Here is a 72,089-nt window from a genome sequence, read left to right as displayed (position 1 = left end):
TGCTCAAAAAAGATATTTGGTACACTTGAAATGCATTGCGCTTCTTATATATATTGGAGATTGTTAATTGTATTTACAGAGCATGTTCAAATATTAAATTTTAGGTAGACATAATGAATGCACATTAACTTTGCATTAGAAAATTGCATTTATTTATGCATTTTATGCATAAATTCAAAAAAATTTCTGCATGCTTAAATGTGATTGTAGTTTATGCATAAATACAAAAATATTTAAATGTATTTATTTGTATTTATGCATTTATTAAATTTAAAATTCTTTTAATTGATTTAATGATTTTAAGTTGCAAGAAATGTGATTATACTTTATTTTTAAAGATAGGGGCTTTTTAAAATTAGAAATATAGGGGAGGGCAATTTAATTTTAGTTTAATTGAATTATGGTTTTTGTTATAGAGATATATTATAATTCCCCCCCCCCCAAAATGTTCTAGCATCCTTTCTTTACTATAGTGGCTTTAGAACTAGTTCAAGACCAGCCAAATGAAGGAGAAAAATAAAAAATAAAAAAAGAGGCCACTGGGTATTAGGCTAGTCCATTAGTGAGTAGAATTCCTTCTTAAAATGAGTCATTGCTACTATTTTACCTAAGAGTCAATAACATGTATGGCCTAAATGCTTAACCCATTTTCATAAGATGAAAAATCCTAATTTAAAATTGTTCGAGCAATTAGCAACGCATAATTAAATGCTTCTTGATTTTTTATTTGGGAGAGAAAGATGATGGGAGGTGGAATCCCTAATATACAACAAGAAAGGCTGTGTTAATGAGTTCTTTGTTTACAAAGGGCATCAACATGGGTCAATTGATCTCAAAAGTGAGCAAAGTTTTCCACTTCTTTATTTTAGTTTTACTTTATTTTCTTTTGAAGGTCAATAATAACTTACAAAATGGTGGATAGTCATCATCGTTTTATTGATAATTTTCAATGATGAAAGATACATTTATTTTTTTGGAATTTCCTCCAAACACTGGACTTAGCCATTCATTAGTTTTTGTTAACATACAATAGAAAAGAAATTTGTGCAACGTGATAAATTATGGGAATGCTTTTTTTTGTTGTGGTAACTCCATGACATACCAAAATTGTTTAAAGAGGATAAAAAAGTATGCCATATGGTTTTTGATGATATTCTTAGTGGATTTAATAATGTTAAGTAGCAAAAATGTGAATTAGTAGTTATTTTATAAAAACAAAGTGAGGTCTTTGTACAATTAGAAATATAGGGAAGGACAATGTAATTTTAGTAAACCTCAAAGATGGACGGTGCAATTTTCCCACCTTCCATTTTGGCATACATTAATAAAAGTCTAATAAATGTTTTTGAAATATTTATATATTAAATATACATGGACTATTAAATGTCTTTGCAAATTAAGTGTATCTGAAAATTAATTTTTCTATATTTAGATATTAAATTTATTTGCAATAAATCAATGAACTAAAATTTTTTTATATAAATAAGCATGTTTAATATTTGCACTAATTACTTTGTCTTACATTAATAAATGTGTATTGTTACTTTTCTAGCATTAAATATATTTGCTATAAAATGTACTCACATTAAAATATAGGCAAAAATGCAATTTATACATGTTAATTTTGCCCAAAAATTATTTTAGTCATTTAAGTTTGAAGTTGGTCATTTTAGTTCCTTAAATTTTTCTACCTTCTTCAGTCAAAAAAGAAGTCCTTAAATTTTTTACATAAATTATGAAAGTCTCAGGTAAATGTTTTTGAAATGTTTAATATATTAAATATACACGCTATTAAATGTCTTTGCTCATTAAATGTATCTAAAAATTAATTTTTCTATATTTTAGATATTAAATTTATTTGCAATAAATCAATGAACTAAAATTTTTGCAATAAATAAGCATGTTTAATATATGCACTAATTGCTTTGTCTTACATTAATAAATGTGTATAGTTACGTTTCTAGCATTAAATATGCTTGCTTATAAAATGTAGTCACATTAAAATATAGGCGAAAATGCAATTTGTGACATGTTAATTATGCCCAAAAATTATTTTTAGTCATTTAACTTTGAAGTTGTTCATTTTAGTCATTTAAGTTTGAAATTGATCGTTTTTAGTCTATAATTTTACCCAAAATTATTTCAGGCTTCTAAGTTGATCATTTTGAGTATTTTTTAGTAAAGTTACCTGAGTAAAATGACCACTTTCAAATTTAAAGGACCAAAATGATTTTTTATCAAAATTACCATACTAAAATGACCAACTTTAAATTTAAAGGGAAATGCTAACGGATGCCCTTAGAGTAATAATTAATAATTCTATTTAAAAAAGTTTTTATGAAAAAAAAAAAAAAAAACAGGGGGGGGGGAGGGGAGGGGGGGGCGCGAAGGAACCTTTCTGAAGATTGAAGAATCCAATGGCCATGAACAAATTTTCCAAGTGATATGGCCTAGGACTTGGGAAGAACAAACTTTCCATGTATGTGGCCCAGGACTTGGCCAAAACAGATTTTTCCAAGTGACATGGCCACTGACTTGGAAAGAGCAAACTTTTCATGTACCTAGCTCAGGACTTGGCCAAAACAGAATTTTCCAAGTGACATGGCCCAGGACTTGGAAAGAGCAAACTTTCCATGTACCTGGCCTAGGACTTGGCTAGAACAAATTTTCCAAGTAACATGGCTCAAGACTTGGAAAAGAGAAAATTTTCTATGTACCTGGCCCAAGACTTGGTCAAAACAAATTTTCCAAGTAACATGGCCCAAGATTTGGAAAAAGAAAATTTTTCATGTACCTGGCCCAGGACTTGGCCTAGAACAAATTTTCTAAATATATGGCTTAGAAATTGGCCAAGAGCAAAAGTTTACAAATACGACCAAGAAACTGGCCAAAAGCAAAAGTTTATAGATACAAACCATAGCATGTCCCAATAATGCGTGCAGATTGTAAGCATATCATAGTAATGGGTACAACTTGTAGCACGTACTAGCAATGGGTACAACTTGTAGCACGTACCAGCAATAGATACAAGCTATAGCACGTTCCAGCAAAGGGTGCAAATTATAAGCAAGACCCAACAAGGAGTACAAAGAGAAAGAGCCTCGAGTGGGTATGGAAACCCAAAAATGGGTGTATAAAGTGCATAAGATTGACCTCCTTGAAGGGAATTGGTTCAAGGGAGCTTAAGGAAGCAAGGAAGGTGTAACTTGAAAAAAATTCTAAAAGTACATCACTCGAAGCCGTAAAAGCATGGATACTTTTGCAAATCTCTATACAAAGAGATTAGTCAATGACATTGCAAACCAGCTAGTAGCACTTCCCTCCTCCTACAAGGTGCAAACTCACCAAAGGCTTGGAGGTACTTCAATTCAACAAAAGAAAGGTACCCTTTCAGTAAGCCGACTCATTAATACCATGTTTGAATATATCAAAGCACTGCAAAATGTTGTGCAAGAGGTATCACCCATATACTAATACTTAATTCATGTAGATTAAAATGAAAATTCTAATATTTTGGTCTTCTTACATGTCCAATTATCAAAAATCAAGATTTGGAATTCTTACATGGTTGAGACCCCCACATGGTTTCATATACATGAAGTAATCCTTATTGCTATGATTTATTTGGCAGTTGGCTTTTCTAGTGCATACACTGGGGGCTAAGATAAGATTAAAAGTTTTCCTTAGAGATATCTTTCACTTGATGAAAATTGAGAAGTCTAGTGCAAACTTTATGGTACATAAGTTCAGCCCTATTAGTTTCTTTGGCTCATGTACTATATGGTATGTAGTAATTCAACAAAAATATAATTTGTGGCATGATATGTGAATATTTTGCTGCAATCTGAAATATTATACAATCTCTCACAATCTAGAAAAAGAATAAGGCAAAGATCAAGAGCATCCACAAGAAGAGCAAGGTCTTTAGCTAAAGCAATGCGTGGAGATGTTCTTAAGCCTTCTAAGCCATGTCCTCAGGGAAGTTTCTAATCGTTTAATACATTTTGAGAAGAGTAGCTAGTCTTGATTAGACTCTAAATCTGCACGTTTATATGATTCAATGATTTATGATATCATGGTCCCATTGGTAATAAACTATCCATGGACTAAACATCTCATGTGGCAAACATCTTGGTGTTATTCACCTTAGCCATACAAGCATGTACTACAATGCATAGAATATCCTTGGCAAAGTTCATGGTGGCTTCCCTTACTCAATCTATTTTGTAAAACAAACAAAATCTTGTTGACAAAGTAATGCTATCTTATATTGAGATTTAATTTTTGTATGCTACTTTCAAAAAAAGTATATCTTAGAATTACTTGCAAACACTAGTGCTAGAAATATGCTCTTAGTATCAATTGCAATATCAATATAATTTAGTTATACATATATATATATATATATATGCATATATCATTGTCGTTTGACAAAGTTGGTAGAAAATTGAATACCAATCTACAGCTTTATACTAACATGAAGGTGAATTCTAGTCTTTGGCAACAAATTAGTTCCTTCCATAGAGGAAATGCAGCAATTCCTTTGGAGTTTCCCTTAAGAATTATTTGGTCTACACAACGATTCTACAAACTAGGAAAGTGTCCGAGAACAATTTATTTTCTCGTACGTGGGCTACAGGTAACCCATGAGCTCGGGGGGCTAATGTTGATGACCAAAATTTTACATGATAGCCCATTCCATGAAAAGTAAGGAAAGACCATGGGACTTCACAAAAGAAGGCTCAATTCATGAAGTTAAGAAGAAACATGAAGGCCCAAAGTCCCAAAAAGAAGGAAAAAGAAAGAAATAATAATAATAATAAAGAAAAAAGAAGAGTATCTCGGTCAGGCCAGAGGACATGCAGCAAAAAAAATCAACATCAAGGCCCTAGGATCTTGATGTGTCCTTTTGAAGCCTTGAGAAGATGACCTTGGCTGACATATGGGAAAGCCAAGGTGTATTTTCAGATTTTAGGCAAAAACCCATTAAAAAATCCCGCAAAATCAAGTATTATCTTTGTAACCCATGGTCCAAGCCCATGGGATCCCGAGTGGATGGTAAGGGAGAAGTGGTTTGGTCGGTAGGGGAGTGTGATTTCTAGTGAAATGAGGATCCCAAAGGTTTCCCTTGGTTCATATATTTTCTTGGAATGCATAAACTAATGGAAAACTCAGTTCCCCATGTGCATGACACCTCTCCACAATTTCCTCTCAATTGTCATTTTCAATTAAAGCTGTCAAACATTGCATTGAGCAGCCTACCCACTCTTTTGACTTTCCAAGAAGGAATCTTCCATTTGTAACTAAAGCCAAACGCCCTTTTTGAGTTATAATTGCCTAATTAAGCTAAATCTCTGCCCAATGCACTTTTTCAGGTTCTAAAGGACATGGTTTTACCCAGCAAACCAAGGACGTTCTCGCCCGGGGTACTAGACCATGTCCACTACAAAAGGAACACTAAGGCATAGTAGAAGAGGGGGATTCAGAGGGAGGAAAAGTAGGAGAGATCAGAGGTTCAAAAAGATTATTCTTAAAGCTTTAAGAGCCTAGCAAGGGAAAGGGAAGAGAAAAGGAACAAAATAAGAGTCAAGGTGGAGGAATTCATCCCATATCCTTGAGATCATTCAAAATATCACTTAGCCTTCAAAAAAATATATGCCAAAATATGCACACATCAGATATCACCCTCTCCCACAAAATCCTCCTCACCTAACTATCTTGGAAGACAATGCCCAAGTAAAGCTACTTGGACTTGAGTTCCAAATCCCACAAGTCTTGTGTAAAAGTACTAAGTCTATGAGAATTGGAACCAGCATCCTTGTGGCTGAATCATTCTTATGAAATTCATTTACATATGTGTATACATATTAAAATGTATATCATAATCTAAGAAACTAATAATTATTTGAAGATATGTGTATTGTATAGTGTGTTTTTATGCAGGAGCTATAGAGGTAAAGGGAAATGGCAAAATTTCATTGCATAATAAGCTTGGAGAAAGATCTTATAGTTCAAAGAATCAACATTCTGGGTTCCATGAATTACAAGCCTAGTACTTCTGGGAACCACGACATCCCACTCGGGGGACCACAACGTCACGCTCAAGGTACCACGACATCATGCTCGAGGAACCAAGAGAAGGAACTCTTTTAAATGTTCACACAATAAAAGATAAGCCTTAAATATTCTATTTCAATCTCCTTCTCATTATAAATATTATGAATAGTTATTTTTACTTATTTCGTAAGAGTAAAGGGAAAATGATACTAAAACACTTATAATGGTATTTTATTACATAGGAGGAATCGCATTTTTTTGCCTTGAGAAGTTTTATGTGACTTGCACACAAATCGGTTCATATAACGACCCCAATAGGCTGCGGAGAACCGGACCCAGTCCAACCATCCATCCTTGGAGGCCCAAGATCCCTTGTCATCAATGGACTTCGGTACTTTCCTAAAAAAGGAACTCACACACCAACTAAGTTAAATGCAGCGGAAAATAAATTTGACATAGGTAATTTGTTTACAAACGGGGAAAACCACCGAGGCAAAACCCTACCAAGTAAATTTAAGGTCACCACTCCTAAGAATCTTCTATTATTAAAACAAATGGTTAAAAGTAAAAAGAATCCCAGTACTTAATACTAACCTATAGTTGAACCCATACCTTAATACCCAATTGGACTTGTAATGTAGTGACAATCTCTTCTTTCAATGCACAGTTCCTAATACATGACTAACTAATTGATGCACGGATCCAAGTATGCGACTAACACACCAACTTGAGGAAGATGTTAGTTGTAAAGTTCTTCAATTCTTCCAAATGATGAAAATCAAGAAGCTCCTTAATTACAAAACCCTTGGCACAAAGATGCAGTAGCTTTTACAATGAATATGATGAACTAGGGCAATTTTGTCTCCAGTCACAATATGCGTGCAACAACCTTTGCATCACCTTTGACGGCCCTTAAAATAATCTTTATATATGTCTAGGGTTGTGAGAAAAGAAACCCTACACAAATATACTTGGATATGCATGAAAACATATCTAGAAGTCTAAATTTCGTAATTCTCGATAGATATAGCTTTTGTCGAGTAACTGTCGAGCATCAGACATTAAACTAGGGATAGCAATTTCTACTCGACCCACGGATACCCGGCTCGGCCCGATTAAAAATAGGGTCAGATTTAGGTTTTAAGAAAAAAAACCCAAGCGGGTTCGAGTTTTTACAAAAACCCAGCCCGAACTTGGACCCGACCCGACCCGATTATATATATGTATAGTCACAAAATACCCTTATATATATATATATATATAGTTATAACCCTAAAATACCTCATCTCACACTCACAATCTCTTAAGCCGCCTCCTATCTCTTTCTCTTCAGCTCACCACTTTCACACACTCACTCACAATCTCACTGTCGACGTTGCACTCAAGCGACTTAAGCTCAACTCCAATTTCCACTTTCACTCTTAAGTCTCAACTCAAGCAATCAAGCCCCACGCAAACCCTCCCTTAAGTGATCAAGCCCCACGCAACTGGCGCTAGCCCTCCTTCAAGCGACCAAGAAAATCCTTGCACAAGCCCAGCCACAATCAAGCATCAAGCACCACAAAAATCTCCACAACCACCGTGAGTACTACCCCTCACCCGTTAAAGACCCAAACCAATTGGGTTTGGGTTTTTTTCTTTTTGTGTTTTTGTGAGCAAAATTTGGGTTTGGGTTTGTATAAACTTCTTTGTTTGTGATATTGGGCTGGGGCTCGCAGGCCTTGTGGGCTCCAACGGGGCAGGTTTGGGTGCAACAAAAAAAATTCGATTATTACACGAGCCAGGTTCAGGTAACAGGTATAGGCTCGCAGGTCAAGTTCGGGTATAAAGAAACCCGACCTGAACCCAACCCGTTACCATTCCTACATTAAACCTCGATAGATATGAATCTGTCAATCTATCTGTTGAGCTTTAATGAACATTGAACAACACTTCTTCACTTTTTTCTTGGACAGATTTGTATGGTTTCAATACTAGACTTGAATTCTTATTCCTTGAAGTATTAAACACATCCTAAATCTACTCAATTATAAGTAAAGTGCGTTTTGTCAAAGGATTAGCCAATTTACATAACATATGTCTAACAATATCCACATTTGTCCAACAAGTACTACTAACGTCTACAACCCTTGAACTTAGACAATCTTTGACCAGTTCAATTCCTTTTATAATTTGTCTGAAAGCATGTGAATTGATTTAAATATATTTTGAACTAATGTTAAGCGATCGGATATTCCGATAACGTGCTATTTAGTTTTGTTCGTATCATATAAGGGCTGGATCCACTGCATTTGACATGGATCAATCTTATAGCACAAATTAGATATTAGTATAAATCTAAAAGTGTATATGGTATTATGACATTTAGCTAAGTTCAGTTAGAAGGTTGGATATGTTGTAAGGGTATATAGAAGAGTGCGATGATAGCAAAAATTTTAGTTTTTCACCATATGTATTTAGTTGGGACGATGTTAAAAGTCGAAGCATGAAAAACTAATATAAGTTTCTTTGTTTGCTTGAGAAAAAAAAAAAATGAAAGTATGGAAAAAAAAAAAAATACTTATATAGATTTACTCTTATACGATACATATTACATATTTGCTCAAATCACCATCCAAGCTATGTCCATTCAAAGGGATCATAAGCTTCTTTGCAAAGCCACACAAAAACGTAAGCCAAGAAAACAACCACACATTGCCACGCACAATTGGAAGTTTTTTTTCCCTAACTTAACCCATGCTAGGGGTTTACTAGACTTCGACTTACCCTAAGTCGCCACCCACTTTCGAAAAAATTTAGAACCAAAACTATTTTCACCACAATTTTATTTTAATAGATTATGAGTGGCTGAAAAAAAAATAGTAAATTTATATAAAGGTAATAAATAGCTGCTCATAGTACACTGTATTAAAGATGCAAAAATAGTAGTAATCCTAAAATAATTTTACACATTCATGGGCTAGCAGTATCTCTACGACATGCTATAGTGCCGCATGTCACTCCCCTCATAATGCCACATCAGCTGGCACACTAGCCTATCACGTTTGACACGTCATCATCCATACTAGCACCTTTGAACGTTGACTTTGACCAACTGTTTCCTACTCGATTTTTCACACTAATCTAAAAATTGTCACTTTGTTTTTGCATTTGAACGTCCTAAATGGCCCAAAACGATGTCACTCACCCTATCACAATTGGGCCTTAAGTTTGCATATATAACTTTATCAAATATCGCATGCTTTGGTGACTCATATTTCATTGGCAATTACAAAGTGCCAGCCAAGAAGCTTGATGAATCTACAAAAGGCAATGCTTAGATCGATCATTTGCGAGGTCAGCCATATTTAATTTTTCAAACAATTTAGTTTCGTGCTTTGAGATTGAGTTTTTGCTAGCAAATATCTCTATGCATCTAAGAAGATATTTGCGCTCATCCAAGATGGCTAACCCCAAAGAAAAAGTAGCAAGCATGCATATATGAGATATTTGCTAAATAGAATTTTACTATAAAAATTTTAAAACCCTATTATTATTAATCGACACCACTAATTAATAATCTCAATCTAACCCAACTCATCCAAGAAAAATCCCAATATAATCCAGTAAAAAAAACCCTAATCAATCACATAAACCAATTTATAGAACCTAACGAAAACTCAAAAATCTGAAAAACAAAAAGATATAAAAGATCCTTTTTTTTCCCTGATGAATGACATGCATGCATAACGCCTTATCTCTTTCATATTGTTTGTTGTGGACGAAGAAGATTATTTTCCCACACCTCGTAACGCCTTTTTGTTGTAACATATTTCAGCCATAATGAAGTGGTTCCTACCAAGGAAGTTCATAGCACATCCTATATGAGTAGTGCTTTCATGACAAAGTATAGGTAGGAAACTGTTACTGATTTTAATCTAAACCTACCATATTATTATTTTTTAGTTACCATTACAGTTGTCACTTAGGTTTTGTTGTGAAACTGTTGCCCCGTAGCACTACTCTTCTATCCTATATACATAGTTACATAACCAGCATTCTATTCCACAAATCATATTGCTGTATGCACTCTCAAAGATAAGAAAATGAAGCTCTTCTCTTTGACTACTGTGGATTTGGTTGCCAGAGCTAGTACAATCCTAGTGCACCCCGTAGACACTCCAAACGACCTGATATACCTCCATTTGCTACTAGTGATACTGATTATGGTGATGTTAGCAGCATCATCAGTGTTTCTCTTTTTGACCAATTGCTTATGTATCGGAATGACCTGCGATGTGAAAGTAATGGATTCTACACTAACAATGCTTTCATTGCTGCTGCTCGATCTTTCAATGGCTTTGGTACAATTGGTGATGTTACTACACGCAAAATGGAGATTGCGGCATTCTTGGCTTGAACCTCTCTTCAGACCTCAGGTAATTAGAAGCATTCGAGTTGTTAAGTCATTTCAGTAAGCGCATAGAAACAACATTTTTCTTAATTTTTTTTTCATAACCGTTTACACTTTACACAGCTTGTTGTGATTACTGATTGGTACATATAATTAGAGTGGTATCAATGGTAAAGCTCCATTCTACTACTACAGGAGTTAGGTACTTTGGAGTTTGGATTAAATAATGTGTTTGAGCTTGGTGAGAAAGTGTAATTGAGTGTGTGTTTAACAATTAGTTTTTTTCTCCAAAAAAAAGAAAAAAAGAAAATTATGTTGTACAAAATATAATCTTCTATTTTATTTAACTAATAAGTTGCCCGTGTGATGCACGTATAATTTTGTGATATTTTATGTAAAACAGTTTTGAATAATGTTATACATAAGTTATAAAGAAAAAGTAAACTAAATTAGAGTAAAGATACATATATATTTTGAGATATTAAAAATTGGTTTAGTAGTTTCACTGCATATTTGTAGCCTTCTTAAGGTAAAATTATTATTTTTTTAAATCATGAAACCAAAAATAAATGCAAAAGAGTAACGGGATCATAAAAATCAACTAATTTGTGTTGTTTTCACATATTTCATACTATGAAATAAAAGTATATTCAACTCTCTGACTATCTTCCAATCATCAATAGTGCAATATTAAAACATGGTGTGGGCAAGTGTATATGCATATGTCTTATAGATGATTTAAAATTAAACCATGGTAGAATATGACTTTATATTGCACACCAAATATTCTCTCTACTTATATAACCAAAACAAAAACTAACCAACCAAATTACCTAAACCTAAATCATATTTAAGCCCTTAATTTAAAAAGAAAAAAAGATTACTCGTTAGGGTTTCAGTATCTTGATGGTGGTGGGAGGCTAGTATAACGGAGGTGGTGACCCCTCAGATTCCTCCTTTTCTCTCTTTCAAATATTTTGTTAGTCTCAAATATTTTATTTTGGTAATATATAGTGAAATAGCACCTTTTATTTAACAATCCACAACAATTTTGTGTATCTCTATCTCTCTCTAGAGTCTTATCTTGTTTTTTTTTTTTTTTTTTTTTTTTAAATACTAAAACAGTGGGTATGCTAAAAGACATGAAAAATAGTGAAAGGTGTGGTGTAAGCTTAGGCAATTAATGAGATATTAATAAGATAACAGTAAAATAAGATAATGTGAACTTTTGGGTGACAATAAAAAAAAAAAGCTTAATAAAAGAGGTTAAAAAAAGGCTAAATGCAAAATTAGAATGCCACTTGGCAAGACCTTATGCACTCTTGCATGAGGTTTCTGAAAGAGAGATATTTTGTAACAACTTTTATTCTACAATATTCCTCCAATTTTTTTTTTACTCATTCCTTGAACTGAATAATTATAATGGTTATGTGTGTGCAATTTATAATTGTTATTTCATTGCATATTTAAAGCCTTCTCAAGATAATTTTTTTTTAAAAAAATCATGAAACAAAAAATAAATGCAAAAAAGTAACAGGACCATGAAAATCAAATAATTTCAGTTGTGTTCACATATTAAATACTATGAAATAAAAGTATGTCCAACTTTCTCACTGTCTTCTACTCATTGATAGTGTGACATTAAAACATGGTGTAAGCAAGTGTGTATACACATGTCTTATAGATGATTTAAAACCATGGTAGAATATAGCTTTACATTGCATACCAAATATTCTCTCTACTTATATACCCAAAAAAAAAAAAAAAACACTATCCAACCAAATTATTCAAACCTAAATCATATTTAATCCCCTAATTTAAAAAGAAAAAAAAATACTCGTAGGGGTTTCGGCGTCTTGATGGTGGTGGGAGGCTAATATGATAGAGGTAGCGGCCCCTCACGTTTCTCTTTCTCTCTCTTTCAAATCTTTTGCCAGTCTCAGGTCTTTTATAGTAAAACAATGCGTTTTGATTTTGTAGTGAAACAATGTGTTTTCTTTAACAATCCACAATATTTTTGTGTCTCTCTATCTCCCTCCAAGGCTTTATCTAGTTAGTTATTACTATTAGTCCTTAATTATTATTTTTTTGCTTTTTTAAAAATATTAAAATGGTGGGTATGCTAAAAGACATGAAAAAGAGAGAAATGTATGATGTAAGTTTAGGCAATTAATGAGATAACAATAAAATAAGTTAATCTAAACTTTTGGGTGACAGTAAAAAAATCTTAATTAAAGAGGTAAAACAATGTTAAATGCAAAATTAGAGTATTACTTGGCAAGATTTCATTCACTCCCGCATGAGATCTTAGCTTATATATATACATACATATATATATATATATATATTGATGATTATTCCTTTTATAACTCCTAATCACTAATCAATATGAGTCTTAAAAAACTTTGTGATAGGACTTTATCATACGTACAAAATAAGCATAGATTTTTTATTTTTTTTTATCTTTTTTTTTTTTAAAAGGATATTGCTATTGTGTTCATCCTTATAAGAATTTAAGCATAGATTAAATTTTCATTATTTTTGACAATTTTTCTTTGATTCCTTTATAATTTATATATTGTATTGGTTTAAATGTGAACGGTTTTAGATCCCTTAAAACACAACCAGATTGGTTAGCGCTTAGATTAATTAGCCAAGTTGTTACTTAGTCAAATTATGTAATTCTAGGTTAAAGCAATCAAATAATCATATCAAAATAATAAAGCAGTGGAATAGTAAAAGACACAATGATATGATCACCCAGGAAACCACATGGTAAAAAGCTGGGGAGGATTTGACCTAGCTATCCTCAAGGTAAACCTGAATCCACTATGCGAAAGAATCGAAGTTCATACAAAAGGACTACAAGCTCCCCGCTTGACTTCTTAATGCTACCCACCAGTAGAACTTACTGACACGACCACGTGCAAGCTCCGAATCCACGGACTCCTTCTTTCTTGAATTCTTCAATCAGCTACAAGCACCCACGCTTGATATTCTTTAAGCTTCAATGGTAGCAACCAAGTTGATCATCAAGATGTAGATAATATCTCTACCTTGAAAACCCTAAGTTTATGTGAAGGAAAGCTCCTCAAAGATCTCACAAGAGATTCACATAAACAGCAATATGAGCAACAAAGACTTAGAGAGGTTTGGGTACAAAACCCTAAAAATAAAAGGAGGCACAAGAGGCACTCTAATCTCTCTCTCTAAAAGTCCCAAAAATGTTCTAGGGTTTTCCTTATATATAGGAGTGTTTTACTTGATCCCCAAGACGTTTAAATGGAGTTTGGGCTGAACTGGAACTCTGCAGAAAAATAAATCTGTACGTGCTTCGATCGATCGAGTCTAATTTTCGATTGATCGAGCCTTACAGATTTAGTCCAATAAATTTGCAATCACTCGATTCCAGTTTTACAAATAAACATACTTTGAGCAAGCCTAAACAAGACTAAACATATTGTTTTGATCATGGTTTGCCAACATTACACATTAGAGTTCTAAATACATAAAATCCTAAATCTTTAGAACCTAACAAAATGAATTTTTTCTCAAGCTTTCAGAGGATGGACTTTAGATAAGATGTTCAACTTATATACACCAAGCATTGATTGTAAGTCTTGTACATGGAACAAATAGAGATAAGAAATTAAGAATATGGTCCATTTTGATTGGTTTTAGCTTGATTTGTCTAGATATCAATTTTCTCTCTTGCCAAAAGTTCGACTTATTTTGGTCGGAAGTTTCTTTGATTATTACTTGCATACAAAATTCCAGGATCATTAAATTGGAATAGGTCCCTTACTAACCTAACCAATTGTAATAGAATGAAATTTCTTCCTATTCACGCTAAACGTTGTGTACACTAAATTTTTTTTTTCTGCATCTCATAATGATACTTTGTTGATAGGTGTCATCCAAGTCCAACATGATTGAGAGTTGTAATTGAGACTATGGCCCAGAAGCTTTACTATTCAATATTTTGCAAGAAAAATTAAACACTCATTTGATGTAACAGGAGACTATGGAATTTGACAATGTATACACTAGGGTTTGTTCTTGATGTTGTGAAATTGCTATAGGCACTAAAATCTCTAGTTTCATTAGTTGGTAAGTCATGTTCTTTAATCGTGAAAAGTATACAATGGAAAACTTTTATATTCCTACAATAAATGTTTTGGAGAGAAAATTGTTAGCCCTATCATCCCATTGGGACCCCCTATTTATACAAAGGAAAAAGGGTCCAATATTCCTAAGTGTGACTTAGTTACATGGAATTATTGTGCACTTGTGCCTATATTTCTTTTAAAAAATTAATTATAATTTTAAACTCTAATTTGGTGATTTTTATATGATTTTTGTGGTTTGATTTTGATTCATTAAAGACATATTAGCCAAAAGAAACGAAGGTTAAAGAAATTTATATTTTCAGATTAGTAATTACAGATGGCTAATGTTGCATTGTTATTTGTGGTTGTGGTATGAATAAGCGGTATGTTGTTTGGGTGACTAATTGTGATAAAGCAATTAACCATATTAAAAGGGATTAGCAACTTTTTCCTTCTCCTTTACCATTTGTGGTACGTATATGTCTTTTCCACATATGCTCAAGTGAAGTACCCATTAGGATTTCCCTTAATTATGACAAACATATTAATTTTTTTTAAAGGAAGTTCTATAATTATTAAATGAGATATATATATATGATAAACATATTAATTTTTTTTTTAAAGGAAGTTCTACATTTATTAAAGGGATAATTACAGTAAACCCACTTAAGGTTTGGCCCGTTTTCACTTTGCCTACCCGTGGTTCAAAACTTATCACTTTACCCACCTGAACTTCAATCCATTACTCCCCCGTTGCCCACCTCACCCTCAGATGTTAGACAAACATGTTTTTATTCCAAATTAGAACATAACACGGATCAAACAGCACGAACTCACTCTCTTTCCCTCGCGAGCCCTAGGAACGCGAAAATCCATTTCTGCATCTAATATTGACATTGTCTAAACCCAGACGAGCAACAGGTTGTTTGAGGGACTAAAATCCTGGTAAGAAATCAGTCACTATTTGGGTTTTTACTTTGGGCTCGTCGTTGTTTATTGTGGTTTTAGTGATCAGTCAATGGTCAATGTTACATGTAATGGAATGAGAATATTGGTTGTGTTTGTTGATGCTTATGAAAAATGTGACCACCTGTTATGAAAAATGTAATCAATCAATCAATCAATTGTGTTGTTTGTGGACATTTTGTCTATCGTGGTCATTGTATCTCACAGTGGACCCAAGTTTCTATTAGTTTTAAATTTTAGTGTTTGCATATATATAAAGAAGAACAGAATCAAAAACAAAGCAGCAAATGTGGTCCCTTTGTGTGTGTTGCATCCCAAAAGCAAAACAGAAACATGCTTGTTACTTGTTAATTGTTAAATGTGGTCCCTCTGGGCATTTTACTCTTTTGTTGCTTACAATTCTTTAATTGCTAATTGTATACCTGTTAAATGGTAATTTGTTATTGTAGATGAATGAGGAAGTGAAGTTGGAGGTACATTATGGGGGTGCTTTTCTGTGGAACCTTAGTTTAGAATACTTTGGTGGGAAAGTTGAAATAGTGTATAGGGATCCTGATTTGCTTAGTTATTTTGAACTAAAAGGTATATATGAGGAATTGGGGATTGATGAACCGTGTAGGGTTCATTATTTAGGTCCTGGGGGCAACTTGGAGTAAGACTTGAGGCTCATACAAGATGATCAAGATGTGGTAACCCTGTGCAAGCCTAATGAGGGAGGGCCAAGAGACACCATCATACTGTATGTGGAGAGTGGTAATGCTCCACTTGTAGTTGAAGTTCCTAATTGTGCAGGGATTGGTGTAGGAGCTGGTGCAGGGGCTGGTGTAGGGGGTGATGGTTTGGATGAGGAGTTTGATTGGTTGAATGAAGGTCTAGAAGGAGAAGACTTTGCTGATGACATTTTTGGTGAGTCTTCTCCATTTCATCCAAACACTGATACACCTCAACCAAACACAGATGCACCTGGCCCAAGCAATGTTCCTCCTCCAAACATAGATTTAGATGAAGAATGGGCTGAACTAGCTTTAGAGGATGATAGTGCAAGTGTGGATAGTTCTGATGATGAGCAGGGTGGCAATTTGGAGTTCAATGAGAGGACTGATATGGGAAATATTAAGTTGGCAAAAGGGATGAGGTTCCCAAACTTCCAGGTGTTTAGGAAGGCTTTGAGGGAGTATGTGATTCAACATCACATTGATGTCAAATGGAAGTTGAATGAGAAGAAGAAGATTTCTGTACATTGTAAGAACAGTTGTGGATAGAGGTGTTATGCCTCAATGGTGACTGGAGAATGCACATTTGAGATCAAGACATTTTATCCTGAGTGTACCTACCCCCTAACATTTAAAAATGGGCAAGTTACATCAGCCTATATGGCAAAAAAGTATTTGAAGGATTTTGGTAAGAATCCTAATTGGGAGGTCTTAGGTGTTAAGCACCATGTGATGCAGAAGATTTCAGTTAATTTAAGTCTTAGTCAGGTGTATAAAGCAAGGATGGTAGCTAGAGGGCTGATTACTAGGAATGAAAAGGCTCAGTATGGCCTACTTAGAGATTATGCAGAAATGATACTAAGGACAGATGTAGGAAGTAGGGTGATTCTGCAAACAAAGATGCAAAATGAGAATACAGAGCCCAATTTTAAAAGGATGTACATTAGGTACAATGCTCAGAAGGTTGACTTTCTAGGTCGTTGTAGACCCTTTGTTAGGTTGGATAGATGCCACTTGAAGGGTAGGTTTGGTGGGCAATTATTGTTTGCCACTGCCAAGGATGCAAATGACAATATATTCCCAGTGGCAATGGCTGTAGTTGAGTAAGAGACAAAGGATAGCAGGATCTGGTTTTTAGAGCAGTTTGCAGATGACATTGGCAGGCCAGAGGAGCTCAATCTGGTATTCATCAGTGACAGGCAGAATGTATTATCATCTAGCTCATGTTCATGACTTCATTACATGCTTAGCTTTTTACATGCTTACTTGCTTACTTGCTTTCTTGATTGTAGGGCCTTTTACCTGCAATGGAGACTCTATTCCCAACTGTGGAGCACAAGTATTGTGTGAAGCACATATACAACAACTTCAAGGTTAACCACAAGGGCATGGAGTTGAAGAGTTTACTATGGAGGTGTGCTGGTACAATATCAGTCAGGAAATTTAAGAGGGGGATGGACCATCTTAAGAGTTTGGATGAAGAAGCTTGGAAGTACCTGGCTAATATAGAGCCTGCATAGTGAACTAGATCCCACTTTTCTTCAAGAGCTTTGACAGATTGTATGGTAAAGAATCTGAGTGAGAGTTTTAACTCTATAATTGTGAAGGCTAGAGATAAGCCCATCTTATCAATGCTGGAGTGGATCAGAGTTAGGCTTACGAGCAGACTGTATATAAAGAATACTAGCATAGAAAAGTATGGTGGCAAGTTGTATCCAAGCATACAAAAAATGTTGAAGCAGTTAAAATTAGAGTCTAAGGGTTTCTATGCAATGCCTTCTAGGAGGTTTGTGTATGAGGTTGACAATGAGATGGAAAGGCATGTGGTGGACTTGGTAAATAAGACATGCAGTTGTAGAGTATGGGACTTGACAAGAATCCCCTGCAAGCATGGAGTTGCAGCCATTTTTGTGAATCGTGAGAAACCAGAAGACTACACCCATCTATGCTACTACAAGGATGCTTATATGGAGACATACAAGACACCCATACCTTCCATGCCTGGCCAGTCTGAGTGGATGTCAAGTGGCCAATCCAAGCCTGTTGCACCTATTGTCTATAAGCCATCAGGCAGGCCACCCATGAAGAGGAAGAGAGATGCTAATGAGTTGAACCCTTATAAGGTGTCTAGAGCAAACAGGCCACTGAGGTGTGGAAGGTGTCATCAGGAAGGACACAATGCAAGGGGATGCAAGACCAATGTCACTAGTGAGACACCATGGGAAAGGAGGCAGAAATTGCAGAAAGGGAAATCTGTGAGTTTTTACAAAAAATTTTTTTTATTCAAATGCAAAATGCCAATAACTGACACTGTAAAAACATGCTCATATTTGGTTGCAAGGAAGTGGAAGGCCTTCTACACACAAACAAGGATCCCAAGCCCCATCTTCATTACAAATCCAATCATCAGCTTAGCCCTTACCAACACATCAGCTTTACACTATGGCCTCATCCTCATCCAACCAAGCAGCAGGGTCACAGCCACAAGCTCCAGCTCCAGCTCCACATCCACAAGCTCTAGCTCTAACTCCAGCTCCAGCTCCACTACCACAAGCTCCATGATTAGGGCCACCAACTCCATGGTCACAGAACGCAAGTCAGTGGTACTCTTCAGACTTCAGGTACATAGTTAGAGGAGCTCCTTGGTTCTCTTCAAGCCAGCCAGCACCACACACCCCTGCAGAAACATGGGACAGTAGAGCACCATCATCACAGGTATTGTACTTTTAGGTTTGATGTTTTATTCATAAAACTGTGATATTGGTAGCTAACATGTGAATTCTTGTACTTTGTAGCCTACAAGACCACCTGCTACCAGAGGAGCTGCTTTGAGAGGAAGGGGTGATGTAGCTAGGGCTCAGAAATGTAGAACAAGAGGTGGAAATGCCAGCTGTGGTGGGAGAGGCAGGGGCAGGGGCAGGGGCAGGGGCAGTAAAGGAAGACTAAGTCAAGCCACTTTTTTTTGCTATGTATAATGTATTAGGGTTATGTAGTGTTAGGGTTTTATGTAGTTTGTAGACAATGGCAGGGCAGACAATGGCAAGAGACTTTTTTATATAGCTGTTCAAACACTTTTTGTATTTTTGTAAGTTTTGTAAACATTGGGCAGCTGCAACTGTTTTGGTTGTTGTACCAAATGCCTTATATTACTGGTGGTTGATGAAAGACTAAGTCAATACCACCTTAAAATATGTATACAATTTTCAACTTAATGACAAGTGTTCAGAATTATTATTCTGATTATTGCACTTTGTTATATGAGTTATTATTATATGAGTTTGTTTATGTGTGTAGGGTGTATGTGTTGAATAGCAGGTGTATGTGTGCATTTGTTGTCTTTTCTTGCAAGTTGACAGATTGTCATGCACTTTAAATTCACTTTCAACATAATTGTCTTCACACAATGCACTTTAAATTCATTTTATGCACAAACCAACACAGCTCACAACATACAACAAAACACCAACAGCTCACAACATACAACAAAACACCAACAGCTCACAGCTCATAGCTCACAAGTAGCCAAATCACTTTAAACAAAAATACCAACAACATCTAACAGAAATAACACTTTATCTTAAAAAGGCTTATATTATTAAGTGACTTCAAGCCAACAGCGTCTACCACCTTACATAGTTCTCATTCTCAAAAAAATCTTTTATAGTTCTATTACAATACAATTGAGGACCAGCTTATATTACAACCTATCAGGCAGACTCAATCTCATCATTCCAACATTCTCACTTGAGCCAAAACATGAAAACAACATAACCAAAATAAAAAAACACCATGACAGAATTAGTGCAATTTTGCACTTTCTCTCTTGCTCTAAAGCTCTCACTGCTATCTTCTTGGCTTGAACAGAGAAAGCTCGAAACTTTCTCTCCCTCTTAGTGGCTTTTGCTGCCCTGTCTTAAGCAATTTTTGCCATTTGGGTAGTTTCTGCTACTGCCTAGATAGCTTCTGTTGCTACCTGGGTAGCTTTTCTTTCTCTTTCATGTGCAAGGTGCAGCTTTTGTTGCACCAAATGGGCAGCTTCATTCCCACGCATACAAGTGGGATTGTCAATCCATCTAAAGAAATGGCACTTAGGATCAACTTGTTCATAAATTGAGTTGAACACATGACATTCCAATCTCACGTGAATCAACTAGATTAAGTAAAAAGTATACACACCTTATATTGACTACAACCCAGAAACCTTCTTCCAAAATTATCCACTGTTAGACTTGTTCTCAACACACAAGTCTCATATGTACACATATGCCCACTTGAACCTAAGTAATTTCCACTCAAAGAAGACATCGAGTACCAACTTCCTGTGAATCAAAGCTACCATCAAAAACTTGAAACCCCAGCTTAGAACTATAAAGCAAAAATGTCGTACCTGGTGATGATCTATCTTCGAATATTCAATGCCTCAAAACAACCCAAAGTCAGAACCTCACCCACGAAAGCACGATTAGGAAAATCAAAACCCTAGCTCAGTTATAGGGATTTTCGCATTCCTAGGGCTCGTGAGGGAAAGAGAGTGAGTTCGTGCTATTTGATCTGTGTTATGTTCTAATTTGGAATAAAAACGTGTTTGTCTAATATCTGAGGGTGAGGTGGGCAATGGAAGAGTAATGGATTAAAGTTCAGGTGGGCAAAGTGATAAGTTTTGAACCACGGCTAAGCAAAGTAAAATCGGGCCAAACCTTAGGTGGGTTTACTGTAATTATCCTTTTATTAAATAAGATATATATATATATATATATAGAGAGAGAGAGAGAGAGAGATGTCAGACTTGTTCTCAACACACAAGTCTCATATGTACACATATGCCCACTTGAACCTGAGTAATTTCCACTCGAAGAAGACATCTATTACCAACTTCCTATGAATCAAAGCTACCATCAACAACTTGAAACCCCAGCTCAGAACCATAAATCAGAAATGTCATACCTGGTGATGATCTATCTTCGAATATTCAATGCCTCAAGACAACCCAAAGTCAGAACCTCACCCACGAAACCACGATCAGGAAAATCAAAACCCCAGCTCAGTTACAGGGATTTTGGCGTTCCTAGGGCTCGCGAGGGAAAGAGAGTTAGAAGAGAGTGAGTTTGTGTTGTTTGATCCGTGATATGTTCTAATTTGGAATTAAAACGTGTTTGTCTAACGTCTGGGGGTGAGGTGGGCAACGGGGGAGTAACGGATTGAAGTTCAGGTGAGCAAAGTGATAAGTTTTGAACCATGAGTAGGCAAAGTGAAAACGGGCCAAACCTCAGGTGGGTTTACTGTAATTATCCCTTATTTTTTTTATCTCTACAAATATATAATTCTATTATTTTTTGTGTGTTTGATTAATATTTTTTTAAGATGAATCATATTCTTCTAACTTCTATTGTAGTGTGTTATATTTTTCTAATATACAATTAAACTTTATAAGTCTCAAATTTATCATTCAAGTTTCCCATCTCTTAAAGAATAAGGAAATTATCATGATAATCAAAACTCATCACAAAATTATAAAGTTATCTTAACCAAAAATTAAAATGAAACTAAAGGAATAAAATATAGACTTTATAATAATTTATTACTTAAACTATTGGTAGGCATATTCAAATTCATAACTATATAGGTTATGTTTTGATATAAACTCAAATTCTTATTTAAAAAAAAAATTAAGTACTGATCCAAACCAAAATTCAATTAAAGCTATAAAATTGAGGGAGAAGACCCTGTGATGGGAAATGAAAGAAATATAATACTAAAACATAATCTAAAAAATAATATATGACATGACAAATGAGGTGGCGCAACAAAAATATAGTAATATTAAATATTACCGCGACATATATATATGGAGAGAGAGAGAGAGAGAGAGAGAGAGAGAGAGAGAGAGATTTTGATTTGGTTATTTGTGAATCTAATTTAAAAGTAATATTTTCTGTGATTAATTAATATGTGTAATTTTAAATTTAAAGGAAAAAATTTGAATAAAAATTACAGTTATTATTATGCTGCTACTGTGCAATAACTATAAGTAAAAGTTATGTTTGTTAAATAAACTTCAGTGGACATAACAAAGCTCTTGAACAAGTTTAATTTCAACTAAGAATTTTCTTTAAAAAAATTCAAGTTTGAAAATAAAATTCGGGCTTTGTGTTAAGCTTGATTTTGATAACAAAGTAAACAAACCAAATTTGAGTAATATAGTTATTACTTTTTATCACAATTATCAAATTTCAACAAAATAAAAACATCCTCAAAAATAATTTCACCTTAAATTAATTTAAAATTTTTATAAAAAGTAATAATAAAATCCTCAATTTCAATGAAAAGAAACTACGAGTGCAACAGCCTTCCTCCGAGAAACCTATAATTATCTTAAAGGGAGGAAGAAGAGACTTAAGTGTAGTCTTGCCTTATGTGTGAACTGTGACCAGTTACTTTTTGGAACTTCTAGGTACCAGTTACGCACTTTACATTACATCAATATCATGGAAATAACTCTTTCACATTGCAAAATCTCAAAAGCTTTGATGGAAACCAAAAATCTCTTTGTTAAACTTTTAATGTTTTAATTAAAAGTTGGCAAATCTATTGTGAAGATAATGTGTGTGCTTGTTTTTCTAAAAAAATTTTAAAAACGTGGGACCCACTGAATTTAGAGTTGTTGTCTAAGTTTCGTAACTCCAAACTCAAAATTTTGAATGATAGTAACGGAAACTGAGTTCAGGTCTTAGGCTGTTTCCAATTTTTAAGATATGAGTTTGGGTGGTATGTTTGTAATTAGATGCAAGTATGTGGGACCCAAGTCAGTGACTTGTCAAATCCAAGCTCAATTACAAGCTTTTTCTTCTTTGGTTTACCTCCAACTTCACCGGTTCTCTTAAGTACAGACACACTCCTCCTCAAAACAAAAAAAAAGTACCGACACCCACCTCTCCCTCTGATTTTTCTCTGGAGCAATTATAACTCCAGCCACCTCATTTACTCATCTCACCCACTCTACTTTTGATTTTTCTCTAGAGCCATTACAACTCCAATACCACCTGCTTAACTTATCTCACCCACCTCTCTGAACCGAAAATAAATATCCTCCGAGCCGAATGTGGAATATCACATTGATAAGAGAAACTCCTTAATTATTTATGCGTATGGTGATTAATAAACTAAAATTTATTAGAGTAGAAATTGGGTCAGATATGTGGAGGTAGTGTCAAACCAAAGATATTCTTTATTATAACTTATAATTCACGAGCAAGTGATCAAATCTTCAATTTACAATTTGCATGTTTTGCATTTTCGAATACGTGAATCTAGGCTTATCTCTATAAACATTAGTAAGAGCTGATGACTTTTTCAAATGAGGATCACTGATTTATTAGGCAAAGAAAAGATAAAATTTCCCATTAATGATGGAATAATATAATTGGAGAAAAATTTTAAAATCCAAACTGTGAAAAATAAAAAGATCTCCCAAGTTTTTCTTGCCGACAAGAAATTAATGGTATTTCCATTACTGGGTTCTAAACTTGTAATGTCTTTTAGTTGGGTTCCCATGCATCATCGTGAGTGAAAAAAGTGTGAAAATTCATTCTACTTGTTGGTGGATTGAAGAAAAGATCAGTGTGAGTGGGAGTGTGAGTTGTGGACTGATAATGCACCGCGTAGACTTCATTGACTAGGCCCTCAGGCTTTGGAGACAGTGGGTTCCACTTCCAGGGAGCAACTTCCTTACTCCAAGAAACCACCAAGAAACCCCTAAGGGCGAAACCTCCGAGAAACCTTTAAGGGCCTGTTTAATAGGTCATTTCAAGCAATTTTTTGAGTATTTTAAACACACTTATACACAATTTTACACTTTTTTTACTCACATATATATCAAAAAAACTCAAACAATATTATTTAAACTCTTCTACAAACCACCCCAAAGTATAAGGAAGATGAGACTTAAGCACAGTCATGCTCACTGTATGAACTGTGTCAAGATACTTTTTGAACCTTCTAGGTACCATGCTTTAGCTTTTTACAATACAACAATATCATGGAAAAATAACTCTTTGAATTTTCTAAGAACCATACTGACGGTCATTGCTTTGCAGTCAAGCTTTTCACGTTGCAAAATCTCAAAAGCTTTGCTGAAACCAAAAATATCTTCATCAAACTTTTAATATTTTAATTAAAAGTCGAAAAATTTATTGTAAAGATAATAAGTTAGCCTAACGTAAAATATCATATTGATAAGGAGAGAGACTCTTTAATTAGAGTTGGAGACCGGAGCTACAGCATGCAATTAGTAGCAGAGTTGCCCCCGAACTCTAAGTCTTGGCTTCAACCTTGGTTGCACCTCAGTCCCAAAAAAAATTTTGTATTTTTTTTTCTATATTATACATCTCCAATTATTTTGCTCTAATTTTTAATTTTGTGTGATTTTATTATATTTTAGTGTATTATCACTAGCAACAACTATAATTAAAATCCATTCAGCTTTATAATTGAAATCATGTTGTGAGATAGAGTGTGTATGGCAATATATAACGCAGCGTATACAAAAATAATTAACGTATAATTTTGAGTAAAATAAGTAGTAAATAATTAATGAGAAATGTTAACGAGTGTCGTTGGGGCATTGGTTAAGAATTCATTTTAAGAAAGTTTTGATATCACTTTTATAGGAAATGAAAAAAACTGTCAAAACATTAATTGCTTTTTTTTTTCTTTTCTCATAAAAATCTTCTTTAATTAGATTGTTAACCAATGCCCTACGGCACTCATTAACATGACCCATAATTAATTTAAAATCATACAAACTTTCATAATTAGTGAAAAATCCTTCAAACTTTCTTTCTATCTTTTTATTATTATATGTTGTAGGGTCAGTTTTTGTAGCCCACGCCCAATAGGTTTGGATTATGAGCCCAATGAACCCTGAACAATGAATTTATAGAGAGTGGGTGAAAGAGCTGAGCTGGTTGTGAATGAAACAGTGATGAACTATGATATTTATGGATGAATTAACATGCAATCAAGCTTGAAAAAGTACAAACGTGAACGTCCGAAGAGGAAATATATTGAATGGAAGTAGGTTACAGTTCTTAGAGTTACAGTAAAGTTCTTTAGTTCTTTTCTCTCTTTTTTGTTCCGATCCCTATTATCAGAGGCTTCTTTCCTTTATATAGCACTCTCTTCCCTCGTCTTCATCGTCCACTTATTCATCATCTAAACATCCACTTGAGTACATGTCACATCAGGTATCCTCTTTAGCCTTGTGTGAGGCGGTAGCTGAGTTTGCACTGTTCAGGGGTCTTCTCCACATTAATGTGGCCAGAAAAGTAGCTGCAGTGCATTTAATGTGGTGGTTGAAGTTTTTCCTCTAGATATTTCACCGTTCCTGCTACTCTCATGCGCGCCTGTGGTTCACACTTATCATTGGAACTGCTAGGAAGATTGCTTGAACCTCCCAAATGTTTGCTTGATCAAGGCTCTTTGTGTCCGAGGAAAATGATCTTTTCGGACCAGTGGTGATCTCTTCTGACTGAGGGTGCTGAGTGTCAGAAGGTGCCAGGGAAGGGGGGAACCAATAACTTGGATGCACCCCCGGACATGGTGAAGCCCCCTGTTGGCTCTCAAGTCCCTGTTGCTGAGCCTCAGGCTCTTCCTGCTGAGGAGGGCCTTCCTAGGGTTGCCCCTCCAACTAAGGAAATAGCTATCATGGTGATGCCTCTGCAAGCGGTTCCCCTAAGTTAGAGTTCTGAGAACCCCGAGGACACCTCTAGACAGCCTCCCAAGGGGGAGTGAAGCTCAGGGCGAAGAACTAGGCTGCCTTGGCTAGTTTTTTCCTTTTGTTTCTTGCTGTTGTTGTTGTTGCGTTTTTTTTTTTTTTTTTTTTTAAAAAAGAAGAAAAAAAGAGAAAATGGTTAAGTAAAATCAAACCATAGCCAAATATCTTTTGAGACTGAGGAAGACCTTATGCCTCCTCATGGATAGTAGCTTGGCCATGCCTCCGGGGAGCAGCAGAGCTTGCTTCACTACGTTGGCCATGTAGCCGGCCTTTCCGTCTTGAAAGTCCCTGATGAAGGCATCATCCAGCAAGGGGGCCGGAAGCCAAGCTGCGGGCTCAGGCGGATGGTCACTTATCCTCTCATTGCCCCTCTACCTTGTTTTGGCCTGTTTAGAGACTCTTTGAACCTCGTCCTCGCGAGGGGGAAGGGTTTGCCCAGCTATCATCACCTCTTTCCCTTTTTGCTCTCTCTTCCTCTTCAGGTCGGCAGGCTGGGGAGGGAGCAGAGCGGGTGAAGGAGTGGGAGGCTTGGTACGGGCCTTCTTTCCAGGGGCATCTTTCCCTGGTTGGGACTCTATTAAATCCAACAAACTGGATTTCGGTTTTCGTTGAATGCCCATCTCGTCAATTATTAGGGAGAAGTGTGGGCCGAGGTAAGGGAATGAAGTTTCCGGAGACAAAACTCGGTTGAAAACTTCAAATTCGTCCTCAGAATCAGTCACTTCTACCACTACTTCTTCCTTTGAATTTGTGGTGCGAGATGAAGTTGCAACTCTGGTAAATGGTTGTGACAAGGATGCCCCTACTTCTGGTATTCCTTCTGGTATTGGAGTTGAACTGCTAATATCCTCGGTTGTTGAGCCAGGAAAGGAAACAGGCTGTGTGGAGAATGTACCCTCTGGGATTGGAGCGCCCTCAGGAAGGAGAAATCCCTCCATAGCAATGTTGATACGATGCAGGCGTGGGTCGTGAGCTTTTATCACACACTTGGGCGCTTGGAAAGCGCGAGAAATGGGCATGATTCCTAGAATTAAGTGAGCTGCTCGGAGCTGACCATCGTCATCGTTTACAAACACCTCGGCTTTGAGAATTTTGTCTAACCCTCCCTATTAACCAAACTGAAATTTGGCTCGGTGGCGTGTCTATCTGCAAAAGTCATGAAATACAGATCGTTAAAAGTGAAGCAGCACAAATCAAAACAAAGTAAAGTATGATTCATTTTTTCCTATTTTTAGAACCACACCTGGCTGCCATTCTTGCGTTGGATAGGGAAGGCCATCATGCCATTCCCCTGACATGATCAAGAAATCCTTATTTAACCCTTTACTAGACTCAGGGAGGCACTGCATGAGCCTAATTTCGGGCTGCCTCGTCTTCAGGTAATACCCTTTCCCCTTTAAATGATGAAGATTGTATACCCAATTAACATCGTGGTGAGTTAACCTTAGCCCAATTTTCTCCTTTAAGGCATCCACGCATCCTAATATCCTAAATACGTTGGAACACATTGGGTGGGTGCTAAATGAAAGAACCTAAGGTAGTCCTTCATAACTGTCCCCATTGGAATTCTCATGCCGCCTTTTATGAAGGCGATCATGGAATCACTACCTCACCCGCTTGCCTTCGTTCAAACCACTCCCCCTCCTTACAATATCTGAGGTTAACGTTAGGAGGGATCCTATATTGAACCCTGAAAGTCGCCATTCCCTCCTCAGAATCCACCAGACACTTAAATCTACCCATTCTAGAATGGTTTAAAGAACCTAAGAGTGGTTGAGAGAAAAGAGATAGAGTCGAGAAGAGAAAAAGTGTGAAGAACAAAAAATGTATGGGAAAGTAAAGAGTAGGGATTTGTGAAGACTTACGAGAGTGAAAAATAGGTCCTCAGACAGACGTTTCGTATTTATAGACGATCGAGTAAGGTGAGAAAGTGGGTAAGTTCAAAGTATGTGCGCTAAGAGTTAAATGATCGCTAAAGTGTGGGAAGTGTTTGATTTGATTGATACTTATATTAGAAAATAAGTTATAGAGTGGGAAAATTCCCGCTCAAGTCCGAACATAGCTCCCTATCATTAGATTGGGATCACACTGTAGAACGTGGGAGACATAAGGCTGCAAAAATTAAATGAAGAGCGTGTCTCGTAAGTTGAAGCGGCAGAAGCGTGTTTTGGGTAGTTAAAACAGCGTATTTATGGCAGAGAAGGGACGAGGTGGACATAGAATAAATCTGGTGATGTCGAAATCCTCATTTCCTCTCGAAGAATCAGAAAGAAGGATCTCAAGGGGCTATTGTAGGGATATTGGGCCCAGTAGGATTTTGGGCCCAGAAATTCATTTTATATTGGTACATTGGGCCTATGGCCCAAACTGAGGATAAGGTATGGTTCGAGGAGGAAGAATCTCTGTTAGAAAAGATCGTGCTCACAAATAAAGGAGTTATCTTTGACTATAAGGGTCCAACAAGATTAGCCGAGGACAAATGTCTCCTCGGCCAAATAAAGCCGGGGTCAGAAGAAACGGCTTGCTAATGCATGAGAACCTCCCATGAAGTTCCGTCGGTATGGATAGACATTGCAGAGATATTAGACTGGGAAAAGTAACAGTGCCAAATTGGCTGCCCCAAGGCGGATCATACCAGAGAGGTGTCTAATGGACAAGTACTCAAGTGGTGACTTAAGTGATCAACAAGTGTAGGATCAAGATGCTTTAAGAGGGACTATATAAGGAACGAAACCCTTTATAGAGGGGAGATGGAAAACTTGAAGAAGAAACACTGTATCATTCAAGAACCAAACTTGTAACCCAATTTGAGAATAATATATTAGAACAGTGCACCTCGGACCCTGCCGGAGACTATATTTCTTCAATACAACCTTATTTCTTTTCATTCTCCTATTATCAGAATCTATTCCAATGTTTGTATGATCTACGAAAGCTTAGTTTTTTAATCCATTCTCTATAAATTTATTGTTTTAGGCTTTTTGGGCTTAAGTCCATCTACGCTTTGGGCTTCGAGCTCAAATCCGCCCCCTTACATATATATATATATATATCGCGGTAATATTTAATATTGCTATACTTTTGTTGCGTCACCTCATTTGTCATGTCATATATTATTTTTTAGATTGTGTTTTGGTATTATGTTTCTTTCATTTCCCATCACAGAGTCTTCTCCCTCAATTTTATAACTTTAATTGAATTTTGGTTTGGATTAGTACTTAGTTTAAAAAAAAAAAAAAAAGGAATTTGAGTAATATGCTTACCAATTATTAAGTAATAAGTTATTATAAAGTCTATCTTTTATTCCTTTAGTTTCATTTTAATTTTTTGTTAAGATAACTTCATAATTTTGTGATGAGTTTTGATTACCATGATAATCTCCTTATTCTTTAAGAGATGGGAAACTTGAATGATAAATTTGAGACTTATAAAGTTTAGTTGTATATTAGAAAAATATAACACACTACAATCGAAGTTAGAAGAATATGATTCATCTTAAAAAAAATATTAGTCAAACACGCAAAAAATAATAGAATTATATATTTGTAGAGATAAAAAAAAAAAAAAAAATTGTAAATTTTTTTATAAAAAATAGACAAAATAATTTTTATTTTTTTTATATATTATACCACATTACATAATATATATATATATTCAACTAATTGCAGTAAAAGTTGATCCTCAAAAAAAAAAATTACAGTAAAAGTTGGAGTCTCGTAGCTAAATATTGCTAAAATCAAAACATATTTGCGTTATAGGTACTATTTGAAGTTATTTGTGGAAATGAGGAGAGAGATTGAATTTCGGTAATACCGTTGCCGAAATTCAACAAAAAGTAGGAGAGAGAATGAGAAAAAGGAGGAAAGAGAAAAGCAATTGGCAGGAACAAGAAAACCTTGAATTTCGGCAACAGTGTTGTCGAAATTCATCTGCCCAAATTGTTCCCTGTGCTGCCCGAATGTGTGAGAAGTGCAATAATGCCTGAGCGCCCAAAGGAAAAAAAAAAGTAATTGTGGCAATGGTATTGCCGAAAATGGTAGGAAAAAAAAAAGTGAATGCGGAAGAATTAAAGAAAAATATAATGTGCTACGTACACAATATTTTTACAATATTTTCACAATAAATCACAAGTAACTAGTTATTATTAGTTCAAATTTAAATTTGACATTGACATTACTATTTTAATTTAACAATAACAACAAGTAACAACCTGATACTTAGCATTTGTTGTAAAAATATTGTAAAAATTGTGTGCAGTTATTATTTCTTTAAAAAAAAAAAAAGTGTAATGGATTTGCCGAAAATTTTGTGGCAATTGTGGCTTGCCGAAAATGGGAGAAAAAAAAAAGTTTCAATATGTTTGTGGCAATTTTTTTTTGGCAATTGTGACAATGTCATTGCCAAAAATGGGAAAAAAAAATAAAAACTTTTTTTTTTCTAATTGTGGCAATGATATTGCCGAAATTCGGGCAATGCTAAAAAAAAATTTTCCCACTATTTCGGCAATGTCATTGCCACAATTGGATTTTTTTTTTTTTTTTTAGCATTGCCCGAATTTCGGCAATACCATTGCCACAATTAGGAAAAAAAAATTTTATTTTTTTTCCCATTTTCGGCAATGACATTGTCACAATTGCCAAAAAAAAAATTGAACTAATAATAACTAGTTACTTGTGATTTATTGTGAAAATATTGTAAAAATATTGTGTACGTAGCACATTATATTTTTCTTTAATTCTTCCGCATTCACTTTTTCTTTTCCTACCATTTTCGGCAATACCATTGCCGCAATTAATTTTTTTTTTTTGTTTGGGCGCTCACGCATTATTGCACTTCTCACACATTCGGGCAGCACAGAAAATTTGGTCAGATGAATTTCGGCAACACTGTTGCCGAAATTCAAGGTTTTCTTGTTCTGGCAATTGCTTTTCTCTTTCCTCCTTTTTTTTTCATTCTTTCTCCTACTTTTTGTTGAATTTCGGCAATGGTATTGCCGAAATTCAATCTCTCTCCTCATTTTCACAAATAACTTCAAACAGTACCTATAACGTAAATATGTTTTAATTTTAGCAATATTTAGCTAAAAGAATTTGTTACACAAAATAATACCCTAGAAGAACTCTACTAGGAATTAGGAAATAAAAAAGATCACAACAATATTTTAAATTTTGAATTAGGTCTTCCTAAACAGTTATAGTCATCGTGAACTGTGAAGAAATTAAAGAACCGAGCCGCTCCACAATAGCAGAAAGTAGAGCAGCAGCCATACTTTGGAAATGGAAAGTTGCTGTAAAAGAGTACGTAGGTAGATGGTGAAATGAACAAGGAGAAACCAGAGAGCAAAGAGTGTAGCTGCTCAAAGTGCATGCAATAATGAAGTTGAGGGCCCACGTTCTGATATCTCAAAAGCAAGGCTAGCTCTGCTATGGTCAATCAACGAAAAAGTCCACATTGTACATCACCTGTTCACACTGAAATCCACTCTATAATCTAAAGAGCAGAGCCAGCTCATCTGGAATCCACCATATAATCTAAAAAGCAGAGCCTTATCAAAAAAATAAAAAATAAAAAGCAGAGCCAGCTCAATTAGAATCCACCCAATATCCAAAAAGCAGGGCCAGCTGTTATCAATGAAGGATGAGTCTGACGTGAGCTTATTTCTTTTTGCTTATTTTAGTTTTGGGTTGTGTTCACCGTTAACAACTTTTAAATTATTTTTTTTTGCCTTTTTTATACCTTTATTTTATTTTTTCAACTTTATAAATATTGATTAGTGCACGTTAACATTTTTCTTTATTTTTTAGCTTTTTATTTTTACAATTTACAGTTTTCTTGTATTATTTAATTAATTTTTAATTTCTTTAATAAATTTTTTTTAATTTCAATTAAATAAGTTATTTTCAAATTAGCTCGAAGTCTAAACCATACGTCATCAGTTTACATTGATTTATTTACAAAGTAAATTTCTCCGCTTGTTTACAAAGTAATGAACTTTTTAAAGTTCTTGTACTAGTTGAGTGTCATGGTTAAGGGAAAAAGGAAAAGGTTTCTTCTCTGAAGACAAACTCTTCTAATTCTTTGTATGTTTCTCTATTTAATGTAAATTTAAAAATTTTAACTATGGATTGTACATTTTTTTTTTATGATTTTAATACACATAATTTTCTTTTCAAATTAGATATTATTTATCATTCAATTAATAAACTTATTTTTTACGCAAAATTTTGATTTACAAAAATTTAAACATTTGACTAATGATATAACTATTGATTTTTTATTTTTATAAAATTGTGCAAGCATAGAAGATATAATAAGAACATATAATCCAATTGTTAGATTTTCAAAATTTACATATAATAAAAAGATATAAAGAAAATTTGAAGGATTTTTCACTAATTGTGAATGTGGGGCCTAATAATCTGGCAACCCCGACCCATCTTACGTCCGGCCCAAGACCCATGCCGAGGATCAAGAAACGTCCGAGAAGGAACGCACGTAGCCCAAGCTGATGGCGATGTTGTCCTCGGCAAGCCGAGAACGTTGAAGGGTGAAGTGACGAGCAACCAGGAGCGGCCCTCCTGAGCATCCAAAGAGAAATAACAAGTACAACGTGTCAACAATGAGAGCATGGTGGAGGAGCAAGTCCAAGATGAACTGTCACCTCCACATTAAATGCCCACAACTAACGTCATGACCGCATTAATGAGGAAAGGACTCCTGAACAGTGTTGCCTTGGTTGTCTCAACCCACTGGAAGCATGGGAAGGCGGCTGATGGGACATGCACTCAAGTAACTGTCTGGTTGATCAACAAATGTAGGGCTAGGATCAGCTAAGAGGGGAGCATATAATGTAAAGAGTCCCTCTAGAAACGTGGATGGAAAATCTGAGTAGAAGAGTACTGTAGCAACTTGTATTGTTCCAGAAATCCTTGTAACCATTCTCTAAAGAAATAATAAGAACTTCAAGCCCCCAAGGGAAGGGCCGAGAAGCACCATTGCGCACCTTAACTCACGTTTTGGTTATTTGATTCACATGTAACCATGCATGGCCGTTGCATCCCTCATTAGTGCCTAGTTCTTTAACCCGCTCTCCATAAATTCATTGTACTGGGCTAGCTGGGCTAGAGTTCACTATCTCAATAGTAGAAGTGCTCAAACCCGGTTCCTATAATTGGCGCCGTCTGTGGGGAGAACTTATGCGTTAGTAAGGGCAACGATCGAGCATGGGAGGATCCAGCACTTACCAAGCAGGTCCCCATCAACCTGAACCGGCCAAACCATAGCACTAGGGTAACTTCGCCAACCCCGAGAGTGATCGAAACGAAGAGAATGGAAGATTCCTAGAGGGAAGCGCATACGCCACTCAGACCAGCAGCAGCTACTCGTGTGGAGACAGCCATGTGCCATAGAGACACAACAACAACCGAGTCACGCAACCAAAGAGGGGTGGCAGCCACGTAACCCAGGGGCAGAATGATGAGCAAGCCATACAGTGGGAGATAGATGACCTGAAGAGGAGACTCCGCCATGCACAGTGAAGGCGACATCAACCTAGCCCTGACCTGCCTTCTGACAATGAGAGCAACGATGATTATAGGCGAAGATCAAGAACTCCTCCGAGCGAGACCTTTTCTCATGAAGAAGAACATTACCGAAAGCGCAGGTGTAGAAGCCTATCCCCTAGGGGATTGGGGTACAATGCCATGAGTAGGGCACTGGACCGACTGTCCAAATCGCCCTTCACACGCCATATAGAAGGGGCTACACTTCCTCGACGGTTCCAGCAGCCAACCTTCTCTATCTATAATGGCAAAACGGACCCCATGGAGCACGTGAGCCAATTTAACCAGAGAATGGCTGTTCATTCCCAGAACGAGATGTTGATGTGCAAGGTTTTCCCCTCCAGCCTGGGCCCAGTGGCGATGAGGTGGTTCAATGGCTTGAGGACGGACTCCATAAGCTCGTACAGACAACTGACCCAGGCCTTTGGCTCTCACTTCGTTACAAACAGCATAGAGCCTCGGCATTTGAGTGCACTGCTGTCTTTGACCATGAACGAGGGAGAGACTCTAAAGGCCTACTCGAGCCGATATTGGGAGGTGTACAATGAACTGGAGGGCAAGTACGACGACGTCGCCATCGGCACTTTCAAAAATGGTCTCCCAACTAGACATGACCTAAGGAAGTCCCTGACAGGCAAGCCTGCCACTAGCATGCGCCGACTGATGGATCTGATCGACGAATACAAACGGGTGGAGGAAGACCAGTTGCAGGCCAGAGGAAAAGAGAAGGCCATCCCTCAGGAGAGGAGGGATTCTAGGCAGGATCGATACAACAACACCCGCCCGAGGAGAGACTTTGCAGGGCAATCTGGAGAGGCCGACACACAGGCTGTCTATGCCACATTCCGAGAACGAATACACAGGGTGTTGGAGAAAATGGAGAACGAGCCATACTTCAAGTGGCCGAATAAGATGGTGGGAGAATCCACGAAGCACAATCAGAACCTTTACTACCAGTACCATAGAGACCACGGACATACCACAGAGAACAGCAGGAACCTCCGGAGCTATCTGGACTAACTGGTCCGAGAAGGAAGGCTGAAACACCTCCTGCACCACCCCGGTGACCACTAAGGCCGGACCCCTCAGGAGCCCCAAAGAGATAACGCACTACGGGCGTCCGCAGGGACGATCAATGTAATTATGGCGGCACCAGGAAGAACAGGCACGCGCCCTTCACGAGTGTTGTCCGTAGCCCAGCTGCCTGCCGAGGAGTCCCAGTCAGAGCCAAAGAGGGCCAGGAGAGGCTTTCACCTGATTTTGAGCTTCTCAGAGGAAGACAAGATTGGGACCATCCAGCCCCATGATGACGCCCTGGTGATCACACTCAGAATTGGGGACTACGATGTGAAGAGGGTGATGGTGGATGGTGGCAGCGCAGTCGAGGTCATGTACCCAGACCTCTATAAGGGGCTGGGACTAAAGCTGGACGACCTGACTCCCTATAGCTCCCCCTTGATGAGCTTTGATGGGAAACTCGTCATCCCGAAGGGCATGATTAGACTGTCCATCCAGACTGGCCCAGAAGTGGTGGAGGTGAACTTTATTATGGTGGACACGTACTCCCCCTACACTGCCATCGTAGGAAGGCCTTGGCTCCACACCTTGGGGGGCGTTGCCTCCTCCTTGCACCAGAAGGTGAAATTTCCATCAGTGGATCAAGTTTTAGAGATCTATGGCTGCCAACCCACAACAAGGCAATGCACGGTGGCCGCCATATCACATCGGCTCGACACACAACCCTCGACTACTGCGGAGAAGGGCTTATAGCAATCAAAGACCCCGGCGGTACCTCTTGATGCGGCCGTCGAGGAAGCAAAATGTGAGGATTTGGAGAAAGTGGCATTGGTGATGATCCATAAAAGTTTTTTCGAGTCGGAGCACGGTTGCTCCCAAGAGCAGAGGATCTGGTTGAGTTCCTCAGAAGCAATATTGATGTGTCGCATGAGATGCCTGTCATGCCCAGGGATTGACTCGTCCTTCATCTGTCACTATCTTAACGTCAATCCGTCCATAGTGCCCAAGAAACAGCCGCCCTGACGCCCATCGAGAGAGCACGTTGATGCCATAAGGGAAGATGTGAATAAACTTAAGCGTGCCGGGGCTATCAAAGAGGTTTTTTACCCTGAATGGCTGGCCAACACTGTGGTGGTCAAGAAGAAGAGCGAAAAGTGGAGGGCCTGTGTGGACTTCACCGACTTAAATAAGGCGTGTCCAAAAGACCCGTTCCCCGTGCCTCGGATCGACCAGCTGGTTGATGCAACCACGGGCCACCCTCGCATGAACTTCCTAGACGCCTTTCAAGGCTATCATCAAATACCGCTGGCCCTGAAAGATTAGGAGAAGACAGCTTTTGTGACGCCCGTCGGGAACTACTACTACAAAGTAATGCCGTTCGGTCTGAAGAACACAGGGTCCACCTATCAAAGGATGATGACGAGGATGTTCGAGCCAATGCTGGGCAAGAGCATCGAGGTCTATGTTGATGATATGGTGTGAAAAGTAAAGTGGTATCCGAATACTTTGGGACCTCGGCCGCACATTTGACGTCCTGAGAAAGCACAAGCTGCGCCTAAATGCCTCAAAATGCTCGTTTAGTGTGGGCTCCGGCAAGTTTCTAGGATACATGATCACCCACAGGGAATCGAAGTTGACCCTGACCAAATCAAGGCTATCCATAATTTGAAGCCTCCGCAGAACCCCAAGGAGGTCCAAAAGCTTACTGGATGATCGGGCTCTGAACCGATTCATTCTCAGGTCGGCTTACAGGTGCAGGCCCTTCTATCTCCTGATCAACAAGTGGAAAGGATTTGAGTGGTCCGAGGACTGTGCCATGGCCTTCCAGCAACTCAAGAAGTTTTATCCGGCCGCCTATCATGTCCAATCCTAAGGCCAACGAGGTCCTATACGCATACCTTGCTGTAGCGCTCCACGTTATGAGCCTGGTACTGATACGGAACGACAAATGGTGTCCAAAAGCCAGTTTATTACGTTAGCAAGTCGCTGCATGAAGCAGGGGTCAAGTACCTACCCTTAAAGAAAGCCATACTGGCTATGGTCCACGCCACGCGAAAGCTCCCCCATTACTTCCAAGCTCACACGATGGTTGTCTTAACCCGATTGCCCTTGAAGTCTGTACTCCGGACCGCTGATTACACAAGAAGAATCGCGAAGTGGAACACAATTCTGGGGGCCTTCGACGTCAAATACATGCCTCGGACCTCCATAAAGGCCAGGTTCTGGCAAATTTGACGGCCGAGTTCGCTGAACCAACTGTAGAAGTGGCAGCCGAGGAGAGGAGCGTTGATGAGAAGTCAGTTGGGGCAGTCTCCATCCCCGGTGTCACCGTGTTAGAAGGTATACGTCGATGGCGCAGCAAACTAGAGGGGGTCTGGAGTGGGGCTAGTCTTAATATCCCCTGAAGAGCATGTTATAGAGAAATCCCTAAGGCTTGGGTTCATGGCCACAAACAATGAGGCGAGTACGAGGCATTATTACAAGGGATGATCATGGTGCAAAAGATCGAGGGAAAGTCGGTGCAGATGTTCTCAGATTCGATATTGGTGGTAGCCAGGTAAAGGGAGAGCTGGAGGCCAGAGATTCGAGAATGCAAGAGTACCTGAGCCAGGTCAGGCAGTTGCAGTCGGAATTTGGTCTTTTCAGCTTGTCTCATATTCCCAGAGTGGAACACTCATGCTGATTCATTAGCCACACTTGCCACTTCCTCGGTAGGGGACCTACCTTAGACCATACTGGTGGAGCACCTGAAGAGAGCGAGTGGGGCGGCAAAGGGCACGGTCCACATCCATCAAGTTAGGGTGGGTCCTAGCTGGATGGACCCTATAGTAAAATTCCTCAAAGATGATGTTCTGCCCGAGGAGAAGTCCGAGGCAGAAAAGGTACAAAGGAATGCTTCTCGGTTCTGGTTGTCCGAGACCACAACTCTGGACCATACCTGTTGTGTGTCCACCCCGAAGCAGCAGAATTACTACTTGAGGAGCTACACGAGGGAATCTGTGGGAGCCACACAGGAGGAGATCCCTGTCTCACCGAGCTGTCACACAAGGATATTGGTGGCCGTAATGCTGCAGGAGGCCCTGGAGTATGTTAAGAAGTGTGACCAATGCCAAAGGTTCGCCCCAAATATTCATCAACCTGGAGGGGTCCTCAATCCTTTGTCCAGTCCATGGCCTTTACCCAGTGGGGCTTGGACATTGTAGGACCTTTCCCCAAAGTGCCAAGGAATAAGAGGTACCTCTTGGTGGCCACGAACTACTTCACCAAGTGGGTCGAAGCCGAGCCACTGGCCAACATCAGGGATGTGGATGCAAAGAAATTCCTTTAGAGAAACATCGTCACGCGATTCGGGGTCCCTCATACCCTCATTTCAGATAATGGACTCCAATTCGACAGCAAGGCCTTCGGGAGATGTTGCTGTGAACTTGGGATCACAAACAGGTACTCAACTCCTGCCTACCCTCAGGGAATGGATTGGCCGATGCTGTCAACAAAGTCATCGTCAACGGGCTTAAGAAGAGACTGGATGACGCCAAGGGGAGGTGGGTAGAGGAGCTACCCCACGTTCTCTAGACGGACTACACCACGACAGTCAACAGAGGAAACACCTTTTGCCATGACTTATGGTACTGAGGCTGTGATCCCCCTGGAGACAAACTTCCCAACACTAAGGACGAGCTCTTTCACTCCAAGCAGCAATGATGAACTGCTGGGAAGGAGCCTGGATCTGGTTGATGAACGAAGGGAACAAGCAATGATTCGGCTGGCCTGTTACCAACAAAAGCTCAAGTATAGATATGACGCCAATGTAAAGCTCAGACCACTAGCATCGGGGGACCTGGTGCTGAGGAAGGTCGTAGGGGCTGCCAAGAATCCCTCATGGGGAAAGCTGGGGCCTAATTGGAAGGGGCTATATCGAATTACCTCGGTGGCGGGGATAGGTGCTTACTGCCTGGAAGACCTAGACGAAAAACCTGTACCTCGTCCATGGAATGTAAATAACCTGAGAATGTATTATTATTAACAAAAGCATCCTATTTCTTGTAATTCGAACTTTAGTTCTATTGTGATTATACATCTTATGTTTTGGCAACCACCTAAAATACTAGACCGAGCCATTTCAAGAAAAATCTGGGTACTAGACTGAACCAAGGTCTTGCATGATCCTCGGACTCAAACCTATGGGGAAACTAACCACTTCAAGACGAACCTGGATACTAGACTGAACCAAGGTCTTGCATGGTCTACGGACTCAAACCTATGGGGAAACTAACTACTTACAGGGGATCTAAGTGTCAGACAGAACCAAGGTCTTGTACGCTCCTTGGACTCAAACTTATGGGAAAACTAGTTACTTACAGAAAGATCTAAGTGTTAAACGGAACCAAGGTCTTGAATGATCCTTGGACCCAGACCTCTGGCAAAACTTGCTGCCCTCGGCAAAGGCATGGATAAACATAAGCCCACGAGCATCGCTCAAGGCATTCTAAAGCGTGTCGAACCTAACCCCTTAGCATAGTTAGCAACTAATGACTTTCCTAAGTATTTTCTACTAATTACACTATCTAGTACAGAGTGAAAAGCATGGTTAAACTTCTAAGATTACGAAGTTAATGGTTAAAGCCCAAGTTGTGTCAATAGTAAAACTCATTACAATGATAATCAATGCATGAAGCAAAAAGAAGAAAAAAAAAAACATACATATATAATGATTCATACATTCAATGTACATGAAGCAGTACAGTGCTTATTTTTTTTTTTTTTTTTACACTTAGCTTACTATTTATATTATATACATATTATTTTTTAAAACCCCTCCCCTTTTTCTTTGGTAGGCTATACAAGCCTCCTTTTGAGCGAAAGAGATGGCCAATTCCTGTCACCGCTAGATGAAAAAGGAAGAGGGAAGGCGCAACGCTACTGTGGAGGCCTTTCAAGTGGTTGAGAAGAGCCTCTAGGATATGAAGTTGAAGCTATAAGAAGAGAAGAAACAGAGAAAGTATGCGGCAACCGCACTTGAAAACGTAGAGAAGTAGGCTGAAAGTCAGAGGCTGCAGCTGCGAAGTGTTGAAGACCAACTGGCTACCTCTAAGACTCAAATTGCTGTTGTAAGGTTGAATTTAATCAACCATTTTGTTGGCTTTATTCCGTACCAAATTTACTTGTATTTTAGCAATTAGTAACCCTGTATTTAGGTGGGATTCATGTAAGGGTAGTGTGTCAAAAGATGTGAAGAAAAGCTCAAGTTTGTGCAAAGATGCAGAGTCTCGCGGCTGACTTGCGATTAACTCGCGACTGGCAAGCCGCCAACTGCAACACACGTGAGAAGCATTCGAGGAGGTGAAAGGTTACGCCAGCTGTTGCACTACAGGACAAAAGTCCCAGGCTAGCTAGGCCGTTAACTCGCGACTTGAACTCGAGACTCAAACCAGTTGCGAGGACAAGCTGCCAACCAGCCTTGTTTAGGAAAAACTGACTCTTCGCATTCCAAACACACACCACTATATATAAACCCCTATACCCACCAAATGAAAAGAGCTTCCAGAGAGAATTTTGAGAGAAAAACCCTAGAGAAAAATAAGATTGATTCATCCACAATCTTCATCTAAGCGACTCATCAAATTCCTCTACTCTCACCCTCTCCATTGTTAAATCCTTGAAAGGTTATTTGCCAAATCTTTATCTCACCATACCCACATCCGAGAGAATGTTTATTTGGTGCTTTGAGAAGCAGTTAGGAAGGAACCAATGGTTATTCGTTGATATTATGGTTTATAGCGGAATTCGGTAAGCTAAAGAAGAAATAGGTTCGGCACAACCTCGTTGGAGCAAGAAGCTTGGAGGGCTTAGGTACACTGGGTAGATTAAGCTTGGAGGCTCTTCTGCTGTTCATATATCCCAACTACATTTTTTAGTGGATTATTTACCACTTGGAGGGCAGCGGAGAGGTTTTACGCCGAGGGTTTTGGTTTCCTCTTCGATAACACATCGCGTGTTGTTCTTGTGTTTGCATCTCTCTTCCCTTTATCTTTACCTTTTAGTTTCTGTTGTGAATGTGATTATAATTGGTTTAGATTGTTTATCAATTCTGTGTTAAGCTTATGTTCATATTCTGCACATTAATTATTTGACATTAAGTTTGAATTGATATTTTGTATTTTGGGGTCTAAACGTTCAAGGGTGTTTTATACCCATTTTGAACATTTAATTGGTATCAGAGCGGGTACACTTGTTGTGGTTTAAATACCTAAGTGTGATCCTTGACCCCTTGTGTTTATTTGCCATAGATTGTGCTTTATATGACTCTTTTTATGATTTGGTTGATGATAAATGTAACATGCCACATGTTTGTGAAAATGCTTCTATGAGTGATAATTCTCATAATTGTGATGCTATGTTACATGAATCTTCGGATATTGTTGATATTCCTAACATCAAACCCTTGGAGAAAATTGCTAAGAAGTTTCAAAAGAATTTGAACAAGTTATTTTGTGAAAATGATAATTTGATTGCTAAGCTCAATGAATCCAACAAATTGAGTGAAAAAATAAGAAATTTGTTGAAAATTCTCTTGAAAAACTGAAAGAGTTTGAATGTTTGAATATGGACTTGGATGCTAAACTTATTTTGTTTAACAAACTTGTTGATGAGCTAAAATGTGAAAATGAATCTCCTAAGATGCATGTCAAGTGTTTGATTGCTGAACCTATTAATAAAAAGGATGAAAGTATTTTGCTGCAATCATGTTGTGGTACTCGATATATTGCCTATTGTGTATTCTAACTTAAAGGAAAAATCAGTGTACATTCCTCCACATAAAAGAAATCAAAAGGTGGAGAGAAAGGTTGTTAAGCCAAAGCCTCCGTTTAGGTCTCAACCTAAGACTTTGGATGGATCTAAGTTTGTTCCAACTTGTCACCATTGTGGTGTGATTGGTCATATATGACCTCAATGTTATAAGTTTCATGCTCTTAAAATAATCAAAAGAAAAGAAAAACTTGAGCTTCTTGGAAGTTATGCTAAAAAGGGTAAACCATATTGCTAGATCCCTTCCCAAAAAGCCTAGTGGACCTAAACACATTACTTGTCACCATTGTGGTGCTTTTGGTCATCTAAGACCTCATTGCTCTAAGTTTCATGCTCTTAAAATAATCAAAAGAAAAGAGAAACTTGAGCTTCTTGGAAGTTATGCTAAAAAGGGTAAACTGGTTTTGAGTGAAGATAGCATGTTATTAAAGAATGTGTTTAATGCTCTTAACTCCTTGACTATGTGCATCTCTGGTTCTCACTCTTCCAACCCTCGCCTCACTTTTCATGAGGCACTAATTCCAAACAATCGTTCCGTTTGGATGAGGAAGGGTTCCTATGGTTAAGCTTTTGCTCTTTTGGTCCTTGATTTAATTCTTTCAATCTTTGTAGGACCCTTCATGCATTAGATGTGTCATTGTCATGCATTTGTGCATTTTGCATTTCTTTATTTGCATTGTTTTGGTTTTACTTTTGATCTTACTTTTATGTCTTTGTTTTGTGTGAGTAAATATCCAAAACCACAGAAAAAGTGAAAAATTCAAAAGGTTTAATCGTATATGTTTGAGCACATATCACATGTGAGTTTTGCCTTGTAATTTCATATAAATAGCTTTTTGCATTTACGAGCTTAGCTTGTTCTTTATGCACTTATATCTTTGTGGGAAAAATCTTGACATCTTTGTGTGATTGTTGTAAATTGATCTTCAAGCTTGTCATGAATGATTACTTAATAATTATGTTAGTTTTGATGCATGCATAGACTTGTCTCTATATATCTTCCCACTCTTTTATTTTTTGCTTAAAGAGCTCGTCTAATGTAAATCTCAAAATGAAAAGAGATAATGAGTTACAAAAGCCGTCGCATATACTAGTATTTAATTAGGAAAAAGGGAAAACAACTTTTATGAAAATGTATGGTGCCCAAAAAGCCAAAGGCTTGTTAATCAAATTGAAATATAAAAATTTCAGACATCGATCTTAAAATGAGATGTAAAGATAAAAAATGATCAAATGTTATGAATTGTAAAGAAGCCAAATGAAAAGCTTCAAAGATATGTAATCATTTTCTTATGAGAGACCATATATGTTTATTTTTATAATTGAGATAGACCATTTGTCTTAGTACTAGTCATAAATGACTTGATTGAATTGATCATTGAAGTTTCACTTTAGACTAAGGACTATTCCACATTTGATACACACACACACAACACACATGCCTAATATTCAACGAATGTCTTATTCATTTGTTTGATTGTACTTGTTTAAATGTAATGTGTGTGTGCTCAACTATATATGGATTAATCCAAAAAGATTTTTGATCATTTTATATGTTTTTGGAAGTGATTTTTGTCACTCTTTGTGTTCTTGTTTTGTGCTTACTTTGTTTTTCATTGTTTAAACAAGTTCTGTGTTGAAAAATTGGTATTAAAATTTTTCGCGACTCATCTCGCGACTCACCAGTCGCTAAACCCCAGTCACGAGTTTCATCCAAAAGCTTTGGTGACTCACTCGCGACTCACAAAAATTTTCGCGACTGAACTTCGCGACTCACCCAATCGCTAAACGCCCAAAAACAGCTTTTTAAAGGGTTTTTCGTGGGAAACCTGTTTTAAACCTCTTCCATCCTCTCTTAAACACCTCTTTCACTATTTTTATATCAAAACCCAATCAATTTGAATGGTTTTTCATTCCATTAACATCTCTAAGGTAATTACATACTTTTTTCACTTATTTTAATTCTTAGATTATGTTTTAGAGAGCTTTGTGTTCTTGGTTGGGGTTTTAATCATAGGGGTTGGAAAAACTTAATTTTTGTCAAATTTTTGCATGGGATTGGTTTCTTTTGTCGATTTGCTTTGGATATTAGCCCCTTGTGGCAAAAACAGCATGTATTAAGGGTAGATTTCATGATGTTCATGCATTGTTTCACATTGTTGTTCATAGTGTGCATGCTAGGTGTTTGATAAAATGCCTCTTAGGCATTTTCTCGCTTGTTTGGACTCTGATGAGTATCAAACTTTGGGGTTTTTCATGTTTTCTCATTAGGAACATGCATAGTTCATTGGTTGTCTATTTAACACACCTTACCCCACATGTGCATTTTTCATGCATTGGTCATGCATTGCACTTTGCCACCTCTTGCACACACCTTGCTACCCTTGTCATGCATTGGTTCATACATTGTTTCTTTATCCTAGCATGTCATGTTTACTATGCTTTGTAGCATTTTGTTTCGTCTTAGTTTTGAGCTTTATTTTCTCATTCATATTGCATCCCTCATGCATCATTATCATTGTTCATACCTTCATCTCTTGCCCTTGTTTCTCCTTGACCCTTTGTCTATTCCTGACAAAAAAGGGGAGAGTATACTCTAGAGAGTATACCGAAGAGTTTTTGTCATTTCTATATGATATTTGTGCACATTCTTAGGGGGAGAAATTCTATTTCTCGTGCACATTTGTAGGGGGAGAGATATTCCATAGGGGAGATGCATATACCAAGGGGGCGAAGACATTGAGTTAATAAGAAAACTTTGTTTTGGTAGTCATGTCTATATGACTGTTTTGGTGTATGATCAAGTTGTTCACATGTTTCTCATTATGTTTACTTGATCGCAATTTACTTGTTACACTATACTTGTCCTTTTATTACTTGCTTTATCTTGGAGTTCTAATGTGTTTTGTGCAAGTGTTTCAAGTTACAAGTATATATGTTCCAAGAGCATCACAGCTTCTCATCATTTTGAAGGGGAGAAACTTTAAGCACTTTTAGTTTATATTGTACATTTTCTTTAGTACATCTTTTGTATGGTACATTTGTACCTATGTTGCTTTTGTAGGCTTTTATGGTTTGTACCATGCTTATGCAGCTTTTATGTTTTGTACCCTTGCTTTTTGGCTTAAGTACTTGATGTTAAATGTCATGCATTTTTCTTTAGTACTTCACTCTTGTGCCCTCGTAGGATTGTTCCTAGATGCATATATGTTTTATGCATTGGTTGAGTGTTGGATATGCAAATGATACATTGCAAATAAGCTTGTCAGCTTGCATGTCTGGATGTTCATTCCTTGTGTGAATGAGCATAGTGGTCACTTTTGTATAGTGATTGCTTGTTTGGTTAAGCCATGGTCTATTGCTTTATTCCATTTTGTTTGGTCGCTTTATTCTTGCTCCATATACATTTCAAGTTTTCTGCATACAATGACATTGTTGTGTTGTTGTGTTTCAGGAGATACTTGTTCTTATGGTTCAAAGAGCTTATCAGAATCTAGAGTTAGGTGTGAGTGAGTTTTGCTCAACTGTTCCTAACTCACGCGTTAAGTCTAGAGTCTGTTGTAAGGTTTTGTCACGGAATAGCCAAAGGGGGAGATTGTAAGGTTGAATTTAATCAACCATCTTGTTGGTTTTATTCTATACCAAATTTACTTATATTTTAGCAATTAGTAACCCTGTATTTAGGTGGGATTCATGTAAGGGTAGTGTGTGAGAAGATGTGAAGAAAAGCTCAAGTTTGTGCAAAGATGCAGAGTCTCGCGGCTAAGACTCGCAGCTGACTTGCGACTGGCAAGCTGCCAACTGTAGCACACGTGAGAAGCATGCGGGGAGGTGAATAGTCACGCCAACTGTCGCATTACAGGACAAAAGTCCCAGGCTAACCATACCCCCAAAAAAGGACCCCAAGGACAAGACTAAAGTGTCCTCCACAGCAACAAGCACACAACTTTCAAAAGACCCCAAAGACAAGCTTGTAATAAAAATGAAGAAATAGGTCTCTCTTTTTTTTTTCTTTTTTTCTTTTTTTACTTTCCAATTTGTAATTAACTTATCTTTTTGTACTTGTTTGGCCTCATTTGGTGGCTTTTAGGTAATGAAAGTTATGGATGTTTCTTTTCTTTATGTGATTATTGTATTGAAATCAATATCATTTCCATTCTGGTTAAAACCTGATAAAAGTAATGATGAGGCAATTGTCCTACTTGAGTAGAGAGCGATTGTCCTGTTTCATATGACCAGCAGTAGAGATAGTTGAATTTTATTGAGTTACTTACCTCGGCACAGCATAAGCTTAACTTTATGAACATACTCAATTGTAATGTGCATATAGGTTTAAGTGGTGCTCATGGGCGTTGAAAGTATGGTCAAGCATTACATAAATACAAGTATGCCCGCAAATACTTTAAGTGATGCTCATGAGCATCTATTTGGGATTCTTGTTACAAGGAAGATCATCGCTATTTGGAGTAATAGTAGTGAGTATTTAAGTATATAACAAAGGATACTAGTTTATCTTGAACATGTATCTCATGAAGTTTGCGATAACCAAAGTTTTATCATGACATTTTGCAATCTGAGGGAAAGTGTTAGTTTGCGTTAAGTATGTAATCCGAGGATCCAAGCATGATCTGGGTTCTGTTTAACGTGTAGGTAATTGTAATACTGTGTTAATTTTCCCAAAGCAGATGTTCCGAGGAACCAAGCATAGCTAAAGTTCTGTTTAACGTGTAGGTACTTGTAATACTGTGTTACTTTTCCCAAAGCAGATGGTTTAAGGAACCAGGCATAGCTAAGGTTCTGTTTAACGTGTAAGTACTTGTAATACTGTGTTAATTTTTCCAAAGCAGATGGTCCGAGGAACCAGGCATAACTAAGGTTCTGTTCAACACTTAGAGAAATAATTGAGAGATATCAATTTTCCTAAGGTATGTGCTCCGAGGAGCCAGGCATGACCTAGGTTCTGTTTGATACTCAAGTAAATGTCACCCTGTGTTAATTTTCCCAAAGCAGATAGTCCGAGGAACCAAGCATAACTAAGGTTCTGTTTAACACTTAGAGAAATGATTAAGAGATATCAATTTTCCCAAGGTATGTGGTCCAAGGAGCCAGGCATGACCCATGTTCTGTTTGATACTTAGGTAAATGTCACCCTGTGTTATTTTTCCCAAAGCAGATGGTTCGACGAATCAGGCATAGTTAAGGTTCTGTTTAACACTTAGAAAAATAATTGAGAGATATCAATTTTTTCAAGGTATGTGGTCTGAGGAACCAGACATGACCCAAGTTCTGTTTGATACTCAGGTAAATGATGAAAAACGCATAACAAATAATATAACACACCCAAATTGGGTAAAAGAAACTTTTATTAATAACAGTACCTCTTAAGGTTATTTTCATTCCAGAGGTGTGGTATAGTCATTTCCTCTAGATCTTCCAGATAGTATGCACCTATTCTGGCCACCAATGTGATATGGTACGGCCTTTCCCAGTTGGGACCTAACTTCCCCCATGTTGGGTTTTTGGCAGCTCTTAAAACTTTCCTTAAGACAAAGTCTCCAACTGTAAGTTGTCTTAATTTCACTTTGGTGTCATATCCTTACTTGAGCTTGTGCTGATAGTAGGTTAATTGGACCATGGCATTTTCCCTTTTCTCTTCAACTAGGTCTAAGCTTCTCCCCAATAGTTCATCGTTACTGCTAGGAGTGAAGGAACTTGTCCTTAGTGTAGGGAATCCTGTCTCTAGAGGAATAACAGTCTCGGCCCCATAGGTCATAGAAAAAGGCGTTTCTCCTGTGGACTTACAAGGTGTAGTCCGATAAGTCCATAAGACATGTGACAGCTCTTCCACCCATTTCCCCATTGCATCGTCCAACCTCTTTTTAAGTCCGCTCACGATGACCTTATCAACAGCTTCAGCTTGCCCGTTCCCCTATGGATATGCCAAAGTGGAATACCTGTTCTTTATCCCCAAGTCGCTGCAATATCTCCTGAAAGCTTTTCTGTGAAATTGGAGTCCATTGTCCGAGATGAGGGTATTAGGGATTCCGAACCTAGTGACAATGTTTTTCCAAATGAATCGTTTGGCATCCACGTCTCTGATATTTGCCAATGGCTCGGCTTTAGCCCAATTGGTGAAGTAATCTGTGCCAATTAGTAAATACCACTCGTTCCCTACTGCCTTAGGGAAAGAGCCAACAATATCCAAACCCCACTGAGCGAAAAGCCATGGGTTGGAGAGAGGATTAAGACTCCACCAGGTTGGTGAATGTTTGGGGCAAACCTCTGACACTGGTCATACTTCTTTACATAGTCTTCTGCTTCTTTTTGCATCTTCAGCCACTAGTAGCCTTACGTAAGGGCCCTATGCGATAAAGACCTGCCCCCAGTATGACTTCCACAAATTCCTTCCTGCAACTCTTCCAGGATTAGTTCAACCGCCTCTGGATGTACACACAGTAGATATGGACCAAAAAAAGATCTCTTATACAACTTCTAATTCTCGGACAGCCAGAACCGAAGAGCTTTTCTTCGCACTTTATCAGCCTCAGACTTATCCTCTAGTAAAAAATCTTCCTTGAGAAACAATACGATAGAGTCCATCCAGCTAGGACCAGCCCTTATTTGAAAAACATGAGCTACGGTTCTTCTTGCCTCGGTAGGTCTACATAAGTCTTCTACGAGGATTACCCGAGGTAGACTTTGTGTCGAGGAGGTTGCCAATGTAGCAAGTGAGTCCACATGTGTATTTTTACTTCTAGGGACTTGTGATAGATTGAAATTTTCAAACTTAGACCGTAAATGTCTAACCTGGTTTAAGTACTCTTGCATTCTGGGATCGCTGGCTTCTAACTCTTCTTGGTCTTGGCCAACGACTAATCTTGAATCAGAGAGTAACTCCATTGCCTTTCCACCCATTTTTTGTACCATGATCATCCCTTCTAGCAGGGCTTCATATTCAGCTTCATTGTTTGTAGCGGAAAAGCCCAATCTTAAGGATTTTTCAATCGTGATGATCTTAGGAGATATCAAGACTAGTCCCACACCAAATCCCCTATAGTTCACAGCACCATCAACATAAACTTTCCAAGATGCATGTTCTTATATTGAGATCATTCCAACTAATTTTCCATCCATGTTTTGCTCTTCTATCTTTTCTTCTTCCGGGGATTTAGCAAACTCGGCAACCAGATCGGCATGAACCTGGCCCTTGATGAAGGTGTGTGGCATGTACTTAATGTCAAAAGCCCCTAAAATTGTGTCCCATTTTGCAACTCTCCCTGTGTAATCCGCACTCCATAGTAGAGATTTAAGTGGGACCTGGGTCAGGACGATAACTGTATGTGATTGAAAATAGTGGGGAAGCTTTTGTGTAGCATACACCACTACCAAAATGGCCCTTTCTAGTGGTAAGTAACGAACCTCGGCCTCATGTAATGACTTGCTCACGTAGTAAACTGACCTTTGTACACCGTCATCAACACGTATTAACACCAAACTCACCGTGTGGGAGGCCACCGCGATATAGGCAAACAAAACCTCATCCACCTCAGGGCTGGACATGATGGGTGGCCGAGATAGATATTCTTTCAATTTTTGTAAGGCCAGGGCACACTCCTCGGTCCATTCAAACCTCTTCCACTTGTTTAATAACTGGAAGAAATGTCTACACCTGTCTGCCGATCGAGAGATGAATCAATTTAAAGCAGTAGTCATCCCCGCGAGCTTCTGGACCTCCTTAGGATTTTGGGGTGGCTACAGATTGTTAATTGCCCTAATCTAGTCAGGGTTGACTTCGATTCCACAGTGAGTAACCATGTAGCCTAAGTACTTCCATGATCCGACGTCGAATGAACACTTAAAAGCATTAAGCCGTAGCTTGTGCTTCCTTAAAATATCAAAAGTATTTCCGAGGTCAATAATGTGATCGGACTCTACTTTGCTTTTTACCACCATATTATCGATGTAGATTTCTATGTTTTCTCCTCATTGAAGCTCAAACATTTTGGTCATCATCCTTTAATAGACAGCCCCTGCATTTTTTAAACCGAAGGGTATCACCTTGTAATAATAATTTCCTATAAGAGTGACAAAAGTTGTCCTCTCTTGATCGTCCACAGCCAAAGGTATTTGGTGGTACCCTTGAAAGGCGTCCCGAAAATTCATTCGAGGATGGCCTAGAGTCACGTCAACCAACTGGTCAATCCGAGGCATAGGGAAGGGGTCTTTTGGGCAAGCTTTATTCAAGTTCGTGAAATCTACACATACGCGCCATTCCCATTCTTCTTTTTTATCACTACTGTGTTAGCCAGCCATTTGGGATAAAAGACCTCTTTAATAGCCCCAGCCCATTTAAGTTTCATCACCTCGTCCTTGACAGCATCAGCATGTTCTCTGAACGAACGCCGAGGTGGTTGCTTCTTTGGGGTAACAGATGGATTGACGTTCAAATGGTGGCAGATGAAGTTTGGATCCACTCCTGGAGCTTCGTAGGCGTCCCAGGCGAACACATCAACATTCTTCTTAAGAAATTCCACCAACTCTTCTTTTTCCTAAGGGGGTAATTGAATTCCAACCTGAAAAAACCTCTTCGAATCATTGCTTATGATAAATTTTTCAAAATTTTCACTTTTGGCCTCCTCGGCTGACCCTTTATCAAGTAAGACTGTAGACTTTGATTGCTATAAACCTTCATTTACCGAGGTCGAAGACTCAACTATTGGCTGATGTGAGATTGCAGACACAAGGCACTACCTGGTCGTGGATTGGTCTCCTACCAATTCCTCAATCCGGCCTCTTGACGGATACTTCACCTTTTGGTGCAGTGTTAAGGAAATAGCCCCTAGGGCATGGAGCCAAGGCCTAGCCATAATGGCCGTGTAAAGGGAGTACGCATCCACCACTATGAAGTCCACTTCTACCACCTCTGAACCTGCCTGCACAGGTAACCTGATCTGGCCCTTTGGGACAACAACCTTCTTATCAAAACTCACAGAAGGAAATCATAAGCAGTCAGATCTTTAGGTTTTAAGTGTAGTCCCTTGTATAAATCATGGTACATGATTTCTGCACAACTGCCCTAATCTACCATCACCCTTTTCACATCATACCCACCTATTCTAAGTGTTACCACTAAAGCGTCATCATGTGGCTGGATGGTTCCTGTTTTGTCTTCATCCGAGAAACTCAACGCTGGTCTAATCTCTACTCTGGCCTTCTTCGGCCCAAAATTTGTAACCTCGGTTGGGAACTGAGCTACAGACATCACTTTAAAGGGCTGTGAACCAGTCCTCCCAAGTGCAGCAAAGATGACATTAATTGTGCCTATTGGGGGCCTTGAAGAAGCATTTCTCTGACTTCCAGACCTTGGCTGATCACCTTGCCCGTTGGGGTGGTACAAGAGATGCTGTAATTTCCCCTCCTTGACCAATTGCTCCAGATGGCTCCACAATGTTCGGCAAATCTCGGTGGTATGTCTCCGCTCCTGGTGGTGCTGACAATGAAGACTCTGGTTACGTCTCAAGGGATCTCCACTCATCTTGTTCGGCCATTTGAAGTATGGTTCATTCTTGATCTTCTTTAAAACTTGATGTACTGGTTCTCGGAACACAGTATTTACCACCTGAGGGGTTGCAGACCTGGATTTTCCGGCAAACTCTCTCTGAGGTCTATTATTGTTGAAACAGTCTGACCTAAAATCTCTCCTCTCCTGAGGGATGACCTTACTATTTCCTTTGTCCTGCTGTATGTCTTCCTCAACTCTTTTTATTTTGTCAATCCTCCTTCACGTGACAAATCGAGATCCAAATGCTTGAGTAAGCTCCTTGAAAGAGTCAATGGAACCTACTCTCAAGTTATTAGACCACCTCATCGCCACAGGCCCCAGACTGGATGGAAATACTTTGCACATCAAAGGCTCGTTCTTGGAATGTACAGCCATCCTTTTATTAAAGTGGCTAACATGCTCCATAGGGTCTGTTTTTCTGCTTTTACGCTCATAATAATAGTCTTCATCATACGATAAAGATTCGCTAGAGGGAGTCCTCGATCTATGCCTGTAGCTACCATCTTCTCCATCGTCGGAAAAGAGGTCAAGATGGGATAGAGATCACTTTCGCCGTTCATGATGCAAGCTTCTTCTCAGGTGATCAATTTCTTTCTGCATGTTTCTGGTATTCTCTTCCTAAGAGATGTGGCTTTTGCCCCGGGCCTGGCTTTTGTTGGTATTGGTGGTGTGTACACTTCCTTCCCGATCTCCTTGTCGTTCGTGATCGCGAGGGTGATCTTGACGCTTGGACCCCATAGACTCCGCTTGCTGTGGACCTGAACCTACCATGGTTGAAAGTTAGATTTACTAAAACACCAGTCTTTCCCACAGACAGCACCAATTGTAAGGGGGCAGATTTGAGCTCAAACCCCAAAGCGTAGATGGACTTAAGTCCAAAAAGCCCAAAACAATAAATTTATGAAGAATGGATTGGAAAACTAGGCTTTCATAGATCATACAAACATTGGAATAGATTCTGATAATAGGAGAATGAAAAGAAATAAGGTTGTATTGAAGAAATATAGTCCTCGGCAGGGTCCGAGGTGCACTGTTCTAATATACTATTCTCAAATTAGGTTACAAGTTTGGTTCTTGAATGCAACAGTGTTTCTTCTTCAAGTTTTCCATCTCCCCTCTATGAAGGGTTTCGTTCCTTATATAGTCTCTCTTAAAGCGTCTTGATCCTACACTTGTTGATCACTTGAGTCACCACTTGAGTGCTTGTCCCATTAGACACCCTCTCTGGTCTGATACGCCTTGGGGCAGCCAATTTTGCACTGTTTAGCGGTCCTTTCCACATTAATGCAGCTAGGAAATCAGCTGAAAAATATTAAATATGGTGGTGGCAGCTTTTTTCTTAAGATATTTTAGGACTTTTCCCAGTCTAATATCTCTACAATGTCTATCCATACCGACGAAACTTCATGGGAGGTTCTCGTGCATTAGCAAGCCGTTTCTTCTGACCTCGGCTTTATTTGGCCGAGGAGACATTTGTCCTCGGCTAATCTTGTTGGAACTTTATGGTCAAAGATAACTCCTTTATTTGTGAGCACGATCTTTTCTAATGGAGATTCTTCCTTCTCGGACCACACCTTATCCTCGGCTTGGGCCATAGGCCCAATGTACCAATATAAAATGAATTTTTGGGCCCAAAATCCTTACTGGGCCCAATATCCCTACAATAGCCCCTTGTGATCATCCTTTCTGATTCTTAGAGTTGTTGTCTAAACTCCAAACTCAAAATTTTGAGTGAGAGTAACGGAAACTGAGTTCAGGGATATGAGGTTGTTTCCAATTTTTAAGATATGAGTTTAGGTGGTATGTTTGTAATTAGATGCAAGTATGTGGGGCCCAAGTTAGTGACTTGTCAAATCCAAGCTCAATTGCAAGCTTTTTCTTCTTTGGGTTTACCACCAACTTCACAGGTTCTCTTTGGTACAGACACCCATCTCCCTCTGATTTTTCTCTAGAGCCATTATAGCATTAGCATTGGGGAATGCTAATGTCAAATCTAAGGGAAATTTGAAATTTTAAGCCCCAAAATCATCTGCATTGGGGAATGCTAAATAGCAGTATTGCAAATTTTTTTGCAATACTGCTACAATGTAATTCTAAACATAAAATTGCCCTGTAGCAAGTATTGTAAAAAAATAATAATATTTTATCTGAAAATGAGAGAGGGGAGAGAGATGGGAGAGAAAATATATAATTTTGAGATATATTATTTTATTATGTAGATATATTATTTTAATGAGTAAAAGAGAGAAATAGAAGTTTGGGATGTGGAGATATTGTAAAATGGTATGGTATAATAATAAAGTGACTTTTTAGAATTGTAAAATAGAGTAGCATTAAAATTTTCTAATACTCTAGAGCCACCTCATTTACTCATCCCACCCACCTCTACTCTTGATTTTCTCTAGAGCCATTACAACTCCAATACCACCTACTTAACTTATCTCACCCACCTCTCTGAACCTAAAATAAATATCCTCCGAGCCGAATATGGAATATCACATTGTTGAGAGAAACTCCTTAATTATTTATGCGTGCGGTGATTAATAAACTAAAATTTATTAGAGTAGAAATTGGGTCAGATACGTGGAGGTGGTGTCAAACCAAAGATGATCTTTATTATAACTTATAATTCACGAGCAAGTGATCAAATCTTCAATTTACAATTTGCATGTTTTTTGCATTTTCGAATACGTGAATCTAGGCTTATCTCTATAAACATTAGTAAGAGGTGATGACTTTTTCAAATGAGGATCACTGATTTATTAGGGAAAGAAAAGATAAAATTTCCCATTAAAGATGGAATAATATAATTGGAGAAAAATTTTAAAATCCAAACTGAAAAATAAAAAGATCTCCGATGTTTTTCTTACCGACAAGAAATTAATGGTATTTCCATTACTGGGTTCTAAACTTGTAATGTCTTTTAGTTGGGGTCCCATGCATCAGCGTGAGTGAAGTAAGTGTGAAAATTCATTCTACTTGTCGGTGGGTTGAAGAAAAGATCAGTGTGAGTGTGAGTTGTGGACTGATAATGCACCGCGTGGACTTCATTGACTAGGCCCTCAGGCTTTGGAGACAGTGGGTTCCACTTCCAAGGGGCAACTTCCTTCCTCCAAGAAACCCCCCAAGAAACCTCTAAAAGGAAGATGAGACTTAATCGCTCTTGCTCTGTGTGAATTGTATCCAGATACTTTTGGAACCTTCTAGGTACCATACTTTAGCTTTTTACATTGCAACAATATCATCGAAAAATAACTCTTTGAACTTTCTAAGAACCATACCGACGGTCATGCTTTGCAGTCAAGCTTTTCACGTTGCAAAATCTCAAAAGCTTTGTTGAAACCAAAAATGTCTTCGTTAAATTTTAACATCTTAATTAGAAGCTGGCAAATTTATTGTAAAGAGAATAAGTTAGCCAAATGTAGAATCTCACGTTAATAAGAAGAGAAACTCTTAATTATTTATAAGTATGGTGATTAATTAGCTAAAATTTATTGGAATACAAATTGGGTTAGCTTTGTGGACTGGCAGGAATTTGTACCCGGGGGGAGGTAATAAATGAGAGGATTACATTTTTTTTTCTTAATATATATCCATACTGTAAATAATTATCTAAAATATCTGGTAGTATCATAAACACAATTCAATATATAATATGTGTTTTTTTTTTTTTGTGATACATATATATAAACATACTGTAAATAATTATCTAAAATATCTGGTAGTATCATAAACACAATTCAATATATAATATGTGTTTTTTTTTTTTTGTGATACATATATATAATACAGTTAGGTGGATTATATAACTCAATATGTAGTTTTTAACCTGCCTATTGACCTAGGTTTTCAATTTAAATTATAACACATTAATTATAATGATTAAGATAAAAGAATATTAATAGGTTAAAAGATGGATAAAATTAGACAACAATCATTGAAATGCATAAAAATAAATTGAATCAAAATATCTAGTAATATCTAGTAATATATTATCAAATAAAAAAATAAAAAATAGATAAAGACAAGCCATAGTGGTTTTAGGACCATAATTATTTTACAACTTTTTGTCACAATTTCATCACATTTCTCCATCAGTCACACTTGGCTACATCTTGTAACACCAAAGTTGTGAAATAAGGTGCAGTAATTTTTGTCTGTACCACACCTGGGAGTAAACTAAACAACTAAAGTGATATATTAAGTTTGCTTTTGACATGTATGTTTTTGAACCATACATGTGGTCCTTTTTTAATAGCTTTATTGTATTGGAAGTAGAGAAAGTAGTGTAGAGGTCTTGGGTTGATTGATAGGAGAGTTTGAGAAATATTATTTGTAATTTTTTGAAATATGTGTGAGTGAAAATGTGTGTAATATTATTTAAAATGTAAAAATGTTATTTTGAGATAAGGTAACAAACAGGCCCCAAGGAATTTGTAAATTGTATAGCACTAATCGAAGTATCAATTACTTGAAGTAAAGAAGAGAAGGAAAAGGCAAATGGGACAGAGAGACAAACGAGAAAACTGAGAGAACGTAAACAGCAAATCTACTGGCAGTGGCACCGACAGCATAATTTTTTGAAGATGAAGAAAAAAGAGTGTGTGACACACAGGATTCTTCAACTGTCGATACCAAAGTAAGAGCATTCACATCAGTACGTTTATTTTACACATCTATTTTTACACTAAAAACCTACTTTTTTTTATTTTACACATTCACTTTTACAAAACACCCACATCAGTTCATCTATTTTAACACCACTTTTATTTAAATAATCAGTTTTCTCAATTTTTTTTTCTCAACTAACCCCTTATTATACACGTGCTCTCTCTCTCTCTCTCTCTCTCTCTCTCTCTCTCTCTCTATAACCCATATCTGGTATTTTTGAATCAACTCTCCCTCTCAGTCTATATCGATCCACGGCTCCGATTCACAACTCCCACGAGCTTCGATCCACAGCTTTGAACCGCCGCTCCGATCGACAGCTTTGAACCACCGCTCCGATCCACAGCTCCCGTGAGCTCAGGCAAGACCCATACCCACGAGCTTCAATCAAGCGAGACCCATGAGCTAGTCAAGCGCCAATCATTCTGATAAGCACCAATCTCTCTTTGTTGTTTGTCCGTTTGGGTTTGTTTGTGTGTGGGTGTGTTTGTGTAACTTTGTGTCTTTTTTTTTTTTTCTTTTAAGCAAGTGTATCTCTGGAATTTTTTTTTTTTTTAATTTGTGCAATGGTATTTCGGCAATTGAAACAATTTGGCAATGCGATTGCCACAATTGGAAAAAAAAAAAAAAAACAATTGGAAAAAAAAAAAAAAAACAAAAAAAAAAAAAACAACAAAAACAAAATTTCCCCAATTGTGGCAATACCATTGCCGAAATTGTGGGAAAATTTTTCCCACAATTTCGGCAAATGGTATTTCCGAAATTGGTTGGGTTTTTTTTATTTTTTTTATTTTATTTTTTACTAATTGTCAATGGTGTTGCGGAATTTCGGCAATAGGAAAAGATAAGTTTTTCTTTTGGCAATGTCATTGTTCCATTTGAAAAAAAAAAAAAAAATTCCTAATACCGTTTGGAAAAAAAAATTTTTTTTTTTATTTTTTTTCAATTGGCAATTGAAACAATTTCGGCATATTGCCAAATTGAAAAAAAAAAAAACCACATTTAAAACTTGTGCAATGCAATAATGCCACAATTAACCCAAATTGAAATGTATTAAAACCATTTCAATTGTCAATAACAAAAATTCTGCAACACAAATTTAACTAACAATTGTAAAAAAAAATGCACAAAATAAAAAAAAAAAAAAGCAATTATTTCGCAAATACAAAAAAAAAAAAAAAAAAAAAAATCCACAATTGTGGCAATGGTATTGCCGAAATACCATTGCCAAAAATAAAAAAAAAAAAAAAAAAAAAAAAATCCAAATTTGAAAAAAAAAAAAAAAAAAAAAATTCCCCACAATTGTGGCAATGGTATTGCCGAAATACCATTGCCACAAATTAAAAAAAAAAAAAATTTCCCCACAATTTCGGCAATGGTATTGCCGAAATTGTGGGATTTTTTTTTTTGCACTCACACATTGCACTCCTCACACGCACAAACCCGGGCAGATTGGGCAGAGGAATTACGGCAATACCATTGCCGTAATTCGAGTTTTTCTCTCTCCTCCTTTTCTTGAATTTCGGCAATAGCGTTGCCGAAATTCAACCTCTCTTCTCATTTTGCCAAAAAACTTCAAACAGTACTTATAATGCAAAAATGTTTTAATTTTGGCAATATTTAACCAAAAGACTCTAAAAAGAACTCTACTAGTAATTAGGAATAAAAAAGATCACAACAATATTTTAAATTTTAAACTAGGTCTTCCTTAACAGTTACAGTCAACGTGAACTGTGAAGAAATGAATGAACCAAGCCGCTCCACAATAGCAGAAAGTAGAGCAGCTGCCATACTTTGGAAATGGAAATTTGCCGGATAACACAAGACAATAGAAGAGTCTGTGAAAAAGTACGTAGGTAGATGGTGTAATGGTTGATTATTGAGGAGAAACCAAATAGCAAATAGTGTAGCCGTACAAAGGACATGCAATAATGAAATTGAGGGCCCACGTTCTGATATCTCAAAAGCTAGACCAGCTCTGCTCTGGTCAATCAGCGAATAAGTCCACATTGTACATCACCAGTTCACACTGAAATCTACTTTATAATCTAAAAAGCAGAGCCAGCTCAACTGGAATCCACCCTATAATCTAAAAAGCAGGACCAGCTATTATGAAAGACGGATGAGTCTGACGTTAGTTTATTAAAGTAAGTTTAGATTATATTTATTACTAAAAATTAAAAATATTATAATAAATAATTTTAAATAGATTTTATTAAAGTGTGTTTTCAAGGTACATATTAATTTTTATTTAAAAAATTTTTTTATCGAAAATTGTAAAAATATTAATAATTTTTTAATTTTTAAGAAATTTTTTTTAAAATAGAAGGATTAATGTGCCCGAACACTTTCAAATATATAAATAATATTATAAAATTTAATTTTATAATTAATTTTATTAAATTTTGGTGCGGTTTTGATTCAGTGTTTTCACATTTTACGTGTTAACGTTTGTTTTTTTTTTTTTTTTTTTTTTTTAGACTAACGCCTGGTGCACTGTTCTCATAATCAGTGCACCAAGCATATAAACAGTAAAAAAGACTAACAGTAGTCATAATATTTAACTTTTTAACATTTTTTAACATATCAGTGAATCTTGTATCTGATTACGAAACTTATAAATTTCACTTTTCAATAATTATTTCATTAAAAATGGATCTTACGATACTATTTACACATTTAAAAATTATTTTGTTATAGTACTTTTAGTTTTTAATTTTCAATTTTCAGCTGTATCCAAATGAATCCTCTATATTTGAAGATGAACCCACAAAAATGATACGCAAACACGCAACCAGCAGCTATCCAAAGGCTTATTTAGTTTTGGGTTGTGAATAGGGCACCACAACCTTTTTTTTTTTTTTTTAATTTTATTGATAATTTTTTTTGTTTTTTTTATAACTATATTTTTTTTTTTTTCGGTTTTATAAGTACTGTTTTGTGTTTTTTTTCCTTTTTTCTGACATTTTTTTTTCCACCTTAATAAGCACTTTAATATTTTCTTTTATTTTTTAGCTTTGTTTTACTATTTATGAGCCGTATTATATTTTTAATATTATTTATGGGTAAGGATAAAAAATTTTTGTTTAAAAATTATTAAAGGGCTGGTTGTTTGGTTTAGGTAAAATATGTTGATTGAACTAAATGTTTTTTAGCTTTATTATTAGTAATTTTTATTGTTGAGCTATTTTTTTGAGCTTGTGTATTTTGATTTAAATTTTAATCTATCAATTTTTTTTTTGTCCTTTAAAAGGAAGAAAATGCTAGAGTTATAAATTTTTTTATGTGATAAGTGATTATTAGTAAGTAAAAAAAATGATGTAAGTCGTAGGTTCAGATCCAAACTAATAAGAATTTGATATCTCAACAATTTGTAAAAATATTTTTAAAAAGTTTGTAGTTATAACATTCTCTTAAAAGAAGTAATGATATTGTTAAAGGGGATAAAGTGTGCTTTTATGGAATAAAATTGCTGAAATTAGTATCTATGTACATGGTAATATATTTTTTATAAAACAATTGGGAGGTTCGAGTCCATGACTTCCTCCATCACTAGGTGTGACACTTGTTCTCTTTAAGAAGGTTCAAGTTCTCAATTGGCACTTGACAAAACTTTTTTTCGATGCAGAAATTTTATCACTCAAATTAATCTAATTAATTATGTCCATTAATCTAATTAGTGGGAGTTTTAATATTCATGTTGGACGTAATGCATAGATAGCCCATTAATGCTAGGTTATTTATTTTGATTTGGCACCACTCCACGTATCCCCCCCCCCCCCCCAAACAAAACTTATATATATATATATATATATATATATATATATAAACACTCAGGAGTTTTTTGGTGAGTGTTTCCAAACAACAATTTTCAGTTTTTAAATAACATTTTATGCATTTTCACACTTTTTCATCTACATATATTTTCAAAAAAATTTTTAAATAACAAATTTTAGTTTTTAAACACCCCTGCCAAAGGGGCCCTCAATCACTCATAAATGAAATATCCCAAAATATTAAAAGATTTTTCAAAGAAGTACCCTTCTGGCCCCCCATCCTCCCTTTGTTTTTCAGACAAATTCCTTTGGTTTAACAATTTTGTGAAGAAAGAAACATAATTTAAAAAAATGTCCCTTTCTCGTTTTTTGAAAAAAAAAATCTCTCTAGCTTAGAGCATTTATATCAGATCGTCTAAAATATTCTAAAATACATCTACAGTGCAAATTTTACACATTTTGAGAAAAAAAACCCACATCAGTGGGTGTAAAATATACACCCGGCTGTGCAAATAAACAGTAACCGTGTATATATACACGGTTACTGTTCGCATGTAAACGATTTTTTTTTTAATTTATTTTCTCTCTCCTCTCAAACTACCTCTCTTCCCCAACCATTACAACAACCCAGCGCGTTAGATTAACTACCCAACCACCAAACACTGCAATCTAGCACAGAGTATTAACCAAAATCAACTGAAAACTAACCCAAAATCAACTGAAAATTAACCCAAACACATCCACACAGACAAATCAACATTTTTTTTTTATATAGTATACCACATTACATAATATATTTATATATTCAACTAATTGCAATAAAAGTTGTGTTGCACAAAATAATACCCTAAAAAAGATCACAACAATATTTTAAATTTTAAATTAGGTCTTCCTTAACAGTTATAGTCAACGTGAACTGTGAAGAAATTAAGGGCCCGTTTGGTTTGTGTTTTCAAACAACATTTTTTAGTTTTTAAACAGCATTTTACGTATTTCAACACACTTTTTCACCCACACGTATTTCAAAAAATTATAAACAACAATTTTCAAACTACTCTACCAAACACTCCCTAAGGAACCAAGCCGCTCCACGATAGCAGAAAGTAGAGAAGCAGCCATACTTTGGAAATGGAAATTTGCTGTAAAAGAGTACGTAGGTAGATGGTGAAATGAACAAGGAGAAACCAGAGAGCAAAGAGTGTAGCTGCTCAAAGTGCATGCAATAATGAAGTTGAGGGCCCACGTTCTGATATCTCAAAAGCAAGGCCATCTCCGCTATGGTCAATCAACGATAAGTCCACATCGTACATCACCTGTTCACTCTGGAATCCACTCTATAATCTAAAAACCAGAGCCAGCTCATTTAGAATCCACCCTATAATCCAAAAAGCAGGGCCAACTGTTATCAACGAAGGATGAGCCTGACGCGAGCTTATTTCTTTTTGCTTATTTTAGTTTTGGGTTGTGTTTACCGTTAACAACTTTAAAAATTTTTATTTTGCCTTTTTTATACCTTTATTTTATTTTTTCAACTTTATAAATACTGATTAGTGCTTGTTAATATTTTTCTTTATTCTTTAGCTTTTTATTTTTATTATTTATGAGTTATATTGTAATTTTTTAATATTATTTATGAGTTTTATTGTATTATTTAATGAATTTTTAATTTTTTTAATAAAATTTTTTTAATTAAAACTAAATAAGCTGTTGTCAAATTAGCTTTACCATACGTCATCGATTCACACTAACCTATTTACAAAGTGAATTTCTCCACTTATTTACAAAATAATGAACTTTTTAAAGTTCTTGGACTAGTCGAGTTTCATAGTAAAGGTAAAAAGGAAAAGGCTTCTTCCCTAAAGACAAACTCTTCTAATTCTCTGTATATCTCTCTATTTAATGTAAATTTTAAAATTTTAACTATTGGATTGTACATTTTTTTTTTAATGATTTTAATACACAAACTTTTTTCAAATTAGATATTATTTATCATTCAATCAATAAACTTATTTTTTATGCAAAATTTTTATTTACAAAAATTTAAACATTTGAATGATGATATAGCTATTATTTTTAATTTTTATAAAATTTTGTAAGCATAGAAAATATAATAAAAACATATAATCCAATTGTTAGATATTCAAAATTCACATATAATAAAAAGATATAAAGAAAGTTGTGGGGCCAGAAATAGTCAGGCAACCCCGGCCCACTTTGAATCAGGCCCAAGGCCCATGCCGAGGACTCGTCCAAGGTCCGAGGACTGAGGTGTTACGCCCAGCTGCCCACGAAACAGTGTCGAGGATGATAACGTACTCGGAATTCCGAGATCCGGAAACGAACAAGCAGCACGCCATCAAAGGGAACCTCCCCGAGCATCCAAGGAGCAAACAACAAGTACCAAATACCGGACACAGAAGCATGGTGGAGGAGCAAGTCCCAGATGAACTGTCACCTCCACATTAAATGCCCTCAACTAACGTCCTGGCCGCATTAATGAGGAGGGGACGCCTCAACAGTGCCACCTTGGTTGCTGCCACCAACAGAGAGAGTGGGAAGGTGGCTGATGGGACAGGCACTCGAGTGATGGCCTAATCCCCCTACAAGTGTAGGGTTAGGATCGATTGGGAAAGGGGTATATAATGTAAGGAACCCCTCATAAAAGTGGGGGGAGATGAAAGAGGGAAGACGGTAGCAATCTATATTCTCTGAGAGAACTTTGTAGTCAGTCTTAAAAAAAAGAAATTATAAGAACTCCAAGTCCTGGAGAGCACGTCCGAGGAGCATTATTACTCATCCCAATTCACGTTCAGGCTATCCAATCCACATGCAATCATGCATGGTCGTTGCACTTCTCACTAACGCAACGTTCAGGCTATCCAATCCACATGCAATCATGCATGGTCGTTGCACTTCTCACTAACGCCTAGTTCTTGAGTCCATTCTCTATAAATTCGTTGCGGGGAAACTGGGCTTGGGTCCACTCCCTCAAACTTGGTCCCTACAAAAGTTTAAAGGATTTTTTACTAATTGTGAAAATTTATATGATTTTAAATTAATTATTTTCTATTTATTTTTCTCAAAATTATACGTTAATTATTTTTGCATACGCTGCGTTATATTTTGCCATACACACTCTATCTCACAACATGATTTCAATTATAAAGCTGAATTGATTTTAGTTATTAGTGATAATACACTAAAATATAATAAAATCACACAAAATTAAAAATTAGGGCAAAACAAAAATTGGAGATATATAATATAGAAAAAAAATACAAAAAAAAAAGGGACTAAGGTGCAACCAAGGATGAAGTAAGGACTTAGAGTTAGGGTGCAACTTTGCTACTAACTGCATGCGGCATCTTTGGTCTCCAACTCGAGATAATATATCATGTTTCGGGTGTATATGTCATCTCTCTCACAGCAGTTGGGTCCCATACAATTGTGGGACCCAACTACTGTGAGAGAGATGACATATACACCCGAAACATAATATAATTTTTTCTCCAACTCTGCTGTTTAACCACTGAGATTTATTTATTTTAATTAATTAATTAATTAATATTTTTTGTTGCATGCATTTGTTGTTGGCTAAGGATAAAATTATTTTGTTTAAAAAGTTTTAAAGGGCCGGTTGTTGATTATTTATTTTGATTTGGCACCACCTCCATGTAGTTGACCCAATTTCTACTCCAAAAAATTTTAGCCTGCACTTATAAATAATTAATGAATCTCTCTCCTTATCAATGTAAGATTTTATATTTGGCTAGCTTATTATCTTTACAATAAATTTGCCAACTTTTAATTAAAATATTAAAAGTTTGACAAAAACATTTTTGGTTTCAGCAAAGCTGTTGAGATTTTGCAATGTGAAAAGGTTCACCGCAAAGCAATGATTGTTGGTATCCTTCTTAGAAAGTTCAAAGAGTTATTTTTCCATGATATTGTTGCAATGTAAAAAGCTAAAGTATGGTACCTAGAAGGTTCAAAAAGTATCTAGACAGAGTTCACACAGAGAGCAAGACTGCACTTAAGTCTCATCTTCCTTACAAATACTTAAAGGTTTCACAGAGGTTTCTTGGAGGAAGGCAGTGACAGTTTCTTTTCGGTGAAAATTATTTTTGAGGTTGTTTTTATTTTGTTGGAATCGGAGCTCTACAATTGTAATGAAAAGTAATAACTATAATACTCAAATTTGATGCTTAGATTAGTGCTATACAATTTACAGACTCCAAAGACTTCGACACTATTTTCTCTAATTCCAATACAATAAAGCTACTAAGAAAGGACTACATGTATGGTTCAAAAACATACACGTCAAAAGCAAACTTAGCACCTGTTTGGCCTTCACGTTTTGCGTCAGCATTTTGTAGCGTCCGCGTTTCAGGTTTTTTTTTTCAGCCGCAAAGACTGACTTTTTCACTGTGTATAGCTCATTTGTGCATTGTTTACAGATCCATAAATACTATTTTTTAATAACTTTTTTTATTAAAAACAAATCTCACGATACTATTTACAAATTTAAAAATTATTTTATTATAATATTTTCAATTTTCAGCCGTATTTAAACGTAGCCTTAATATATCACTTTAATAGTTTTGTTTACTCCCAGTGTGATACGGAAATTTTTTTCACAACTTATTTGACAATTTTTGTGTTACAAGATGTAGCTCACACTGATGGAGAAACATGATAAAATTATGGTAAAAAGTTGTAAAATAATTATGGTCCTAGAACCACTATGGTTTGTCTTCATCTATTCTTTATTTTTTTAATTGATAATATATTACTAGATATTTTGATTCAATATTTTTTTATGCATTTCAATAATTGTTGTCTAATTTTATCCATCTTTTAACCTATTAATAATATTCTTTTATCTTAATCATTATAATTAATGTGTTATAATTTAAATTGAAAACCTAGGTTGATAGGCAAATTAAAAACTATATATGTATTATAAATTAATCCACTTAACTGTATTATATATATGTATCACAAAAAAAAAAAAAAACACGTATTGTATATTGAATTGTGTTTATGATACTACTATATATTTTAGATAATTATACATAGTATGGATATATACTAAGAAAAAAAAATGTTATCCTCTTATTTATTACTCGCACCCCCCCTCCCAACTACAAATTCCTGCCACTGTCCAGTAGTGTACACAAAGCTGACCCAATTTCTACTTCAATAAATTTTAGCCTAGTAATCACCATACTTATAAATAATTAAGGAGTCTTTTTCCTTATCAATGTAAGATTCTACATTTGGCTAACTTATTGTCTTTACAATAAATTGCCAATTTTTAATTAAAATATTAAAAGTTTGACGAAGACATTTTTGATTTTAGCAAAGCTTTTGAGATTTTGCAATGTGAAAAGCTTGACCGCAAAGCAATGACTGTTGGTATGGTTCTTAGAAAGTTCAGAGAGTTATTTTTCCATGATATTGTTGCAATGTAAAAAGCTAAAGTATGGTACCTAGAAGGTTAAAAAAGTATCTAGACACAGTTCACACGGAGATCAAGACTGCGCTTAAGTCTCATCTTCCTTATAGATACTTGGAGGTTTCTTGGAGGAAGGCAGTTGAATTTCTTTTCGGTGAAAATTATTTTTGAGGATTTTTTTTTATTTTGTTGAAATTAGAGCTCTTGACAGTTACAATGAAAAGTAATAACTATAGTACTCAAATTTGATTTGTTTACTTTGTTATCAAAATCAAGCTTAACACAAAGCTCAATTTTTATTTTCAAACTTGATTTAAAAAAAAAAAAAAAAAAAAAAATTCTCAGTTGAAATCAAACTTGTTCAAGAGTTTTGTTATGTCCATTAAAGCTTATTAACATAACATAACTTTTACTTATAGTTACTGCATAGTAGCAGTATAATAGTCACCGTAATTTTTATTTAAAATTTTCTCTTTAAATTTAAAATTGCACATATTAATTAATCGCAGAAAATATTACTTTTAAATAATATTCACAAATAATCAATTAACAAAATGCAAAAACCAAATCAAACCTTATCTATCTATCTATCTATATATATAGCATAACATTTAATGTTGTTATACTTCTATTGCACTACCTCATTGGCTATATCATATTTTATTTTTTCCTTTATGTTTTCTTTCCATTTTTTTAATTTTAAATTAAAAAATTAAAAAATATAATATTTCACTTAATTTCAAATAAATAAAGTTGCCCTTGTAAAGTGTTATAAAAGAAACTTTACAAATGACAATGCATCAAAAGAAAATGAAATACAAAACACAAGACAATTTAGAAATGCTAAACAAAATACAAAAAAAAAAAAAAATAATGAATTAAAAAATAAAATCAAAGGTAATATAAACAAACTAATAGCTGCTTATGTGGTCAATGAAGTCCACGCGGTTCATGACCTGTTCACAGTTCACACTGATGACTTCTTTTTCATTTTCTTAAAAAAAAAAAAAAAAAAAAAAAAAAAAAAAAAAAAAAAAAGAGGAAACTTCTCATCAACCCACGGACAACAAAATTTAAAATATGTTACGTTTGGTTTGATCTCCTAATTAATTATTTTTTTAATTAAATGTTTCTACATTATCGTGTATTTTATATTCTATTTTTCTTTTGATGCATTGTGACATTTCCTTTACGAGGACACTTTTATGAGTCCAATTGTTACATCCTTATCTATTAGTTTGTTTATATTACCTTTGATTTTATTTTTTAATTCATTATTTTTTTTTTTTTTTGTATTTTGTTTAGCATTTCTAAATTGTCTTGTGTTTTGTATTTCATTTTCTTTTGATGCATTGTCATTTGTAAAGTTTCTTTTATAACACTTTACAAGGGCAACTTTATTTATTTGAAATTAAGTGAAATATTATATTTTTTAATTTTTNCTCCCATTCCTCTAGGCGATCTTCATAATCATCTGTTGTAACAGTAGTCGTGGAAGACTCTTCAGCAGCTATGACTTTGGACTTAGGGTTTGGTACTGGCTTAGGAATTGAACCAGTCACATATCTCCACAGTTTCCGACCCTTGAGAAAGACAGTCATATTCTGAGACCATGCATGATAGCTAGTAGGACCATCCAACATAATGGTGATAGGACGTATGATGTCTCGTTCATTTTGTTGAGCCATAATGAAGAAAATGACCAAAAAATGAGAATTAGAGACCTCAAATGCAGAAACGGAGCCCAAAATCGGAATCTACGCGAAAAACTGAGCAAGACAGGTCCTGTTGAAAATTTTTTGACTTGGTCAAAGTCAACGGCTTGGTCAATGGCTCAGGATGCTGACGTGGCAGGATGACGTCACCTAGGGCTGACGTGGCAGGATGACGTCACTATGGCTGACGTGGCAGGGGCTGGAATGGAGCAGGCGCGTGACCGGCGCGTGGGAAAGCGTGAGGCGCGTAGGAGTGCGTGAGGCTTCGCGGCGGCGCGTGGAGGCGCGTGTAGCGCGTCTTCGTCTGCCAGAAACTTTTGGTGGCGTGTGAGAGCGCGTGGAGGCTCCTTTGGGACAGTTTCTGGCTGGGTTTTGCTCGGGGAAGTCTAATCTATCACGTTGTATCTGTGATTTGACGATTTGATTGATAAATAGACTAGATCCGAGAGGTAGTGGTTGGATGTGACGGGGGTAACTCGCTTCTGACGGTGGCTACCGGTGAAGGCGAGGGCAGCGGAAGAATGCCGGAAAATACCACTAGGTTAGAGCAATGGCTCTGATACCATGTTAACAATATAAGGTGAGAGAGAATGACTGAATAGTCAGTATAATATTATGTGTGAAACAATGTACAAAAGAGAGCCTTTATATAGGCTAGGTATGTGTGCAGTACAAGTAATAGAAGTATAGTACAAGTAATATACTAGGCTAAGCCCAGTGGGCTAATCTATACACTAACAACCTCATTGAGGTGGGATTAGGATTTCTTTGATTATAAGAGATAGGCTTTGAGATGAATATGTAAGTTTATGATAAGGAGTAATGGATAGTAATAAGTTTTGATATTTGGTTTAGGTGTTACCAGTCGCCAGGTCTAAGCTCCTTCGACTTTAGGCTCTTGGTTCCTCTGCTTTCAGGTAAGGGATAAGTTATATAAGCATTTGGTAAGTCATGAGGTTATTTTAAAATATATTATGCATTAAAAGGTTTTTTATTAGAGATATGAAACAAAAGAAATGGTTTCGGCAAAAGATATTCAGATTCGAATCTATGTGGCTGAAGGATCTGAAGTGTGAAAACATAGTAAAGAACACTTGGGAGGAAGGAAGCATGTCTGTCGGTAGCTTTCCAATATTGAGGTGTATGGAGTTATGTCAGAATTGGTTAGAAGTGTGGAATAAAAGGGAGTTTGGGCACATTGGAATGAAGATTAATGAACTTCAAAAGAGACTGGAATGGCTTGAGCTCCAAGCAGCTTCTCCAGCTACCATCAGTGCAATGAGGGAGACACGTGTAGACTTGAATTGTTGGCTGGATAGAGAGTTGGCCATGTGGTTTTAGAGGTCTCGTGTGAATTGGTTTCAAGCAGGAGACTAGAATACCCGATACTTCCATGCACGAGCTTCATCACGCCATAAGAAGAATACCATTATTGGGTTGTTGGATTCAAATGGCATTTGGCAGGAGGACGAACAAAAAATAGAAGATATTGTGACCAGCCACCATAGTGCACTTTTTTGCTCTTCTGGGCCCACAGAATTTATTGAGCTATTGGCAGCCATTCAGCCACGTGTATTTGTTTCAATGAACCAGATGCTCAACAGGACCTCTCAAGGCAGTAAAGTGTATGCAGCCCTTAAACAAATGTACCCCCTTAAGTCACCAGGTCCGGATGGCATGCCTCCTTTGTTTTTCCAACACTTCTGGCCTTCCATTGGACACTTGGTTACTAAGACGGTACTAGACTTCTTAAACTTTGGTATTGCTCCTCCCATGTTTAATGATACACATGTTGTTTTGATTCCAAAAAATAAAGATCCCAAAAATATTTCTGATTATCGCCCGATTAATTTATGTAATGTGATCTTTAAACTTGCTTCTAAAGTGATTGCTAATAGGTTCAAAAAATTTCTTCCCTCTATCATCAGTGATACCCAAAGTGCCTTTTTGCATGGTAGGTTGATTATAGATAATGTTCTTGTGGCTTTTGAGGCTATGCACCATATAAGCCAGAAAAAGGCAGGGAGGAAGGGCGAGATGGCATTGAAACTTGATATGAGCAAGGCTTATGATCGTGTTGAATGGGTGTGTCTTGAGAAGATTATGGAGAAATTGGGGTTTGATTCGAGATTGAGGAGTTTGATTATGAGATGTGTGACAACAGTATCATATTCTTTCAGAATTAATGGGAAGATTAGCAATTCCATTCAACCTTTGAGGGGAATTCGCCAAGGTAATCCTTTATCGCCTTATCTTTTTCTCATTGTGGCTGACGGTCTGTCTGCTTTGATTAAGAAGTCAGTGGAGGAAGGGGTTCTAGAGGGTATTTCTGTCTGCAGGAGGGGGCCTAAACTTTCACACTTGTTCTTTGCTGATGACAGCCTCATATTTTGCAAGGCTACCTTATCTGATTGTGATTCTTTACAACGGATTTTCCAAGTTTATGAGAAGGCATCGGGTCAACAACTTAATTTGTGCTAAGACTTCTTTGTTTTTTAGCACCAACACCTTAAGAGAGGTTCAGGAGGAAATAAAGGTACGATTTGGAGCACAAGTTATTAAACAACATGAAAAATACTTGGGATTGCTATCCTTTGTGGGGAGGAACAAAAGAGCCAGTTTTAATGACATAAAAGATAAGCTTTCTTAGAAATTGGTTAGTTGGAAGGGTAAACTTCTTTCAAAGGCAGGTAAGGAGGTCTTGAAAAATACGATTTGTTTACTTTGTTATCAAAATCAAGCTAAACACAAAGCTCAATTTTTATTTTCAAAACTTGATTTTTTTTTTTTTTTTTTAATTCTTAGTTGAAATTAAACTTGTTCAAGAGCTTTGTTATGTCTATTAAAGTTTATTAACATAACATAACTTTTACTTATAGTTACTGCATAGTAGCAGCATGATAGTCACCATAATTTTTATTTAAAATTTTCTCTTTAAATTTAAAAATGTACATATTAATTAATAGCACAAAATATTATTTTTAAATAATATTCACAAATAATCAATTAACAAAATGGAAAAACAAAATCAAACCTTATCTATTTATCTATCTATACATATAGCATATCATTTAATGTTGTTATGCTTCTGTTACACTACCTCATTCGCCATGTCATATTTTATTTTTTCCTTTATGTTTTCTTTCCATTTTTTATTTTAAATTAAACAAATTAAGTATATAATATTTCACTTAATTTCAAATAAATAAAGTTACCCTCGTAAAGTGTTATAAAAGAAAATTTACAACTGACAATGCATCAAAAGAAAATGAAATACAAAACACATGCCAATTTAGAAATGCTTAACAAAATACAAAATACAAAAAAAAAAAATAAAATAAAAAAATCAAATCAAAGGTAATATAAACAAACTAATAGATAAGGATGTAACAATTGGACTCATAAAAGTGTCCTCATAAAGGAAATGTTACCATGCATCAAAAGAAAAATAGAATATAAAATACACGCTAATGTAGAAACATTTAATTAAAAAAATAATTAATTATGAGATCAAACCAAACGTAACATATTTTAAATTTTGTTGTCCGCAGGTTGATGAGAAGTTTCCTCTTTTTTTTTTTTTTTTTTTTTTTTAGAAAATGAAAAAGAAGTCATCAGTGTGAACAGGTCATGAACCGCGTGGACTTCATTGACCATATGAGCAGCTTCTATTTGGTTTCTCCTTTCATCGACCATTTAACTCTTTCAGTCTCTTGTTTTATCCATCAAACTTCAATTTCCAATTCTTCTAAAAAAAAAAAAAAAAAAATCAATTTCCAATTATGGATCGGGCGGATTGGGATCGACAAGTTTCAGAAATTAAGTCCCAGCTTTTTTCAGAGTTTACTTCAGAGTCCAAGTTGATTGCAAATGTTAAGGAAGAGGTCCCAAAGCTTGAAAGAAAATTCCGTACCATTCAGGCAGTGCTCAACGATGCAGAGAAAAGGCGAGTGAAGGAGGAAGCTGTGAAGCTTTGGTTAGATAAGCTCAAAGACGTATCCAACCAGATGAAGAACGTGTTGGATGAGTGGAACACGGCCACCTCCAAGATCGTAGAAGATAATGAGAAAAAAGATGAGGAAGAAGAAGAAGCTGCAACTGGTACTGCTAAGAGGAGGAAAGTATGGCCCTTCAACTTTGATTTTTCAGTTACTAGTCTTCTTCAGCATCGTGATATTGCTCATAAGATAGAAGAACTGAACGAAAAATTAGATGAGATTAACAAAGAGAGGGAGATGTACGGGTTTGAATTGACAAGGAGCATTGAAGAAGTTGAACGACCAGAATCTACTTCCTTTGTTGATGTGTCTGAAATTCCGTGTCGTGGTAAGGTTAAGGATGATCTAGTGAGCATCCTATTGGGCAGGGGTAGTGAAGAAGAAAGAAATCCCCACGTCATCTCTTTAGTGGGCCCGGGTGGTATTGGAAAAACGACTCTTGCCCAGGTAGCCTACAATGATCGCGATGTGCAAGCTCATTTTCAAATAAAAATATGGGTTTGTGTTTCTAATCGTTTTGATCAATGCAAGCTTGCCAAAGCAATCCTTGAATCTATTGATCGTCAAACACCTAACATGACTACATTGCAAGGTCTATTGGGTGAAATTTGTGACAAAGTTAAGGAAAAAAAGTTTTTTCTTGTCTTAGATGATGTGTGCACGGAAGAGTTTACAATGTGGGAGCCATTCAGAATTACACTCAAAAATGGTGTGCAAGGCAGTAGAATTCTAGTCACCACACGCAAAGTTAAAGTTGCAGAGATGATGAGAAGTGCACGCATGATTGATTTGGGTGTATTGCCTGATGATCAAGTTGAAGAACCTTCACATGAGTCTTGAAATACATTGCTAGGGAAGCTTGGAAAATGTATACGGGGCTGAGACTGCGCAACTCAAGAAGAAATGAACAAAAATGTCACTGAGGAAACTCTTAGGGGGCGTCTGGTAAATCAGTTTTACTAATGTTAATCGGGTGTTTTTGATATACGCATGGTTGAAAAAATGTGTGTCGAGTAGACCAAACGGGCTCTTATTGTTAAGTAAGAAAAATGGTTTTGTATCAAGATGCATTCCTATTGAATAATAAAGATACAATTATGCCTTAATTTGTTTAAAGTACACCTTTATATTTGTGGAGAGAAGAAAATGAGGATGAGTAGGCATTTTGAATGGTACGATGGTGCTGAGAGTATTCGATTATTCAAGTCTCTTAGGGGTGTTTGGTAGAGGAGTTTGAGTGTTTTTGATATACGTTTAGGTGAAAAAATGTATGAAAATGTGTAAGTGTATTTAAAATACTCAAAAGGTTGCTTAAAATGCTTTACCAAACGGGCCCTTAAATTTGTAAAACAATGAAGTTTTTGTTCCTAAGAATGGTTTTTGGTAGAGATGAAAGACTTTGACTACAAATAGACGATAAACAATTACGTCTCTTCCCACACATATATAAGACATTAGAAATGATGGACAATGTTTGAAACATTGACAATAATTACCCATCTTGTATTTGGGACTA

The 72,089-nt window shown here is 36.6% G+C and overlaps 3 protein-coding genes across 3 annotated transcripts; all 3 read left to right on the top strand.

Moving 5' to 3' along the window:
• Nucleotides 1-33,713: 33,713 nt before the first annotated feature.
• On the top strand, nt 33,714-34,592 carry LOC112025762 (uncharacterized). The gene has a single exon (XM_024058446.1). It carries the CDS (start codon nt 33,714-33,716, stop codon nt 34,590-34,592), a length of 879 nt encoding a protein of 292 aa, XP_023914214.1.
• A 123-nt stretch (nt 34,593-34,715) lies between these two features.
• On the top strand, nt 34,716-35,342 carry LOC112025760 (uncharacterized). Its single transcript, XM_065774505.1, has one exon. The coding sequence runs from the start codon at nt 34,716-34,718 to the stop codon at nt 35,340-35,342; it is 627 nt and encodes a 208-aa protein (XP_065630577.1).
• Nucleotides 35,343-70,357: 35,015 nt separating this feature from the next.
• On the top strand, nt 70,358-71,413 carry LOC112003710 (putative disease resistance protein RGA3). Its single transcript, XM_024035911.1, has one exon. It carries the CDS (start codon nt 70,358-70,360, stop codon nt 71,411-71,413), a length of 1,056 nt encoding a protein of 351 aa, XP_023891679.1.
• Nucleotides 71,414-72,089: the final 676 nt, after the last annotated feature.

This window comes from Quercus suber, unplaced genomic scaffold (assembly GCF_002906115.3).
Source record: "Quercus suber isolate HL8 unplaced genomic scaffold, Cork oak 2.0 scaffold_94, whole genome shotgun sequence".
Taxonomy (NCBI): domain Eukaryota; kingdom Viridiplantae; phylum Streptophyta; class Magnoliopsida; order Fagales; family Fagaceae; genus Quercus; species Quercus suber.
This window is presented reverse-complemented; position numbering and strand designations above follow the sequence as displayed.

Bases quoted from the DNA above. Each gene is read 5' to 3' on its own strand.
- LOC112025762 (XM_024058446.1), top strand. From the start codon at position 33,714: ATGAGTAGGGCACTGGACCGACTGTCCAAATCGCCCTTCACACGCCAT.
- LOC112025760 (XM_065774505.1), top strand. From the start codon at position 34,716: ATGGCGGCACCAGGAAGAACAGGCACGCGCCCTTCACGAGTGTTGTCC.
- LOC112003710 (XM_024035911.1), top strand. From the start codon at position 70,358: ATGGATCGGGCGGATTGGGATCGACAAGTTTCAGAAATTAAGTCCCAG.